The sequence below is a fragment of the Loxodonta africana genome, chromosome 12 (assembly GCF_030014295.1).
Source record: "Loxodonta africana isolate mLoxAfr1 chromosome 12, mLoxAfr1.hap2, whole genome shotgun sequence".
NCBI classification, from domain to species: Eukaryota; Metazoa; Chordata; class Mammalia; order Proboscidea; family Elephantidae; genus Loxodonta; species Loxodonta africana.
In genome coordinates this window covers 85,949,417-86,020,021 of record NC_087353.1, presented here as the reverse complement: position 1 = coordinate 86,020,021, position 70,605 = coordinate 85,949,417, and the positions used below count along the sequence as shown (strand labels likewise).

The 70,605-nt window shown below is 45.0% G+C and overlaps 3 protein-coding genes across 14 annotated transcripts; 2 read left to right on the top strand and 1 right to left on the bottom strand.

Moving 5' to 3' along the window:
* The first annotated feature begins 27,293 nt into the window (after nt 1–27,293).
* On the top strand, nt 27,294–33,661 carry ZNF689 (zinc finger protein 689). Of its 2 annotated transcripts, XM_023558942.2 has the most exons (4): nt 27,294–28,351; nt 28,556–28,669; nt 30,629–30,910; nt 30,995–33,661. In XM_023558942.2, the coding sequence occupies exons 1-4, from the start codon at nt 28,147–28,149 to the stop codon at nt 31,810–31,812; spliced, it is 1,419 nt and encodes a 472-aa protein (XP_023414710.1). In that variant the 5' UTR covers nt 27,294–28,146; the 3' UTR covers nt 31,813–33,661. The 2 variants fall into 2 exon arrangements, with proteins under 2 accessions (XP_023414710.1, XP_003418902.1); XM_003418854.4 differs by having other exon boundaries at nt 27,317–28,351; nt 30,629–33,661.
* Nucleotides 33,662–34,129: 468 nt separating this feature from the next.
* On the bottom strand, nt 34,130–63,755 carry LOC104846746 (uncharacterized). Of its 10 annotated transcripts, none has more exons than XR_002787905.2 (6): nt 63,229–63,341; nt 62,681–62,846; nt 45,646–47,020; nt 45,410–45,463; nt 40,716–41,337; nt 34,149–34,241 (listed from the first exon to the last, which is right to left on the bottom strand). XR_002787905.2 is itself a non-coding variant. In XM_064295847.1 (6 exons), the coding sequence occupies exons 2-6, from the start codon at nt 62,796–62,798 to the stop codon at nt 34,239–34,241; spliced, it is 642 nt and encodes a 213-aa protein (XP_064151917.1). In that variant the 5' UTR covers nt 62,799–62,846; nt 63,229–63,341; the 3' UTR covers nt 34,149–34,238. The 10 variants fall into 10 exon arrangements, 4 of the variants coding, with proteins under 4 accessions (XP_064151919.1, XP_064151917.1, XP_064151918.1 ...); XR_775985.3 differs by having other exon boundaries at nt 40,716–40,868; XR_010323663.1 differs by having other exon boundaries at nt 40,716–40,868; nt 46,218–47,020.
* Nucleotides 63,756–63,955: 200 nt separating this feature from the next.
* On the top strand, nt 63,956–69,920 carry ZNF688 (zinc finger protein 688). 2 transcript variants are annotated; one of them, XM_023558945.2, is made up of 3 exons: nt 63,956–64,208; nt 64,520–64,633; nt 65,477–69,920. In XM_023558945.2, the coding sequence occupies exons 1-3, from the start codon at nt 64,013–64,015 to the stop codon at nt 65,980–65,982; spliced, it is 816 nt and encodes a 271-aa protein (XP_023414713.1). In that variant the 5' UTR covers nt 63,956–64,012; the 3' UTR covers nt 65,983–69,920. The 2 variants fall into 2 exon arrangements, with proteins under 2 accessions (XP_023414713.1, XP_023414714.1); XM_023558946.2 differs by lacking the exon at nt 64,520–64,633.
* Nucleotides 69,921–70,605: the final 685 nt, after the last annotated feature.

Here is a 70,605-nt window from a genome sequence, read left to right as displayed (position 1 = left end):
TTATTTCATATAAGTGAGATCAAACATTGATCAAAGTATTGCCCTTTTACGACTGGCTTATTTCAATCAGCATGTTTTCAAGGCTCATTCATGTTGTGGCACGCATCAGTACTTCATTTCTCTTTACAGCTGAGTAAGATTCCATCGTATGTATATACCACATTTTATCCATTCATCTATTGATGGACATTTTGGTTGTTCCCACCTTTTGGCTATTGTGAAAAGTGCTGCAATGAACACTGGTATACATTGTTCCTTTTGTTTTCCCGCTTTCATCTCTTCTGGGAATATACCTAGGATTGGTATTGCTAGGCCCTTTGGTAGTAAAAGATTCAACTCTTTGAGGAAGCCCAAACTTTTCTGTAGCAGCTGTATCGTTTTGTATTCCCACCAGCAATGCATGAGGATTCTAGTTTCTCCATAACCTCACCAACACCTATTGTTTTCTGTTTTTTTTTTTTTTTATCATTGCCATTCTAATGGGGGTGAGGTGGTATTTCATTGTAGTTTTGATTTACATTTAATGAGGAGCCCTGGTGGCACAGCTGTTAAAGCACTTGGCTGCTAACCAAAAGGTCAGTGATTCAAACTCACCAGTGGCTTCACAGGAGAAAGCTGTGGCAGTCTGCTTCTATAAGATTTACAGCCTTGGAAACCCTATGGGGCAGTTTTACTCTGTCCTATAGGGTCGCTATGAGTCAGAATCGACTTGATAGCTGTGGGTTTTTTTTTTTTTTTTTAATAATGGCTGCTGACAATTGAAAAACCCTGGTGGCTTAGTGGTTAAGTGCTACAGCTGCTAACCAAAAGGTCAGCAGTTCGAATCCACCAGGCGCTCCTTGGAAACTCTATGGTGGCAGTTCTACTCTGTCCCATAGGGTCGCTATGAGTTGGAATCGACATGGTGGCAGTGGGTTTGGTTTTCTGAGTTTTAATGACAACTGAGTATCTTTTTTTTTTTGAGCATCTTTTCATACGCTTGTTGACAATTCGAATATCCTCTTTGAGGAAACGTCTGTTTAGGCTCTTTGCCCAGTTTTTGATTGGGTTGTTTTTCTTTTTGTTGTTAAGTTGTTGAAGCTTTTAACATATTTTGGATATTAGGTCCTGTAAAAATGGCTTGGCAGAGGTGTCTGATCTCCTCTAGCTTCACAAGAGGGAATGAGAATCAAGATCAACAGCCCAAGGGTGATTCCTATGAAATGGAGGTCAGATACAGCTCCTCTCTTCACCCTTTTTACCCATTCTGACACCAGCTATCCCTCGGGAGGCTCTCTCTACTTCTCTGTTGGGTTTGATAATTTGTTGCAATGGCCACACAGAACTCACAGACCACACTCACAGTTATGGGGTTTTTTAAGGAAGTAACAGGTTACAATTCAAGATACAGTTCTTTGATAAGGACAGCTTTTTCTCAGTCATGTCCACAGCGGCCTCTCGCTGGCCCTTAGCCCCTCAACTCTTGACCTGGCCTCTGCCTGGCTGAGGCAAGTGTTACAAAGCTCTTTACCTCTACAAATAAGTGCCTGGAGGCCTCCCACTCCACCAGTAAGCCTCAGCCTGAAGGTGCTCAGCTGTCTCACTCTGAGGTTCTGGCAAGCCTAGCTCCACCAACAAGTGCCTAGAGGCACCCCCTACCACCAGGAAGCTTTCTGCCTGAAGGCGCTCAATTCTCTCACTTCATAGGTTGGCATACCCACTATAACTGCCTTGCTCTTTGGGCTGGGAAGTCCAGTGTTACGTCTTGTTCCTGTCTCTTGGTTCTGCTGCCACCATTTCTCTGCCACAGCTTCTCGCTGTTTTTCGCTGTCTCTGTTGTTACAGCTCTCTCTCTCTCTCTCTCTCTGTCTTCTGGGTCTAGGAGGTTCTCAGCACAGAGATTCCCTGTTCAAAGGATGTGCTCTCAGCACAGGGATCCCAGGTTCGAAGGACGTGCCCCACTCCAAGCTCTCCTTCTTGGTACTTAGGTCCCCCTTTCAGCCTTTGAGATGGCTCATTTTAAGCCTAGTGGGATGGTAAAACTGACTAATACCCTCGTTAGAGTTCCATGTACCTCATTTGCATGGTACCACCCCCCACAGCATTCCATGCATCTTATTTGCATTATTAGAAAACTGTCCAGTCTCCTTGGTGAGCCACAAGCACCTTATTTGCATAGTTCCATTCAATCATTTGGTGGGAGTTACAAGACCATGGCATGAAAGGCCATATAAAAGTGATCCATCGCACTGCAGACCCTTATCAAATATATGGCTCCCAAAAATCTTCTCCCAGTCTGTAGGGGGTCTTTTTACTTTTTTGATTAAGTCTTTTTTTTTTTTTTTTTTTTTTATGAAAATATTCACAGCAAAACATACACCAATTCAACAATTTCTACATGTACCATTCTTAAAGTTGTGCTACTTTTCTCAATATCCTTTTGCAAATTATTTCACCATCATTAACATAAAGTCACTGCCCCCAACCTTTTCATCTAACCTTTTGAATTTCTGTTGTCGATTTGATCATGCATAATTTTTCAAACGAGCACAATACTCAAGGCAAACATTCTTTACTAATTAAGCAAACTATTTCTTGGTTTAAAGATGGCTTCAGGGAATAATTTTGGTTTAAGGTTTAAAGATTTCTTCAGGGCAATAGTTTTGGGGAGTCATTCAGCCTCAGGGTCTCCAGAAAGTCTGAATTCTGTGGCAATTTAAAATTCCATTCCACATTTTACCCCCCTTTGCTCAGTATCCTTCTATAGAATCTTAGCTCAAAACATTCAGTAACGGTAGCTGAGCACCATCTAGTTCTTCTGGTCTCATAGCAAAGGAAACATTGTTCATGGAGGCAATTAGACATGGTTTTAGTTCTATAGTGCTGCTATAACAGAAACCACAAGTGGATGGCTTTAACAAAGAGAAATTTATTTCCTCATGGTAAAGTAGGCTAAAAGTCCAAATTCAGGGCATCATTTCCAGGGGAAGGCTTTCTCTCTCTGTTGCTTCTGGAGAAGGGTTCTTCTCATCAATCTTCCCTTGGACTAGGAGCTTCTCCACACAGGAATCCTGGGTCCAAAGGACGCTCTCTGCTCCTAGTGCTTCTTTCTTGGAGTTATGAGGTCCCCCTTCTCTGCTCACTTCCCTCTCCTTTTATTTCTTGTAAGATAAAAGGTGGTGCAGGCCACACCCCAGGGAAACTCCCTTTACATTGGATCAGGGATGTGACCTTAGTAAGGGTGTTACATCCTCACCCTAATTCTCTTTAACATAATCTAATCTTGCCGTATTAACCACAGGCAGAGATTAGGGTTTATAACTCATAGGAAAATTACATTAATCACAAAATGGAGGACAACCACAGAATACTGGGAATCATGGCCTAACCAAGTTGACAGATATTTGGGCGGGGGGGAGGGGCACAATTCAGTCCATGACAACACGTATTCTAGTTCCTCCTCCAATTCTGGACCCTCCTTCCTCTGCTGCCCCAGGGGAACAGAGACCAATTGCTGTATCTTGGATGGCTGCTCACAAGCTTGTAGGACCACAAGCACCATACAATGAACTAGAAGGTAAATTCGATAATATCTTTTGATGAACAAAAGTATTTCAGTTTTATAAAACCAAACCTATTGCCTTTGAGTCGATTCCAACTCATAGCGAACTTACAGGACAGAGCAGAACTTTCCCACAGGATTTCCAAGAAGTGGCTGGTAGATTTGAACTGCCAGCCTTTTGGTTAGCAGCTGAGCTCTTAACAAGCGCACCACCAAGGCTCCTTAAGTTTCATGAGGTCCCACTTATCAAGTTTGTCTTTTGTTGATCATGCTTCTGTTGTCATATTGTATGTATATTATTCTTTTAAAAGTTTTTTTTTTAAAGTAATGTATATCTTGATATGTAAATGCTGGAGTAAGGCTATGCCAGAAGGTATAGTGACATGATCATATTGAAGTAGTGATATGCTTGCATTTATATGTAGGATTTCTATGAATACAACAGCTTTGAATGCAGGCTGTCACAGGTGGACTGTGTTGGTGATTCAAATTCCACAAGTGTTGCCATTAGTGTCATGATTTTCCAAAAAGGCAAATAACTCTTAGTAAAGTTCCAACCAAAACAAAGTACAATCCTCCCTTAAACTATATTGGTGGATTGCCTTTCTGCAAAAGTCAAGATATGTTTAAAATGTGCTTATGTTTGTTTATAGTAAAATGAATTTAGGTTCTGTACTCAGAAAATTATAGGCCTGTTTTCACCTGTATGAATGTCTACAGGGCATTCTGAAAATAGTGGAGGACAAGAGACAGTTTTTCACCGAGCAGGACTGTCTGGCACTGTGTAGGACAGTTGATAACCCTGAGTCCACTGTTAAGCACCAGTAGGTCCTCCAGCCTGTGACCACAAAATAGCTTCCAAAATTCACAGATTCATAAAACATTTCCTAGGGAGTGGTACTACCCCTGATGACAGCCATTAGTTTAGGGCCAATGGTTTAGGGCGTGAGATTCAGCATCTGAGAAGAGATCCTCGCAGAATTGGGAGGTGAAAGGGTTACTTAGGACTCAGCGAAGGTCAGGTTAGTTGGAGGAAACAAAAGTAGTGGGAAAAAAGTGGGGACTGCCAGGTATTGGTATGCTTGGCTCTATAAAGATTTGTTAAATGAGTAAGTGAGAAAATGAACGAATAAATGTTGCAGGTAATAAGGAAGCTATCAACATTTTAAATGTAATTTTTAACAACTAATACATTCACATGGTTTAATTTTTTAAAACAATTTTCTATTCAGTCCTGTACTCCTGATAGGAAGTCATTCTTATTAGATTATTATGTATCCTTCAGAGTTTTTATGCTATATGAATATACTATTCTTATTCTCCCTGGTTCGTTTTTACTCAGAGGGTAGCATACTACACACACTCTCTGCACTTTGCTTAATATACCTAGGAGCGCTTTCTTTAGCAGTACTTAGAGCACTTCCAGGTTGTTTTCATGTATATGTACCACAGTTTGCTTAATCACTCCCCTATTTCTGGGCGTTTACGTTGTTTTCTATCTTTCAATATTATAAACAGTGCTTCAGTGATAAACCTTTACATATGTGTCATTTAGCACGTGTTTTTATAGTGAAGGTTTTTGAGGAGAGACAAGACAAAATCAAGATGATGCTTTAGCAATTCTTGTGCAAGATGAATTGGGGAATGGGTATATATGGGAGGCAAATTATTATAATAGGCTAGTTATAACAGGGAGGGGGTGCAGTGGTTTTACAAATATATTCATAGATTCCTTGAATCTCCTTCCCTCAAAAGTTGGAGCCCACACAACAGAGAATCCCTGATGCTGCAAGAGGAAAGTGGGACGCAGACCTCAAATTCTAGTAAAAAGACCAGACTTAATGGTCTGACTGAGACTGGAGGGACCCCAGAGATCATGGCCCCCAGACTCTCCGTTAGCCCAAAACTAAAACCATTCCTAAAGCCAACTCTTCAGACGAAGATTAGACTGGACTAGAAGACATAAAATGATACTGGTGAGGAGTGTGCTTCTTGGCTCAAGTAGACACATGAGACTATGTGGGCAGCTTCTGCCTGGAGGTGAGATGAGAAGGCAGAGGGGGACAGGAGCAGGTTGAATGGACACAGGAAATACACGGTGGAGAGAAGGAATGTGCGGTCACTTTGTAGGGAGAGCAATTAGGGACATATAACAATGTGTGTATAAGTTTTTGTATGAGAGACTGACTTGAATTGTAAAGTTTCACTTAAAGCACACACACAAAAAAAACTGGAAAAAAAAAAAGTTGGAGCCTAATTCCCCTCCTCTTTAGTATGAGCTGGACCTAGTAACTCAAATCTAATGAACAGAATAAAGTTAGAAGCAACAGCGTGTAACTTTGGCAATTAAGTCATAAAAAGACACATCTATTCTCTTTTTCTCTCATCATTTGCTCTGAGGGAAGCCAGCTGACATGTCATAAGCAGCCCTATGGAGCCCTGTGGAAAAGTCCACATGTCAGGGAACTGAAGGCTCTGGCCAACAGCCATGTGAATGAGCTTTGAAACAGATCCTCCAGCCCCAGGCAAGCCTTGAAATGACTGCAGCTCCTACCAGCATCTGATGGCAACCTCATGAGAAGCCTTGAGGCACAGCCATACAGCTAATCCTCTCCCAAATTCCTGACCCACGGACACTGTTAGATGATAAATGCTGTTGAAACCACTTAGTTTAAGACATTAAGTTTTGGGGTAGTATATTACATACACAAGGAATGATGGAAATGGAAAAGAAAGGAAGGACTATAGAGTCATCTAGAAGAATAACTTACTTATGTTTATAAGAAACTGTCTGTCTCTCCCTCTGGAATATAAGATCCTTGAGGGGAGGATCTTTACCTGTTTTTTTTTTTTCCCGTTGATTATCCTAGTACCCAGTACACAGTAGTCTCTCAAGTCTAACAGGGAGCAGTCATGAAAAGGAAGGACTCATATAACTCTTAGGTTTAGGACATTAGGTCTAATGTTCCAGTATCGGGGGAGTAACTTCTAACTGAATAGCCAATCAATTTGGACAGGAGGAAAAGTTCAGCTCTAGAAAAAAAAGCAAGCTTGTGGCTCAACAACCACGTGAAAATATTTAGCAGCCAGTTAAAAATGTGCAGCCATTTGCGGTGCAGTGAATTAGTTAATATGGCCCTTCTAGCCATTTTTTTTTTTCATTTTTTAGCCATAGACTTTGTAATTCCCACCAAATGACTTAGTGGGCCTATGCAAATGAGGTGCTTGTGGCCCACCAAGGGGATTGGATGGCTTGCTAATAATGTAAATAAGGTGCATGGCACCCTTGTTGGGGTGGGACCATGCAAATAAGGTGTATGGAACCCTAACCAGGGGATAAGTCAGTTTTACTATCCCTCTGGGCTTAAAAGAAGCCAATTCTAGAGCAGAGGAGGATCTTACCACCACCAAGAAAGAAGAGTCAGGAGTGGAGCATGTCGTTTGGATCCAGGATCCCTTCACTGAGAACCTCCCAGATTCAGGAAACAGAGAGAGAGCTGCAACACCAAAGACAGGGTGACAGCAGAACCAGGAGATGGCACAGTGGGATTCCCAGCCTATGGAGCAAGAACGGTGAGCACTTTCGGGCAGGAGGCTTGGTGGCAGAGTAGGGTGCCTCTGGGCACTTGGTGGAGTTCAGTTTCCTGACCCAGGGAGCTAGAGCTGAACACCTCCAGGCCAAGGCTTACTGGCAGAGGGGATACCTCTGGGCACTTACTACCAGAGCTAAAAGAGCTTTGCGATACTTGCCCGAGCAGGGCAGGAGCCAGCCCGAGGGGCTAAGGGCCAGAGAGAGGCCTGCCTGTGGGCATGGCTGAGAAGAGGCTGTGCTGACAGAAAAACTGTATCCTGAGCATTCGTGAACCTGAATTGTAACCTATTACTTCCCTAATAAATCCCATAACTGTGGGCATGGTCTGTGAGTTCTGTGTGGCCATTGCAACTAATTATCAAACCCAGCAGAGAAGTAGAGTGCCAAAGGAGGGATAGTTGGTGTCAGAATTGATAAAACGGTGGGAGGGTGGAGGCATGTCTGACCTCTACCTCACAGGAATCAGCCTTGGGCTGTTGATCTTGATTCTCCTTTCCCCTCATGAAGTTAGAGGTCAGATGCCACTGCCAGGCCATTTTTACACAGTTAAATGGGTTTTTCAAATACACCATGATATTTTGGGTCAGATTTGTTGTGAGGAGCTGTCCTGTGCATTGTAGGATGTTTAAAAGAAGCATCCCTAGCCTCTACCCACTAGATGCCAGTAGCACACAACCCTTCTCATTCCCTCCCACAGCTAGGAACCACAGGCCTAGAAGATATATTGACGATTGAAACCGAAAAGAGTGGATGCCTGAACCTTAGGGAAATGCACTTAAAAAAAAAAAGAAGGATGTAACAAAGAAGATAGAAGCCCTGGTGGCATAGTGGTTAAGCACTCTCTGCTAACTGAAAGCTGCAGTTTGAACCCACTAGCCATTCCGCAGAAGGATGTGGCAGTCTGCTTCTCTAAAGACTAAAGCCTTGGAAACTCTATGGGGCAGTTCTACTCTGTCCTATAGGGTCACTATAAGTCAGAATCAACTGACAGGATTGATTTGGTTTTAACAGAGATGGGAAAGATATAGCTAAAAAACAAAACAAAAAAGGATTTAGAAGGCAATGGAAGAGATTTGCAGTGTTTTAATGAGGAGGTTGGCAGCGCTTGGAGAGAATTTAGTGGAATAGTGGGGCAGAAGCTTGGTTGAAGAAGTGTTTTGTGTCTGCAGGTACACACATATGTGTACTAGATGGGACAGGCGATTAAAAAAAAAAAAAGCTGATGCAGTCTAGAAGCCAGTAGCAGGAAAGCAATCAAGAAAACATGGAACTTCTGATGGAGACATGAGGAACCCTCGAAGCCATGGCCCCAATACACTCTGTTAACTCAGAACTAAAACCATTCCCGAAGACTACCCTTCAGACAAAGATTAGACTGGACTATAAAACATAAAATAATACTTGTGAAGAGTGTGCTTCTTAGTTCAAGCAGATACACGAGACCAAATGGCTGGCTCCTGTCCGGAGGCAGAATGAGAAGGCAGGAAGGGACAGGAATTGACTGAATGGACGCAAGAAACCTGACATGGAAGTGGGGAGTGTGCTGTCACAATTCAGGGACTGCAACTAAGGTCATATAACAATATGTGTATAAATTTTTGTATGAGAAATTGAGCTGTAAACTTTCACCTAAAGCACAATTAAAATAGAAAGAAAAAGAAAACATGGAAGAGTAAGATGAAAGGCAGAGTGGAAGAATCAAAGAAGAGGTTAAGGGTGTCAGAAAAATGAGAAGTGAAGAAGGAGCAAGTGTGCACTCCTCATGCCTCCCTAGCCCAGTGGGGAAGTCTTAGATAGGACAAAGTATCAATCTTCCTCCCCAAAATGGCAGGAGGATTTTGTTGCAGAAAGGAACAAATTTTGAACAAGTGAAAATGGAGACAACCATGAAATGGGATCTGGGACCCACATGTGACCTCCCAAGATTAAATTCAAGAGATAGATTTATTGGGTTGGGGTTCATAAGAATTGGTATGAGACCAGACTATTCCTTCAGAACATAGCTGACCCCCTATTAAAGGTTCTGGAAATGGACCCTCCTGTCCATTTCTACTGAGAGAAGACCCCTGTTTACTCTCACCTGAATGAACAAAAGCGAAAGCCTCTTCTCATGTCCAGGATTTCCTCTTCCAAATCTTAAAAGCCAACCATGATCATATCAGTTCCTTGCTCAAGAACATTCCACACCTCCCAACGCCCACAGAGTAAGGACCAGTGTGCTTGCTTAACTCCCAGGGAAAAGAAGGGGGCACTTATCAACTCCCTAGCATATACTAAGTGTTATTTAAATTTCACAACAATTTTGCAAGCTAGGGATTATTACTAAACTGAGGCTCTGAGATGTAAGGTGACTGACCAAATGTCATAAAGCTAATAAATCCTAAATGGCAAAGTTAGTATGTCCCAACTCAGTCTATCAAGCCCCAAATACCATGCCTATTTCATGTAGCATGATCTCACCCAAACTGACAACGCAAAACTCTCCCTTACATACCGTATAGTAGAGCCAAACTGATCTATTACCTCATCATCTGTCCTATTTTTCTTATCTTCCTCCTAAACCAAAACAAACAAACAAAATAAACCACCACCATCGCATTGATTCCCACTCATAGAACCCTATAGGACAGAGTGGAACTGCCGGATAGGGTTTCCTAAGCTGAAATCTTTACAGGAGCAGATCTTTTCTCCCACAGAGAAGAGGTTCAAATCACTGACCTTTGGGTTAGCAGCTGAGTCTTAACCATTGTGCCACCAGAGTTCCTTGTCCTCTGTAGAAGCTCTTTTACAATGTTGCTCAACTCAAAGGGTTGGATGAAGGACAAATTAGATAACTGATGAGGAATGTTTTGTAAACCCTACAGTGTCCCCAAATTTTCAATGATGTTAGAGCTTTCGGAAATTTTAAATACAACTTTGAGATGTAATTCACAAACCATACAATTCACCCACTTAACGCATACAATTAATGAAGTGGTTTTTAGCATATTCACATAATCATCACCACAATCTAATTTTAGAACATTTTTATCATCCTTCAAAAAAAAAAAAAAAACTCCCTATCCATTAAGCCCCCACTAGCTCTCCATTACCATCTATGTCCCATCCGTCTATTTCCTGTCTCTACATACTTTCCTATCCTGGGCATTTCATATAAACTTTCACCTTTGAATTTGATTTCCATGAGGGCTCGTCTTTCTAGGAATTTTTCACATCTCTGGACGTATGGATCAATACCCTCACTTTACAGTAGGAAACTGACCTTTATTGAGGAATTTTAAGAGCCAAACTGGCACGCTGGTGCTTCAACCGGGGTGCTCGACTCCCTCCCCTCGTGCAGCTGGAGTCAAGGCTACAGCCTGGGAGCGGCTAACCGTGGGAGCCAAGTTTCTGAAAGGCAGTGCCGCCTGAGTTCTCTACCCCGGGTCCCCTCACCCCAGCCCCACACTTCTGACTGGGAAGAGCCACAGGCCCAGTCTCGGAGCCCTGCAGGGCCCAGAGTGCCTCTCCTACTTGGGTTTTCCTCCCTCACAGCCAGGTCACACGCCAAACGAGCCGTTACTGAACAGCTCGAACCTCAGGCCGCTCTCACGCAAGCGCCAAATTTCCCGCCTTCGAGGCCCAAGCACTCGGCAGTTTGTCTTTATGTTCGATTGGAACTGTCCTATCACCAGTGCGAAAAGAGAGAGCGGCATGAAGCGCCAACGTACGTTCACGTGGCAAGTGCCACAGTACTTAAAAGGATTGAAGTTCCACACTGCCATATTTCCTCCTTGATCAAAGGAGGAGAGACTGTCTTACTACTTCTGGAAAAAGGCGTGAAGCTGCAGCCTCCGTGTTTCTAAGGGACTTTCCCAGGCTCCAGGTCCAAAATAAGGACCCCTGGTGGCACAGTAGTTAAGAACTCGGCTGCTAACCGAAAGGTCAGCAGTCCGAATTCATTGACCGCTCCTTGGAAACCCTATGGGGCACTTCTACTCTGTCCTATAGGGTCGCTATGAGTCATAATTGACTCGAGGGCAATGGGTTTGGGTCCAAAATCAGATATTCTCCAGTGGCTTATAAACATCAGAGGCCGCCCTGGGACTCTGGTGCGGTATGGTCGCTAGGACTTGGAGGGAACAAGGTGTCTCCAGCTCTAAAACGCGGCTCTTGACGAAGCAGGGATTAAAAAAAAAAAAGAAGAAGAAAAAACCGTTGTAGTTGAGTCGATTCCGTAAGCAATTGTAGCTTTTAACGACTATGCCACTGGCGCGGGCCTAATAAAAAGTTTTCCCAAAGGTCAGGAGTGGTTCTAGCCATTAAATTTTTTTTTTTTTAAGCCACCAAATATTAAAAAAAAGAAAGAAAAAAAAGGATAAAACAGGGTAACAAAATCTTGGTATATTTTAAATGCATTTAGTAAAGTGATTCTTTTAACACAAAAATATATTGCAATATAATTGTGCTATTCCCAAATTATAAGAATTAGAAGGATAATAAAGGCAAAGCAAGGTAAGGTCTAGTAATGAGGCATAACTTTAAAGTTGTCTAATAAGGGCTTTATTTCAATTCTTTCAGTGTCTCTGGGCTCAGACGACTTGTTTGAGAGCAAAACTAGAAGTTTAAATTTGAGGGCTGCCCCCAAGTGAGGCCTAGGGCCCTCTGCTTCTGCTGTTCCAAAGCCGTAGGTCACAAAGGCAGCGTATCAAGTGTGTTCCAGTGGTTAAGTGGGCACTGATGTCAGACAGACTTGGATTCTGATTCCAACTCCATTCACTGCATGCAGTGTGGACTTTGGCAAACCACTTAATTTCTCTGAGCTTCAGTTTTCTTCTAATGACACCTAAATGAGGATCTGCAGGGGTTGTACTCCCCTACCCACCCAGAGACTTCCTCTCAGACTTCAACACCAGCTCTGACTCATTTCTTCTTCCCCAAGATCTAAAGGGCCTCAAACCACCTTATTTCTCACATCTAAAACCAGTACATTGTATATACCCTGACTCTGCAATTGCTTTTCTAGGAGCTAACCTGAGAAGTATGCAGAGATATGTAAAGGGTATTTATCACTGTGTTCTGTACAAGACAGCAAAATGGAAAACAATCTAATTTCTGAGATAGGTCCCTTGGAGTCTGAATGAATAATTTCTTTAATAATGATCAGCACAAACCTGGTTCCTATGAGACAGAGGTTAAATGCGTCCCAAATGTCCAGCTTTTCCAAATTGCTGTACCACTCATCATCTCTCACTGTCTCTGGTGTTACAGCTCTCTCTATCTCTTGAGTTTAGGAGGTTTTCAGGGCAGAAATCCCTGGTCCAAAGCACACACTCCACTCCTAGTTCTTCTCTCTTGGTGGTAGTGAGGTCCTCCTTTCTGCCTCTGGGTTGGCTCATTTTAAGCCTAGTGGGATGGCAAACTGACCAATCCTCTTGTTAGGGTTCCACATACTCCCACAAAGGTGTCATGCACCTTATTTGCATTTTTAGCAATTCCCTTGGTGGGTCACAAGCACCTTATTTGCATAGTTCTACCTAGTCATTTGGACCAGCGGCAGAGAAATGGTGGCAGTGGAAGCAGCAGAAACAGGAGACTGGCACAAGATAGAACAGTGAGCTTCTGGGCCCACAGGTGTGCCGACCCATGGAGTGAGAGTGCTGAGTGCCTTCAGGCTGAGGATTACTGGAGGAGTGGGGTACCCCCAGGCACTTATTGGTGAAGCTAAAGAACTTGTGTAATCTTTGCCGAAGGAGGGCAGAGGCTGGGCCAAGGGGCTGAGGGGCTGAGGAGCTGAGAGGCTGAGGGCCTGAGAGAGGCCTGTCTGCGGACATGGCTGTGAAGAGGCTGTCCTGATAGAAGAACTGTATCCTGAGTCATCCCTGATCCTGAATTGCAAGGTATTATTTCCCCAATAAACCCCATAACTATGAGTATGGTCTATGAGTTCTGTGTGGCCATTGCAACAAATTATCAAATCAAGTAGAAAATTAGAGAGTGCCATGGAAGGGAGGGCTGGTGTCAAGAATTGGTAAAGAAGTTGGAGAGAGGTACGTCTGACCTCCTATCAGCCTCGGGCTGTTGATCTTGACTCTCCTTCCTCCCTGTGAAGTTAGAGGAGGTCAAACATCCCCACCACGCCATTTTTACGGGTCCCATTTTTCTATTTCGTCTTTTGTGCTTGCGCTTTTGGTGTCATAACCAGGAATCCATTGTCATTGTCTTCCAATCCATGACCATAGGATGTCCTTCCCTTTACTTAGGTCTCCTTTAATTTCTGGTGACACAGTGGTTAAATTCTTGGCTGCTAACTGAAAGGTTGGCAGTTCAAACTCACCAGCTGCTCCACAGGAGAGAGATGTGGCAGTCTGCTTCCGTAAAGACTTACAGACTTAGAAACCCTATGGGCAGTTCTGTTCTGTCCTGTAAGGTCACTATGAGTCAGAATCGACTTCATGGCAATGTTTTTTTTTTTGGTTTGGTTAATTTCTTTCAGCAATGTTTTATAGTTTTCAGTGTACAAATCTTTCAGTTTCCTGGATAAATTTATTCCCTGGTATTTTATTATTTTTGATGCTATTATCAGTGGAATTGTTTCCTTTATTTCCTTTTCAGATTGTTCATTGCTGGTGTATAGAAACATAACTAATATTTGTGTGTGGATCTTGTGTCTTGGGACTTTGCTAAATTCATTTATTAGTGCTTGTAGCCTTCTTGTGGATTATTTGGGATTATCTACATGTAGGATCATGTCATCTGTGAAAATGGATAGTTTTACTTCTTTTCAGTTTGGATATCTTTTTCTTGCTCAATTGCTCTAGCTAGAACTTTCAATACAATGTTGAAAAACAGTGGTGAAAGCAGGCATCCTTCTCTTTTCCTAACTTTAGATGGGAAGTTTCCAGTTTTATTGAGTATGATGTTAGCAAAGGATTTCTTGTAAATGCCTTTTATCATCTTACAGAATCTCCCTTCTATTCCTAGTTTGCTGCATGTTTTTATCATGATAGTGTGCTGAGTTTTTTCGAATACCTTTTCAGCCTTAATTGAGATGATCATTCTTTTCTTCATTTTATTAATGTGGTGCATTACATTGATTTTATATTGAACCACTCTTGCACCCCTAGGATAAATTCCACTTAGTCATGGTGGGATTTTAATATGCTGTTGGATTCAGTTTGCTAATATTTTGTTGAGGATTTTTGCATCTATAGTCATAAGATTGTGTCATCTGCATATTACAGGCTGTAAATTAGTCCTCCTCCAGTCCTGATGCCGAGTTCTTCTTTGTATAGTCCAGCTTCTTGGATTATTTGCTCAGCATACAGATTGAATAAGTATGGTGAAAGGATACAACCCTGATGCACACCCTTCCTGATTTTAAAACACACAGTATCCCCTTGTTCTGTTTGAATGACTGCCTCTTGGTCTCTGTACAGGCACTGCATGAGCACAATTAAGTGTTCTAGAATTCCCGTTCTTTGCATTGTTATCCCTCATTTGTTCTTGATCCACCCAGTCTAATGCCTTTGCATAGTCAGTAAAACACAGGTAAACATCTTTCTGGTATTCTCTGCTTTCAGCCAAGATCCATCTGACATCAGCAATGATATCCTTCGTTCCATGACCTCTTCTGAATTTGGCTTGAATTTTTGGCAGTTCCCTGTTGATGGGCTGCTGTAGCCATTTTTAGATTACCCTCAGTAAAATTTTACTTGTGTGTGATATTAATGGCATTGTTTGATAATTTCTGCATTCTGTTGGATCACCATTCTTTGGAAAGGGCATATATATGGATCTCTCCCAGTTGGTTGGCCAGGAAGAAGCTGTCTTCCAAATTTCTTGACATAGATGAGTGAGCACTTCCAGCATTGCATCCATTTGTTGAAAAATCTCGACTGGTATTTCTTCAATTCCTGGAGCCCTGCTTTTTTGCAATGCCTTCAGTGCAGCTTGGATTGCTTCCTTCAGTACCATCGGTTCTTGGTCATACGCTACCTCCTGAAATGGTTTAAAATTGACCAATTCTTTTTGGTACAGTGACACTGTGTATTCCTTCAATCCTTCCATGAACCTGTGATATGCAGATGATACAACCTTGCTTGCTGAAAATGGAGCCGACTTGAAGCACTTACTAAAGAAGATCAAGACCACAGCCTTCAGTATGGATTATACCTCAACATAAAGAAAACAGAAATCCTTAGAACTGGACAAATAAGCAACAAAAAACCAAAACCAAACCCGGTGCCGTCAAGTTGATTCCGACTCGTAGCAACCCTATAGGACAGAGTAGAACTGCCCCATAGAGTTTCCAAGGAGCGCCTGGTAGATTCAAACTGCTGACCCTTTGGTTAGCAGCCGTAGCACTTAACCACTATGCCACCAGGGTTGGACCAATATGCAACATCGTGATAAATGGAGAAAAGATTGAAGTTGTCAAGGATTTCATTTTACTTAGACCCACAATCAATGCCCATGGAACCAGCAGTCAAGAAATCAAATCATGCATTGCATTGAGCAAATCTGCTGCAAAAGACCTATTTAAAGTGTTTGAAAGCAAAGATGTTACCTTAAGGGCTAAACTGTGCCTGGCCCAAGCCATGGTATTTTCAATTGCCTAATATGCATGCAAAAGCTGGACAACGAATAAAGAAGACCAAAGAAGAACTGACGCATTCAAATTATGGTGTTTGCAAAGATATTGAATATACCATGGACTGCAAGAAGAATGAATAAGTCTATTTTGGAAGTACAGCCAAAATGCTCCTTAGAAGCAAGGGGGGAGAAATTTCGTCTCACATACTTTGGACACGTTATCAGGAGGGACTAGTCCCTGGAGAAGGGCATCATGCTTGGTAAAGTAAAGTCAGTGAAAAAGAAGAAAACTCACAACAAGATGGATTGACACAGTGGCTGCAACAATCGGCTCAAACACAGCAACTATTGTGAGGTTGGCGCAGGACTGGGCAGTGTTTCCTTCTGTTGTACGTAGGGTCGCTATGAACCAGAATGGCACCTGATAACAACAACGTATTCCTAAGGGCTATTGCTCTATAGCTTTCTTGTGGTATCCTTGTCTGGCTTTGGTATCACGGTAGTGCTGACCTCATAAAGTGAGTTAGGAAGTTATCCCTCTTCTATTTCTTGGAAGAGTTTGAGGATTGATGTCAGTTCTTTAAATGTTTGCTAAAATTCACCAGTGGAGCCATCTGATCTGACTTTTCTTTTGGGGAGGTTTTTAAACTTATGATTCAATCTTTTGCTGTGGATCTGTTGAGATTTTCCATTTTTCTTGAGTGAATTTAGGTAGTTTATGTATTTCAAGGAATTTATTTAATATCGGTTATCTAATTTGTTGGCATAAAACATATAACTATTCATTTATTATAATCCTTTTTATTTCTGTTGGATTCTTTAAGCCTATTTAGCATCATTATTTTAAAGTCTTTAAACCCATTACCTGGGCTTCCACAGGAATGCTTTTTGTCGCTTTATTTTGTTCTTTTAAATGGGCCATCCTTTCCTCTTTTTTATTTGCCTTAGGATTTTTTGTTAAACAGTATAAAGTGATAACTCTGGATTCAGATTTCACCTCCCTCAGTGTTTATTTATTTATTTTTTAATGGTTGAAGGCTACAGTAGTCCATTTGTTTAGTAACTTCCCCTATTTTTTCAAAGACTGCCTCCTTGGTCATGTGTGGACTCTGAGGTCTCTGTTCATCAGCTTGTGTTCAGCTAGTATTTTGACAGAGATTTCCTCTGGGTAGGAAGGCTGGAGAGGGACCATCTCTCCCACTTTTGCAAATTGGCTCTGTGATGCCAGGGCACTCCTTCAACACTTAGCCAGGCTTGGACTGAGCCTAAGGATCAGCATGAGGTGAAAGCCTAGGGATCTTCTAGGGTATATTCTAAGCATGCGTCTTGTTCGAGCATGTGTGTGACTTTCTCAATTCCCCCCAACACACACACAGTGCTTTTGAATGCCCTAAATTCCCAAAGAAAGTCTCTCCTGGGCTTCTCACAGTCCTTAGGCTTATACTATAAGCCTCACACACACTCTTTTGTCCCAGGCAGGTACAGGTAATTACAGCTTTCAGGCATTGTGGTCACTACTTCACCCTGTCTAAGCTCTGAAATAGGCCAAACAGAAATGAGTGTCTTGCTTCAGTCCTTTAGGTAGCCATCAGACAGTGTAGAGCAGACATGCACAATGATTTGCAAATAAAATGTGCTTTGCTCTGTCTGGAGCCAGAGACTAGGATTCCTCTCTGGGAATGCAGGCATCACAGCTTTAAACAGGCAGCCAAAAGGATGTGAAGAAATTGGAACCCTCATCCATTGCTGGTGGGAATGCAAAATGGTACAGCTGCTGTGGAAAACAGTTTGGCAGTTCCATAAAAAGTTAAATATAGAACTACCATATGACTCAGCAATTCTACTTGTAGGTATTGCAGTGCAGTGAATTACTTAATATGGCCCTCCTAGCCATGCATGATCTTGTGACTCACTCGCAATGATTGGGTGGGACTATGCAATAAAGTGCTTATCGCCCACTAAGGGGATTGGACAGCCTGCTAATAATGCAAATAAGGTACATGGCACCCTCGTGGAGGTGGGACCACACAAATAAGGAGTATGGAACCCTAACAAGGAGATTGGTCAGTTTTGCCATCCCACTAGGCTTAAAAGAGATCCAATCCTAGACAAGAAAAAGGACCTCACTACCATCAAGAAAGAAGAGCTGGGAGTGGAGCATGTCCTTTGGACCTGGGGCCCCTGTGCCGAGAATCTCCTAGACCCAGGAGACAGAGAGAGCTGTAACACTGGAGACAGTGAGAAGTGGCAGCAAGCACGGCAGAATCCAGTGGCAGAGAAGCGGCAGCAGCAGAACCAGGAGACCAATGTGAGATGGCCACAGTGGGCTTCCCAGTCCACCAAGTAAGGCAGCTACGGTGGATGCACTGATCCACTGAGTGAGAGAGCTGAGCACCTGCAGGCAGGATGCTTGCTGGTGGTGTGGGGTGCCTCTGAGCAATTATTGGCATAGCTAGGTGCACTGACCCATAAAGCGAGAAAGCTGAGTGCCTTTGGGCAGGTTTCCTGACAGAGTGGGGTGCCTCCAGGTACCTGTCAGCCAAAGAGCTTTGTAACACTTGACCAAGCAGAGAGAGGCCAGGCCTGAGCAGGGAATGAGATGCAAGAGAGGAGGTCTGTCTTGAGGAGGCTGAGAGGAGCCTATCCTGAGGGGGCTGAGAGGAGCCTTGCATGGCCAAGAGGAGCTGAGAGAGCTGTTCTCCACTGAAGAAGGGAGACTTTGCCTACATGTTTCCTGACCCAGATCCCAAGTTGTAGCCTGTTGATCCTGTTCCTGAATTGTAACCTGTTACTTCCCTAATAAACCCCATAACTATGAGTATGGTATGTGAGTTCTGTGTGACCACTGCAACATATTATCAAACCCAGCAGAGAAGTAGAACATGCATACGAGGGACAAGGATAACTGGTGTCAGAATTGGTAAAAAAGTTGAAAAGAGGAGGTATGTCTGACCTCCACCTCATAGGAATCAGCCTTGAGCTGATGTTGATGGTAATCCTTTTCACCTCCCCCCTGAAATTCGAAGAGGTCAGATGCCCCCACGCCATTTTTACAGTATATAACCAAGAGACTTGAAAGCAGTGACTCAAACAGATAAATGTATGCCAGTGTTCATAGCAGCACTATTCACAATAGCCAAAAGGTGGAAACAACCTAAATGTCCATCGACAGATGAATGGATAAACAAAATATGATATATACATGCAATGCAATATTACTGAACTATGAAGAGAAATGAAGTCCTGATACATGTAACAACGTGGACGAACCTTGAAAACATTCAGAGTGACGTAAGTCAAGCCACCAAAGGACAAATATATGTTGTTGTTACTTGCTGTCAAGTTTACTCTGACTCATAGCATCCCCATGTTGTGCGGAGCAGAACTGCTCCATAGGGTTATCAAGGCTGTGACCTTCCAGAAGCACGTTGCCAGATCTGTGTCCTAAGGCATCTCTGGGTGGGTTCGAACTGCCAACCTTTCAGCTAGTAGTCAAGCACTTAACTGTTTGTGCCACTCAGGGACTGGTAAATATTATATAATCCCACTTCCATGGAATATCTAGAATAGGCAGATATGTAGAGACCAGAGTTTATTAGTGGTAACCAAGGGTAGGAGGGAGGAGGAAAGAGGGAGTTTAGCAAACATTGCATATGTTAATGGTGATAGAAAATTTGGCAATGGACACTGATGATGGTTGCACAACATGATAAATGTAATCAATGTCATTGAATTGTGCATGTAAAAACTGTGGAATGTTTGACAAATGAATGAATATGGCATGTTGTTCAAGCCTGGGTACAAAGGAAGAAAGGAGTCCCAGAGCAACGCAGAGAAGAGCTCTGGCGAGAGTGGAACAGAGTACCAGAGTGCCAGGACAGGAAGGAGGGGCATTGGTATGAGCCCTTAGGAAGCAGGGACTACACGGCTTTTCCTTTCACATAGCCATGTGCAGCCCAGCACAGTGCCTGGCACGCAGCAGGAGCCCAGTGAGGTTGCTGACTTCTGACTAATTGTTGTTCAGGGAAGAAGTTCTGCTGCCAGGCTTCATCCCAGACAGTTAAGGAATGTGGAGTTGAACTGGAAGTCAGCCTGTCTTGGGGGTGGTTTGTGGTAGGCCCTTTCTCTCAGCAGCCTCTTCTGCGTACCTACACAGTCCTTCTCTTTAAAGCCCCCAGTTGGCAAGAATCCTCTGAGCTTTCTCTGGATTCCAAAGTTCCATTTCTGAGACCTGGAGTCATCCTTGGCCTCAAGGGTAGCTGGTCCTGAGCAGCAGGATGGATGGCGAATTGGTACTTTTGCTTTCTTTCTGCTGAGCATCTAGTGTTATGCTGTCCAATAGAACATTCTGCAACTAATGGAAGTGGTCTGTATATCCCACATAGTAGCCACAAAGCCACATGTGGTGATTTAGCACTTGAAATGCAGCTAGTGTGACTGAAGAAGTGAATTTTAAACTTTCGTTAGTTTAAGGCTAGAGGATCTGCCATCTATTTCCGACTGGCTTGGGGGGTAGGCGGGTAGCTGTCAGAAGTTCACTTAGTGAAGCCCAGAAGGTCTGTCTGCCCTTATCTCTGTTTGAAGCTGCCCAGAGCCTTCTTTATAAAAAGAGTTTGATGACTTACTACTTTCCAATTAGGATGCAAACAAGTGTTTTTACACACTCTCCTGCTGAAGTCTCAGTTTTTTTTTTTTTTTAGAAATTTGTCTCCATGGAACTGCCTACATTTAAGGTCTTTAACTGCAGAGAGGTGCTAGCTTGCCTCTGAAGAGAGGGTTCAGACCTTTCTTCTGAGAACGCGGTACAATTTTGAAGGCCCTGAGTGAGCAAGAAGGGAGGGTATCTGTAAGGCAGCAGAATGAATTGTCTAAATTTATGAGGGATAAGAATCGGGATCAGCACAAAGCTGGTTCCTATGAGGCCAAGGTCAGCTATATCTCTGCCTTCCTACTTCTCCAAAATTTCTGACACCAGCCTCTCCTTCTACGGCACATTCTACTTCTCTGCAGGGTTCAGTATATTTGTTGCAACAGGAACACAACTCACAGATCATACTCATAGTTATGCAGTTAATTAGGGAAGCGACAGGTTACAACTTAGGATCAGGATCAACTTGGAAGTGACTACCTTTGCCCTTGTTCTTCGGAGAAACAACTTGGCTTAGGGAGGGGAAGAGGGGAAAGGCCTCTAAAGTTTTCTACCCCAGAGTGTTTGTTACTTTTGCCCAGGGAGAAAATCTTCCAAGATGTTTTTCCAAAGAACCAAGGCAAAAGGCCACATAAAGGAACTTATTTCCCCACAATACCTTTCTCTGAAAACGGGAAACTGCTGCCTTAGGTGGGCGTTGGATGTTCTCTGAATGAGGGATTCACATTTAGACCCTATGCATTGGATAAACAGGCATTCAATCTCAGGTGCTGTTCCATCCCTGTGCACAGCTGCCTGATTACAAGAGGAAGATAGCTGTAGTAGCAAAATACCCTACAATCTTAAGTTTCAATTCTCCGCCCTGCAGAAAGCAAGAGTAGCAATAAAGAAGTACAGAAGGAAGAAATGAGGGTCAAGGAACTTAGTGCAGCTGATGCGAGGGAGAGGCAACCACTCAAAGCCTAACAAGTGGCTCTTGCAGTAGCTGAGGGCCCCAACCATGAGCCCTGGGACCAGACATTGCCTCAAGGCTCCTGAGCCACAGGGAAACAGTGCACTCAGGCTCCAAAGAGGCTCTAAGCTTGTCTTGGCTGTGACTGCAGCTTCTACCCTTTCTTCCTGGCCAGCTACCAGCAAGTCTAGTCTGGGGAGCAGTGCTTCCCCTGTGACTAGTGTGGGTGCTGCTTCTCTCAGAGCAAGGAACAGCTCTAGCCACAGCTCATCCACTCAGACAAAAAGCCCTTCTTCTCCCCCCAAGTATGGCTGCTGAGTTCAACTGATATGGGCTCTGGTCACCCTCATGTGTGTGCAAACATACACACACAGGAGAAGCCCTCATATCTCAACTTGCCTTCCCCATTGGTCAGATACAGGCAGATGCATTCTGCTAAGCTTCCCCATGTTTGTGGGCCATGTGGTGTCTACTCCCAGAGCGATTTGCCAGTCCAGCACCAGCTGCTCCATAGAGAACAAGCACTGCCTGCCCCAACTGCCGCTGCCACTTCCACCAAAGCAGGGCTCTGTACAGACCTGTGGGAAGAAGCCAAATGTGCGCACAGACTGTGGGTGCCACTTTGTTTACCTCCCCCTGCTGGCCAACCACCAGCATGTGCACTTGGGTGAACACCTCCACTACTGCCCACAATGTGGTACTTGTTTTGCCCACTGGGAAAACCTGCTTCAGCACCAGCTCATCTACATGGGCAGGAAGCCCTACTAGTGCTCTGACTGTGGGTGATATTTCTGCCAAAGAGGCTACCTGGCCATTCATAGGTGCACACACAGGCGTGAAACCTTACCGTTATCCATTATTTACCTACTCTTCTTTCCTTCTCAACCAGAGGAATCATTCTGTTGAAAGGCCCTTTCCTGCAAAAGCTTCCAGAGAAAGTATGCCCTGAAAATCTACCAGTGGATCCGTCAGGCAGAGGTGTGGGAGACTTCCAGAGCAGCCCCTGGCCAGTCTTCTGCCCCTGAGACGAGGACCCCCCAGTTCATGTCTGCTGGTTTTCAGATATATTCCAGGCAGAGAGGCAGAAAGGGGGAGATATACAAAGCGACAATGTCTGTAGGTACCTGGAAGTCCCTCTTCAGAAAGCAGGATATAGAAGTAATCAGAAACGCATCAGTGAGTTACCTCAGGAAAGGACAGGAGTTTATGTATCTGTTAAGAATATGTTATTACTCATTACCCTCTCCCAAGAGCAAGCTTGGTGGCCCAAGTCTGGGTTTATGGCAGAATGATATCTTAGGCAAAAGTTAGATTCCAGTCAGTGTATAAGATGAAATCTGTACTATAATTGAAGGTTGCACTTCCAGGCACTTCCCCTCACACACCATGAAACCATGAGAAATTACTCTCTCCCCCTCCCCTGCTCACTCTCCATGGCCTTCCCCAGCACTTGGTGAGGAAGGGTATCTTCCATCATAAGCTACTTCGCAGCACTGATCCAAGTCACCCACACTCCTGAGACTAATTTCTCCTTGCTTAGAGTTGCCAGTGCAATGTAGAGGGCATTCCAGATTTAAATCTCATCCTTCAGCCTTCTGATAACTGTGATAGGAGGATAACCGTCTTCATAAGGACTCTGGAAAGTGAGTTTCAACTGATACCATCTATATCAATGTATCTACTGGGTGGTACCTGGTACTTAGCTGGCCCTCAACACCAATTCCCTTTACCCCAAACAGGGTGGCTTTGGTCTTTATGTGGCTTCTTGGTATGTGGACTCTATGAATCTCTTCCACAGTCTTAGTCATCTAGTGCTGCTATAAAAGAAATACCACAAGTGGATGGCTTCAACAAACAGAAGTTTATTCTCTCACAGTCAAATAGGCTAGAAGTCCAAATTCAGGGCAGCAGCTCCAGGGGAAGGCTTTCTCTCTCTGTTGACTCTGCAGGAAGTTGTCATCAATCTTGCCCTGCACTAGGAGCTTCTCAGCACAGAAACCCAGGGTCCCAATGATGTGTTTTTCTCCTGGCTGTTTCTTGGTGGTATGTGGTCCCCCCGTCTCTTTGCTCACTTCTGTCTTCTATATCTCAAAAGAGATAGGCTTAAGACACAATCTAATCTTGTAGATCTCATCAACATAACTGCTGATAATCTATCTCATTAACAGTATTGTGATAAGATTTACAACACATACGAAAATCACATCATATGATGAAATGGTGGACAAACACACAATACTGGGAATTATGGCCTAGCCAAATTAATACACATATTTTGGGGGGACACAATTCAACCCACGACATCCACCCTTCTCTGCAGTGGGCAATTTTCTTTCAAGAGAAGCCCTGCTGTCTGCATGCCCAGTATGGATCCAGGAGTTTATGCAGATGGCAGCAAGGGGCTCTGCTCTCATGTTAGCTCCTGGATGCTTCTTTCTCCGAAGTGTTTCCCTACAGTTAAGAAGATCGTGGTGCAATGAATTACTTAATATGGCCCTTCTAGCCATGCAAAGAACCCTGATGGTACAGTGGTTAAAGCACTCAACTGCTAACTGAAAGGTCGGCAGTTCGAAACCACTGGTGGCTCCATGGGAGAAAGATGTGGCAGTCTGCTTCCATAAAGATTTACAGCCTTGGAAACCCTATGGTATCACATGAGTCAGAATCTATTGGAGGCAGTGGTTGGGTCTAGCCATGCATGGCTTGCGACTCCACACAATGATTGGGTGGGATTATGCAAATAAGGTGCTTATGGCCTACCAAGGAGACTGGACAGCTTGCTGCTAATGCAAATAAGGTGCATGGGACCCTTGTAGGACGTGACCATGCAAATAAGGTGTATGGAACCCTAACAAGGGGATTGGTCATTTTCACCATCCAACTAGGCTTAAAAAGAGAGCCAATCTCAGAGCAGCGGGGGTTACCATCAAGAAAGAAGAGCCAGGAGTGAGCGTGTCCTTTGGACCCTGGGTCCCTGCGCTGAGAACCTCCTAGACCCAGAAGACAGAAAGAGCTGTAACCAGGGCTTTGAACTAGTTCATTTTGGTTTGAGCTCCCGCTGAGAATTTGCATTTCTAACAATTTCTCTGCTGATAATTTGCATTTCTAACAAGTTCTCTGCTGAGAATTTGCATTTCTAACAAGTTCCCAGGAAGTTATATGTAAGAATCTTATCTTATTAAAATGTAGATTCTGATTCGGTATGTCTGGACTAGAAATGTATATTCCTCAGCAGGGAACTTGTTAGATATGCAAATTATCAGCAGGGGTTCAAAGAGGAATGAACTGGTTTGAAGCCCTGGCTGTAATACTGGAGATGGCAAGAACCAGTGGCAGAGAAACGGCAGCAGCAGAACCAGGAGACAGCATGGTGGGCTTCCCAGCCCACAGAGTGAGACAGCTACAGTGGGTATGCTGACCCACAGAGCTAGAGAGCTGAGCACCTTTGGGCAGGAGGCTTGCTGGCAGAGTGGGGTGCCTCCAGGTACTTGGTAGAGCCAGGCTTAGGATTCACTTATCAAGAGAGCTGAGCGCCTTCGAGGCGAGGCTTACTGGTGGAGTGAGGTGCCTCCAGGCACTTAATGGTGGTGCTAAAGAGCTTTTAAACACTTGCCCAACCAGGGCAGAGGCTAGGCTTGGGGGCTGAGGGCCAGAGAGAGAGGCCTGTCTGTAGGCATGGCTGAGAAGAGGCTGTCCTGATTGAAGAATTGTATCCTGAGTTGTTCCTGATCCTGAATTGTAACTGCTTACTTCCCTAATAAACCCCATAACCATGAGCATGGTCTGTGAGTTCTGTGTGGCCACTGCAACGAATTATCATACCCAGCTGAGAAGGAGAGAGTGCTTTGGGAAGGAAGGTTGGTGTCAGAATTGGTAAAAAGGTTGGAGAGAGGAGGTATGTCTGACCTCCACTTCACAGGAATCAGCCTTGGGCTGATGTTGGTGATGATTCTTTCCCTTTGTCAAGTTAGAGGACCTCTGACACCGCTGCACCATTTTTACAAAGATCTAACTCTGCCTGGTTCCTAGGTCCTGCCTTAGTAGCTCCCATCAAGATGATGGCAAGCGAGGCTAAGTTGGAGCCTTTACAGCCTAGGGCCAGAAAGGCCATTGCTGGGCCTGCACCTTCAGTCCAATCTGCTTTCCCACTTCCTGGATGTGGGAAGAGGGCCCAGCACTTTTCACCTTATAATTCAACCGTCTTCTTTCCCGTTCAACCTCAGCATCTTCTCTTCCTTCAATTGACAGCACACTGTTACCATTTAGGCAAGATCTCCACAGAGGAACTCTGATTCCTTTCCAGCCTCCTCTGTTCAGTCACTTTCTTCCATATGAAATGGTTTCCTATCCATTTGCCTTTTTATTCCCTCTGTAGCCAAAGATTACATTCTTACTGCTCTAAATTGAACTATGTGTAGGCAGAAAGTAGGCACAAAACTATGAATTCATCCCACAAACTTGCAGAGTAATCTTCCTAAAACATCACTGGAAGGTCACTCACTTCTACAGACTTATCTTGGACCTCCCCAATGTACATGATGAAGTCCTGCAATATCTGGTGCTAACCTACCTCTTCAGTCCTTCAGTTTTACCACAGTTGTATCTTTTACTACACAGAAAGTATCACTATTTCCTTCACGCCCAGAACATTTCTGAATCCCTGGTTTTGTGCCAGATACCTTTAATGGCCATCTCAAATTCTGTTGCTTATTCAACATATGTATCTTAAGCAACACTGCCCTCACTAGATTCTACCCCTCCACAGATCAAACTCATTTCTCAGTTGATGCATCAATATGGAACTTAATTATGAGGAGGGATTTTGTCTTATTCATCTTGGCAATCTTGATGTCGCCTGCTTGCCAATAAACAGCCTCCATTTCTTGCACAGAAGTCAGTGAATGTTGACTACAGTTTATTCTACCACCTCTGTTCAAACCAATCATCTTCCTTGGACCATCTCACTGCCTTTGGAAGCTGCCACTATCTTATTTTGTGACTTTTCCCATCACTTTGTTTGTCTTTATTCTCTGAAGGCTTTGGGGTTAGTGTTTTGCCCATAGCAGGTGCTTTAAAATACTGATTAATGTATTGGAGAGACAGATATGTATGTCACCTGCTGAGAGATGTGGCAAATGCTATATTCTCCTGCCTCCACTTCCCCTAGGAGATGGCATTGAACTGGTGAAACTGCACCCCAGCACTTAACACAGATGTGGGGAACGATGAGATTGTGATGATGCAGTGGGTGCTGGCTGGTTCCATCAGCAATTTTCTTGTCCCTTTCACATATGCATGCTTATATTATTCTGTTATTTGTGAATTTGCCTATCTGCCTCAGTAGACTCTAAGCTCCAGAGTATGGCTTTTGTTTTTTGTTTAAAACTCTGCTTCTCCTGTGTGCCTGGTACTATGCTTTATACACTGAACCAAAGTCCTATGAAAATAAAGTGTGGATAGATATGCAGAAGATTGAAACTGAGAAGAGACTAGGAGCTCCAGTGGATTCCTGAGTTAGCAGGCAAATTGGGATACTGTGACCGACAAAACCAAAACCAAACGCACTGTCGTTTAGTGGATTCTGACTAGGGCAGAGCAGAACTGCCCTCACAGGTTTCCAAGGCTATAATCTTTAAGGAACCAGACTGCCACATCTTTCTCCCACGGAGGGGAAGGTGGGTTCTAAACGTGATTAGAATCCACCGACCTTTCAGTTAGCAGTCTATCACTTAACCACTCTGCCACCAGGGCTCCGTGGGGGGGGGGGGGGCGGTGGGCGGGGGCGACCCACATCCGTTGCCTTCGAGTCGATCCTGACTCACAGCGACCCTATAGGACAGAGTAGAACTGTCGCATAGGGTTCCAAGGAGCAGTGGTGAATTCGAACTCCCGACCTTTTGGTTAGCAGCGGAGCTCTTAAAAGCGGAGCTCTTAAAGGGTGGTATAAATAATGGCTCTGTCGGTTTAAATCATCACTTCTCCTTACTAGCAGTGTCACCCTGGGAAACTTAAGAAATTCCTCAGATTCAGTTTCCTCTTCTGCACGACAGGGATGATAACTATCACCTCACAGAACGGTAGCAAATAACGTGAAGCATGTAATAAGTTGGGAATGACATCTGCCCCCGGTAAACGCTAAGGTTAATTCCCTTCACAGGAGGGCGAAAAGGAAAGTTAACCATTACCCAAAGCGAAGGCTCCTCTTAAAAAGTCACAAAAAGGAACTCAGTGCTAGGTTGGCCAGGGTGGCTGTGTCGCTCAAATCCGTCCCTCCCTTAAAGCTAGGCTGAGTCTGAGGAACACAGCCCTACGGAATCCGAAGTCGCTGCTTTCCCCGCGGCAACTCAAACTAGAGTACCGGACGCTAATAGTCCACCTCCTTGCCCTTACGCGTCCGTTGACTTCGTTCAAACAGGCCGCGTTCCTTAGTACCCAATCAGAACTCTCCTTCTTCGGCCGCTGCCCAATGACCGCATGCAGTGGGAAAAAGGGGCGGGGGCGTGGAGTCCAATCGCACCGCCATTGCACTTGAGGGCAAAGAGGTTAGGAAGCCGGCATGGCGCTCGGGTCAATAAAATCGATAGCTGGAAACCGCCTGTGTTCTAGGCAAAGGCGGTGCAGTAGCAGCGCCGCCATTTTCCCCGAAGGCATCTTCCGGTGCCTTTCACCCACAGCGAAAGGTTTCCGTTAGTCCCGCAGGCGACCGATTCCGATCACCTCCGGGCTTCCCGGCCAAGCTCGTCCCCTGCCCGGCGAAGGCTCCTAAATCCCGGAATTCGCCAGCGCCCAGGGGCCGAGACTGGGACGAGCGTGGCCGTGGCGCCGGCTTCTCGTGTCCAATGGCGCCTCCTTCGGCCCCGCTCTCCGCACCGGGACCTGGAGAAACCGGGCCCGGCCGGAGGAGAGGAAGAAGGCCGAGGGCCGTACGGTTCGCAGACGTGGCGCTGTACTTCTCTCCCGAGGAGTGGGGGTGTCTGCGGCCCATGCAGAGGGCCCTGTACCGGGATGTGATGCAGGAGACCTATGGCCACCTGGGCGCACTAGGTGAGGCCCAGCCCAATCTGCTTCCGCGGGTCGGAAGGATTGAAGGAGCTTGGGGGCGGGGGAGAGGGCAGGGAGTCCAGGGTCCTGGCATACGACCAGGTTGGGTCAGAAGAGGGGACAAGGGCACTGCAGAAGATGCCAGCGGGTAGGCTTTTACTTAGCGTTATCTGCGAGCTGGCCCTCGGACTGGTTCTTCTTCTCCAGGTTGTGCAGGTCCTAAACCAGCCCTCATCTCCTGGTTGGAACGAAACACCGATGACTGGGAACCGGCAGCCCTGGATCCGCAGGAGTGCCGGAGAGGGATAACAGTCCAGAAAAGTGAGTGAAAAATGCCCATGAAGGCCCTGAAGCCCTCCTATAAAGTCCTGGTTCAGAATTTTGGTCCGCCTGGGAGTACCCGTGACCATACTGTGGTGCTCCATTTACTGTGCTTATTATGGCAACCTGAGAGTCTTGACTCTGGTGGTGGGGTTGGTCCACCACACGGAACAAAGATGAACGGTGTCAGTTTGCAAACTATCCACCTGCAGGTCTGTATTGTGTGGATGAATCAGCTTTTTCAAGGCGCTATCCCTCCTGCCTCCTTCCTAGGGTCCTTGCTCCCCACCCTCCTACATATTGAGCTCTGACTGAAAGATCCTATACTTCTCTTGAGTTTTTCAGGCGTTTGAAGGAAACTGATGGGGAGTGGCTCCCTGGGTTGCAGGGGCCTCTTTCTGCCTTTCTGGCAGGATGACCCAGATCAGTGCAGGACACATTGCATTTTCACCAGGAGGAGACAAGGCTCTGGTTAATGGGATTCAAGTACAAGGGCCCAGATCCGCCCACAGGGATAGATGGAACTGTCTGAGCTGGAGTTTCTGCCAGATTCTCTAAGGCCAGGGCTATCTTTCTAAGATTCAGCTCTGACCATATTATTTCCTCACTTAAAACTTCTCAATTCTTGCCAAGACAAGTTCTCAAATGGCTATCAGTTACATCTAAGTCACTTGGAAAACTTGATAAAAATAAAGATTCCTGAACCCCACTCCAGAACTATTAATTCACTCTCGTGTGTCTGTTGTTGCCGTGTGCCATCAAATCAATTCCAACTCATAGCGACCCTAAAGGACAGAGTAGAACTACCCCATAGGAGTAGCTGGTGGATTCGAACTGCCAACCTTTTGGATAGCGGCCTGAGCTCTTAACCACTTCGCCACAAGGCTACATGTGTGTCTAGGAACTTGTATTTATTTATTTATTAATAGCTCCAGTTGATTTGGATGTGTGTCGAGGTTTAAAAAACATTCCATAAAAGATAGTTCAAGATCCTTAACAATGCTTACAGCAGTGGTTCTCCAAGTTTGGCCCCCAGACCAGCAGCATCAGCTTCACTTGGGAACTTGTTAGAAAATGCAAATTTCTGGGTCCCACTCCAGACCTGCTGAATCCAAAACTCTGGGAGAAGGGCCCAGCAATCTGTTTTAACGGGCCCTCCAAATGACTCTGATCACAATGAAGTGTGAGACCCACTGGCTTATAGGGCCTTTCATGACCATTCACTGCCAAGCTCATGCCTCTTTTGTTTCCACTTCTTGCCCTGTACTTTTTGTCTCAAGATCTTCAGGCTGTGGTACCCACCACACACTGAACTTTGGGATTTTTCATGTTGTCTCCTCTGTCGGGTCTGCCTTTTCAACCTTTCTAACGCTCCATTATGTTAATTCATCCTTTAAGAGTCAGCTAAGTTAAACTATGGCTCATCCACCCAGTGGAATTCTGTGCCACTGTAAAATGAAATAAGGGTATGTGCTGACATATAAAGATCTCCAGAATTTATTAAGTGAAAAATTGTATATGTAGTATGACTATGCTATCTTTTATATAAGAAAGGTGGGGGAAGAGAATATATATTTGTATTTTCATAAAACACTGGAAGAAACTGATTTCTGTGGGGTAGATGGGAACAAGGGTGGGAGCAAGACTTCTGTTTTTAAATAATTTTGTGTTTTGAACCATGTAAACTTCTTACTGCTACAAAAACTTTGAATTAAGTCAGCTTAATCCCTTCCAAGAAACCTTCTCTGACTTCCCCTGGCTGCATTAGGGCTCCTATAGTACCCTCCATATTTTGGCAGTAGTATGTCATTTTTTTTTATGTCACACTTAGCTGTCTGTGCTGCTAACACTGTGAGCTGAGTCTGTTTGTCTCAGCATGTAGCTTCCTCAGCATAGAGCACTGTAACAGGCAAGAGTAGGAACCCAGTGTTAAATTCATTTCTCCCTGTGTCCCTATAGAAACGAGAACCAGAAAGAAGAATGAGGAGAAGGAAGTATTCCCACCCAAGGAGGCACCCCGAAAGGGGAAGCGAGGGCGCCGGCCCAGCAAACCCCGACTAATCCCCAGGCAGACATCTGGGGGCCCCATCTGCCCTGACTGTGGCTGTACCTTTCCAGATCACCCAGCCCTGGAGAGTCACAAGTGTGCCCAGAATCTGAAAAAGCCTTACCCTTGCCCAGACTGTGGGCGCCGATTTTCCTACCCATCCCTGCTGGTCAGTCACCGGAGGGCACATTCTGGTGAGTGTCCCTATGTTTGTGACCAGTGTGGCAAACGTTTCTCCCAGCGCAAGAACCTCTCCCAACACCAGGTTATCCACACAGGGGAGAAGCCCTACCACTGCCCTGACTGTGGCCGCTGCTTCCGCAGGAGCCGGTCCTTGGCCAATCACCGGACCACCCACACAGGCGAGAAACCCCACCAGTGCTCTAGCTGTGGGCGTCGCTTTGCCTACCCCTCCCTGCTAGCCATCCACCAGCGCACACACACAGGAGAGAAGCCCTACACCTGCCTGGAATGCAGTCGCCGCTTCCGCCAGCGCACTGCTCTAGTCATCCATCAGCGCATCCACACAGGGGAGAAGCCCTACCCGTGTCCAGACTGTGAGCGGCGTTTCTCCTCATCCTCCCGCCTGGTTAGTCACCGGCGTGTGCACTCTGGGGAGCGTCCCTATGCCTGCGAGCACTGTGAGGCCCGCTTCTCTCAGCGCAGTACACTGCTCCAGCACCAGCTCTTGCATACAGGAGAGAAGCCCTACCCCTGCCCAGACTGTGGGCGTGCCTTCCGGCGGAGCGGCTCTCTAGCCATACATCGCAGCACACACACAGAGGAGAAGCTGCACGCCTGTGCTGACTGTGGCCGCCGCTTTGCCTACCCCTCGCTACTGGCCAGTCACCAGCGTGTGCACTCAGGCGAGCGGCCCTATGCCTGTGACCTTTGCTCCAAGCGCTTTGGCCAGTGGAGCCACCTGGCTCAGCACCAGCTTCTGCACACTGGGGAGAAACCTTTCCCTTGCCTTGAGTGTGGCCGTTGCTTTCGCCAGAGGTGGTCCCTGGCCGTTCACAAGTGTAACTCCAGGGCCCAAAACTGTAGCCCTAGATCTGCTATAGCGGGGCCTAGCCAGAGAGGCAATGCCCTTTAGAGTGGGAAGGACTGTATGAGTTAAGGATTCCAACCCCTTCATTTCATGGAGGGGCCCAGAGAAGGGAAAGAGGAGTCCCAATCATACAGGGCAGAGTCAGAACTAAAACCCAGGTCTCCTGCTACAGAAGAACTTAGTATATTCCACCTGCTGGCTGCCTTACTGTGTGTGTCTGGAATAGACAGTCCCATTGGGAGAGGTGACATTTGCTTAAAGTTTTCCAAGCTACCCCATCCTAAAACACTTTCTGTGTATGGATATCAGGGCTAGAAGTTCTCTCCATCTATTTTAGAGGGCTGTCAGCTTTTCTAGTTTGTACATACAGTCAGGAAAGTCCCATTGATAGGGGGCAGGACCTTCCCCTACTCTGCCTCTTCCGCCATACCAGGCTTGAACAAACTGGTGTAGTTCCCTTTTTACAACATTCCTGCCAAGTGGTCTTCTACCCCTTGCTTGAGAACCTCTCTTGACAGGGAGCTAACTACCTCACACGGCAGGTCATTTCATTGTGGGATAGCTCTGATCTTTAGGTTGCTGAGTACTGCATTCTCCTTCCCTGTAAGCCTTGCCCAGACTATGCTTAGTACCTCATCTACAGCCCTTCAGATAACTGTTCATCACAGCTACTTTGTCTCCACTAATTTGGTCAATCATTCCTTAAAGACAGTTTCCATTCCCATGCAATCTGTCTCCAAACAGGCACTGGTTTTTCAGTGTTCTTTTAAAAGGCCATGCAGGGATCAGCCAGTGCCACATTGTACACTGTACCCCTCTTTGGTCTGTGCTTGTGTTAACAGCCTAGATTGCGGGACTTTGGGCAGCGGCACCATGGATTTATGGGAGGCAGACATTTAAATGGCCTCAATTTAAAAAAAAAATATTAACCACATGGTACGGAGCTAAGTCTTCTGTACCCTGTGTTTGGAAAGCTGGTTCATATCGGGTGTAGGACATAAGCACAGTAAGCTTTGGAAGAAGGCTGATTTCAAGGAAAAGCAGGGGAGCTGTGGTCTAGCAGCAAGAAATAAGAGTGGGACCTGCTTGCTGTACTTGATCTTGTGGCCCTGGATTAGTTCCAGGTAGGCAGTGGCTGGAAAATCCTTGAGTACTGGGTCTTAGTCTTCCCTGATTCTCATCAGAACAAGGAGAATCAGCACAGAATCTTACATCAGGCCTCAGTCAACAATTATTTTTCATAATTGTGAGGCCATTCAATAAGTGTAGGAAGGAAGGTGAAGTTTACAAAGCAGAAGAGTGTGTTCACGCTTGCCTCCCTCACATAAGCTCTTCAGGGGTAACAGTGTGTCTTACTGCTATGCTCTGGTGGTGACGTGGTTAAACATCTGGCTGCTAACCAAAAGGTTGGCAGTTCAAATCCACAAGTCACTCCTTGGAAACCCTATGGGGCAGTTCAGCTCTGTCCTATAGAGTTACTATGAGTTGGACTCGACTTGAAGGTAATGGGTTTTTTTTTGTAATGCTTCTGTGGCACCCACTTCCAAGTAGGTGCTCAGTAAAGCTTTACTGAATTTAAATGTGAACAAGGCCTGCCATTTTTGTCTCAGGCATCTGCGCCAAATTGAAGTTTGCAAACATGACTTATCCTCCAGCAGCTGGAGTAGGTCAGCCTCCTACCCCTGCTGCTGCTTCCTCAACTCTAGATCTCAACCCCAGAGTAAGGGGGTAGCTGGAGCACTTAGCATTTTGTAAGTACTTCTGGTATTTTGCATGGCTGCACTGTAACTTTCTCCTTGGCTGATGAGCTACCCTAGGGCAGGGGCCATACCAGACTGGGTCTCATTAAAGTGTCTGATGAATGAATTATGTTCCTTGTGAAATTACTATTGTTTACAAAATGAAAGCCTAGTTTCTTGACTGAGTTGAAAGTTTCGCTGTTCTGATTGAGACCTGCCCTGCCATAGCAGAGACCTGTTAGAATGTTCTAGAATTGGCTCCTTCCTCTACCCTTTATCACTGGTCTGACCCAACTATTTCTTTACTTGAGAATTCTGTAACTTTCTTTGGGCCTGGAATGTAACTCATAGAACTTGGGAGCCATTAGTGATCAAGTTCTAATAAGTGGCCTGAGGAGACCAGTGATGAGAGAAACTTCCTAGGTTCCCTAAGACACCTCTGTCCCGAGGTCCAGTCAATGACCTGCTGTGACCCTGACCCTCTATTAAGTTGGAGATCCCAATATCCTTCCAGTAAGTTCCCCCTTTAGTTGAGTTTGTTACTTGCAACCAAAAGGATTAACTAATACATAGTTCTAATCTGAGTTAATCTCTTATGTGCCTTCATACTTATATCTGAGCTGTGAAGGAAAAAAAAAAATTGCAGTGTACTAGAGGGGCCACGGTATCTTTCCTCATCTCCAATGTCAGTTGAACCTTCAACATTGCTTATGTCTTCCATAGTGTTCTCCTTCACTAAAAAGAAAAAAAAAAACGGTGTCAAATTAGGAACTCCTTCAACATTCTACCCCCCATTCTGACTCTGGATTCACCAGTGTGACTACTCATAGTTACTTGCTTCCCTCCCATCTCAGAAGTGCCCGGATTCCATCTACTTCTGCCCAATCAGGGACTTTGCTCCATTTATTATTCCTTTCTCCCTTAATGTAATGGTCTCCACACCAAACCTGTTGTCATCGAGTTGATTCCAACTTGTAGCAACCCTATAGAACAGAGTAGAACTGCCCCATAGAGTTTCCAAGGAGCCCCTGGTGGATCCAAACTGCCAACCTTTTGGTTAGTAGCCACAGCACTTAACCACTACACCATCAGGGTTTCTGTAATAATCTCAGAGTCCCCCTTTCATACCAGACACACACACCCCAGCCTCTAAACATGCTAAACTCTGTCTTTAAAAACAACAAAAAAAATAACTTTCCCACTGGTATCTGCCCCTATCTCCTATTTTCAGCTACACTTCTTGAAGGAGTATCCTACATTCACCATACCCACTTCTCCATCTGTTTATTTGGCCTGTTGTTGTGTGCCATTGAATAGATTCTAATTCATAGTGACCCCATAGGACAGAGTAGAACTGCCCCACAGGGTTTCCTAGGCTGTAATCTTTATGTAGGCAGATTGCCAGGTCTTTTCTCCCACAAAACTGCTGGTGGGTTTGAATAACCAACCTTTTGGTTAGCAGCCAAACACTTAAACATTGTGCCACCAGGACTCCTTTTGTTTGGCCTACTGCAATATTTAAAAAAAAAAAAAGCCCATTGCTGTCGAGTTGATTCCAAATCATAGCGATCCTATAGGACAGAGTAGAACTGCTCCATAGGGCTTCCAAGGAGCGGCTGGTGGATTCGAACTGCCGATTTTTTGGTTAGGAGGTGAGTTTTTAACCTCTGCGCCACCAGGGCTCCATTATTAACAGCCCACCCTTTATTGAACATTTATGATATGATAGGTAATGTGTTAAGCACTTTATATACGTTCTAATCTAAATTAAAAAAAAAATTTTATTGTGGTTGAATATATTTAACAAAATTTACCATGTTAACCATTTTTGAGTGTAAAATTCAATGACATTAATTATATTCACAGTGTTGTGTGACCATCACCACTGTTTGTTTCCAGAAATTTTTCATTACCCCAAACAGGAACTCTGTACCCTCTCTGCCCCTGCCCCCAGCTCATAGTAACGACTAATCTGTCTAGATGTTGGCTATTGTGAATAATACTGCAGTGAACGTTAGTGTACATATGTCTGTTCGTGTCATCACTGCTCTCAAGTCCCACGGTAACCACTAATATGTCTAGATGTTCTGCATTTGCCTATTGATATTTCATATAAATGGGATCGTGCATTTGTCCTTTTTTGTCTAGTTTACTTCATTTAGCATAATGTTTTCAAGGTTCATCCATGTATCCAATCTAACTTACAAGAACCCTATAGAGTAGATGCTGGGAGATACTCCTCCATGGGTTTTTCATGTTATTGAGTATGCCAAAAATGCAAGGCTCTGACCACTCTTAATCCAGGCTATTTCTCATTGTTGTATTTGCAGCAAGCAACCTTGAGGAATGATGTCATGGCTCCATTTGGGACAAAGAGCAGCTTGCTTATCGTCTGCTATAAAACAGCAGGTTCCCTGTGCTCTGTGTTCTCCTAAAACACAACTCACTGTGTGCCTAGCCTCCATCTGGGCCCCTCCATGTCACCTCTTTGGAACTCAAGGGGGAAAAGAAACCAATGAGTACATGATGCTCATGCTGCTTGCTGTACCATGAGTAATAAGGTCCTTTGTCTCTGACCAAGGAGTCTCCTCTTAATCATGGAGCCAGCATCCATGAAACACTAACAGATTAACTCATGAGGTTGTAACAAGGGAGAACTCAAATTCCAGACCCCACCCATAAACTCACTGCCTTTAAGTCTAATTCCGACTCATAGTGACCCTATAGGACAGAGCAGAACTGCCTCATAGGGTTTCCAAGCCTGTAATCTTTATAGAAGCAGACTGCCACATCTTTCTCCCACGGAGCTGCTGGTGGATTCGAACCACTGACCTTTTGGCTAGCAGTTGAGCACTTAACCACTGTGCACTAGGGCTCCTTCCAGACCCCACAGTAGGTATTGTTTCCATTAGAAGATGAGAAAACTGAGGCTCGGTGATGTTAAATAATTTGTCCAGGATCACATATCTGGTAATTATAAAGGCCAGAATTTTAAGCCAGGTCTGACTCCAGTCAGCTGCTGTATAATGTACCACTCCACTAAAACTGCCCTTTAAGATGTCTGATGACTTAGCTAATGAATGGATACTTCAGTTGTGTTTTCTTAAAATAATTTTTGTTATTGTTGAGAATATACACAGCAGAACATTTATCAATTCAACAATTTCCACACATACAGTTCAGTGACACTGATGACATTCTTTAAGTTGTGCAGCAATTCTCATCCTACTTTTCTGGGTTGTTCCTCCCCCCTTGACAAATTCACTGCTTCCTAAGCTTCTTATCTACTCTTTTGTGTTGCTGTTGTCAATTTGATCTCATACAGATAGTTCTTTAAGAGAGCACAATGCTCAAGGCAGACATTCTTTACTAATTAAGCTAAATTGTTGTTTGGTTTAAAGAAGACTTCAGGGGATATTTTTGGTTTAAGGTTTAAAGATTATCTCAGGGAAATAGTTTCAAGGGTTCATCTAGCCTCTATGGCTCCAGAGAGTCTAGGTTCCATGAGAATTTGAAATTCTGCTCTAAATTTTTCATCCTTTTGATCTGGATTCTTCTACAGAATCTTCAATCAAAATGTTGAGTAATGGTAGCCAGGCACCATCCAGTTCTGGTCTCATGGCAAAGGAGGCAGTCATTCATGGAGGCAATCAGCCACGCATTCCATTTCCTCCTCCTATTACTGACTCCTTCTTCCTTTGTTGTTCCAGGCAAATAGAGACCAATTGTGCCTTGGATGGTCACCTGCAAGTTTTTAAGACCCCAGGCACTATACAACTAAGTGGGAGATTGAACAAAAGCACTAAACATCATATTAGGTCAATTAACTGAGATGTCCCATGAAATCATAACCCTAAACCTCCAAACCGAGAAACCAAATCCCATGCAGTATCTTGGCTGCACATAAGCAGCCTCAGCAGCTGCTCTTTTTGTTGTTATCATAAATAGATCTATTGTGAAACTTTTGCCAGTTCACCATTTTACAGATGTATAACTTATTGACAGCAATTACATTAATTGGCTGTGCAACCCTTACCCTTAATGAATGCAAATTTTCCATCACTGTAAACCAAAACTCAGTGCTCCACAAGCAATAATCTCCCTTTTCTCTCTCCCCCCTGCCCTTGGTAACCACTAATAAACTTTGGTTTCTATTCCTTTGCCTGTTCTTGTCTTTTTATATAAGTGAGGTCACATAGTATTCATCCTTTTGTGATTGACTTATCCCTCAGCATAATGTCTTCAAGGTCCTTCCATGTTGTACCATGTATCAGGACTCCATTTCTCTTTCTGGCTAAGTAATATTCCATTGTATGTATGTACCTCATTTTGTTTATCTATTTATTCATTGATGGGCATTTAGGTTGTTTCCACCTTTGCGCTATTGTGAATGGTGCTGCAGTGAATATTGATGGACATATGTCTCTTTGTGTCAATGCTCTCAAGTCCCTTGGATATATTCCTAGCAGTGGAATTGCTGAATACTTCAGGTTTTATCTTACATACTTGAGCTTTTCTACTCCTTAAATTCTCTTCTAATTTAGCTTTCATGTCCCACACTCTCCTAGCCTTCCTGGTATACTCGTGGTTCTTCCTCGTGTTTCCATGTGGGAATTCCTTCCCAGCATTTCTTGGAAATTTTGTCTTTTTCCAAATCCCAAGAACAATCAGTCATGATTTAAAGAATAATGTTAAGATTTCTGGAAAAGGAGAGGAACACTAGAAGAGAAGTGGCCACATCATGAAGAGGCAGTCTTGCTCGTAGCTGTTGCCGTATGATGAGCGTCTGTTCCTGGCCCTATCTGCTGCTAACAGTGAGTCATTCTTGCAAATAAATATTATATTCACAGAATACTTTGAACAAATCCTATCAATGGTTTTCAAGAAATAACATCTTTTGGAAGTAAAATAAGTTTTTAATTTAGCAATTTTGACAGATGATTCTATGTAGTGTGGTTAATCTTCATAAAAACAAACCCGTTGCTTTCCAGTTGATTCTGACTCATAGGTATCCTATAGGACAGACTAGAACTGCCCCATAGCGTTTCCAAGGAGCAGCTGGTGGATTCGAACTGCTGACCTTTTGGTTAGCAGTCAAGCTCTTAACCACTGTGCCACCAGGGCTCCAACCTTGGTAGGAGATCCAAATGTTATTCAACTACTACCTAATAATGTTCACTGGTGTTTTCCAGTGTTTGAATATTTTCTACAGCTGTTGTAAATACTACTCGACTTAGTATTTATTATTTATTAAGCAGATTTTTAGACATACTAAATAATGAGTGAAGAGTATGAAGAATGTTGTGTTTTAAGAATAACGTGATTTCAGGTATTCCAATTTCACTTTCCCAAATACCAAAAAATTATATCTGTTGGAAATTTGGAAATACTGCTTCTCCTTAAACCAGCTGCCATTGAGTTGAGTCCAACTCATGGTGACCCCATGTGTGTCAGAGTTGAACTGTACTCTCTAGGGTTTTTAATGGCTGATTTTTTGGAAGTAGGTCACCAGGCCTTTCTTCCTAGGTGCCTCTAGGTGGACTTGAACATCCAAGCTTTTGGTTAGCTGCCTGGTATGTACCACCCTGGGACTCCAAAGAACATATACAAATGGCCAAATAACCAAACCATAAGATGTTCAACATCATTAGCCATCAGGGAAATGCAAATCAAAGCTTCAATGAGATGTCATTTCACACCACCCAGGATGGCTATAATTTAAAAACAAAAAAGGAAAATAACAAGTGATGAAGAGGATGCGAAGAAACTGGAAGCCTCATAAATTGCTAGTGTAATATAAAATGGTACCACCGCTTTGGTAAGCCATTTGGTAGTTCCTCAAAAAGTCAAACAGAGTAGCATATGACCCAGCAATTCCATTTGTAGGTACATACTGAAGAGAATTGAAACGTGTCCACGCAAAACCTTATACACAAATTATCACAGAAGCATTATTCATAATAGCCAAAAAGTAGAAACAACCCAAATGTTCATCAATTGATGAATGGATAAACAAAATGTGGTATATCCATACAATGGAATATTACTCATCTGTAAAAAGGAATGTAGTATTGATACATGCTACAACATGGATGTATCTTAAAAGCATTATGAAAGAAGCAAGACACAAAAGACTCCATTTATATGAAATAATCCAGAACAAGTCACACCATAAGGGTGGAGAATAGATCTGTGATTGCCAGGGACGAGGGGGAGGGAGGAATGGGGAGCAACTGCTAATGGGTGTGGATGATGAAAATGTTCTGGAATTTAATAGTGGTGATGGGTCCACGACACTGTGACTATCCTAAAATCCAGTGAATTGTACATTTTAAAAGGGTAAATTTTATGGTAAATGAATTATATGTCAATAAAACTGTTGTTATAAAAAAAATAGAATGTCCCTCTGGTCCCCAGGGAACAGGTACTCAACTATACTTTGTTGTTGTTGTTGTGTGTTATCAGGTCGATTCTCAGGCGTAGTGACCCTATAGGACAGAGAATTGCCCCATAGGGTTTCCAAGGAGTGGCTGATAGATTCAACCTGCTGATCATACTTTAGATTTAGGATATCAACATATATAAAGTAAGAATGTGGACTTCTAGAAACTGAACTAATGTGAAAATCTATGTTTCTACCTATGACTGAATCCCAAGTCAATAAATTAACATAAAAATTGGTCTAGGACCCATGAAACTCCTGTAACCTCACAGAAGCAAAAATCTCTGTAGGGGCATTTTCAAAACTCAGAATGTATATAGGACTCCCACAGAAAAAAATAACACCTGCTGAAGATAGGCAGATATAAACCACTATGAGTGTGCACCAGCAGCAGACAACAAGAGAAAAACCAACACTAGATTACAAAATGTTTAAAATGATTAAAGCCATAGAAAGACCTGAACACGTTAACCTGAGAATGCAAAAATAAACCAAACCCGCTGCCGTGAAGTCGATTCTAACTCATAGCGACCCTACAGGACAGAGTAGAACTGCCCCAGAGTTGCCAAGGAGTGCATGGTGGATTTGAACTGCTGACCTTCTGGTTAGCAGCCGTAGCACTTAACCACTATGCCACCAGGGATTCCAAAAATAACATAAAAATCCATTGCTGTTGAGTCAGTTGCAACTCATAGTGACCCCATAGGACAGAGTAAAACTGCCGCATAGAGTTTCCAAGGAGCCCCTGGTAGATTCGAACTGCTTACCTTTTGGTTAGCAGCCATAGCACTTAACCATGATGCCACCAGGGTTTCCCCAAAATAACATAGATGAGTTAAATAGCAAAAAATGCTAAACTGGAAACTAGATCTGAGGAAACCATCCAAAATGTAGCACAGGGAGATAAAGAAATGGAATATCTGAAAGTGATAGAGAAAAAAAAAGTTCTCAAACATAAAGTTAAATGAATTTTACACTGAACACTCATATACTCATCACCTAGATTCCATAATTAACATTTTTATTATATTTGGTTTATCACATAACTATCCATCTATCCGTCCCTCTATCAGTCCATCAGTCCATGTTATTTCCTGGTACATTTCAAAGAAATTGCAGATATCAGTACACTTCACCCCTAAACACTTCAGCAAACATATCATCAACCTGTTAGTAGCTGCTGTGTATGTAGTCTCCCTCCCCGCTCCGCCCCGACTCATGGGGGCCCCATGCACAACGGAAGGAAACGCTGCCTGGCCTGGAGCCATTCCACCATCGGGTTGCAGAGCCAACCAGTGTGATCCAGAGCGTTTTCAACGGCTGATTTTCCGAAGTAGATCACCAGGTCTTTCTTCCTAGTCCGTCTTAGTCTGGAAGCTCCACTGACACCTGTTCAGTGTCACAGCAACACATAAGCCTCCAGTGACAGATGGGCGGTTGACTGCGCGTGAAGTGTACTGGCCAGGAATTGAACTTGGGTCTCCCTCAGGGAAAGCAAGAGTTCTACTACTGAACCACCACTACCTCTCACATGTCATTAACTAGAGCTCAGTATTGCTTTACATAATCTTATATTGAGATAAACATCAGAGAAAATAAAATGCACAAATCTTAAGTGTATATTTGAGTGTTGACAAATGCATACACTTGTGTAATCAAAACCTCTATCAAGATACAGAACATTACCATCATCCTGGAAAGCCCCCTCATGTCCCTTCCCAGTTAATTTCCACTCCTACCCCACCAGAGACAACTACTGTCCTCATTTGTCCCCACTATATTTTGCCTGTTATAAAACTTCAAATAATTGGAATCATACAATGTGTATTCTCTTGTGTAAGGCTTTTTCACTCAGCAGAGTATCTTTGGAACAGGCTTCTCTTTTAGACCTTTTTTTTTTTTTTTAAATTGTGCTTTAGGTGAAAGGTTACAGAGCAAAATTAGTTTCTCATTAAACAATACACAAATTGTTTTGTGACACTGGTTGCTAACCTGGGATGTGTCAACATTCTCCCCTTCTTGACTTCGGGTTCCCCGTTTCCCTTCATCCAGTTTTCCTGTCCCTTCCTGCCTTCTCATCTTGGCTTTTGGGCTAGTGTGCCAAGTTAGTCTCATATACATGATTGAACTACATGTGTTTGTTTTATAGGCCTGTGGCATAGTGGTTAAGTGCTACAGCTGCTAGCCAAAAGTGTTGGCAGTTTGAACCCACCAGGTGCTCCTTGGAAAATATGGGGCAATTCTGCTCTATCCTATAGGGTCACTATGAGTTGGAATCGACTTGACAGCAAGTTTTGGTTTTTTTTTTTATTCTTTGGCTGAAGGGTAAACTTCAGGAATGACTTTGGTATTGAGTTAAAAAGGTGTCTGGGGTCCATACTATCGGGCTTTCTCCAGTCTCTGTCAGACCAGTAAGTCTGGTCTTTCTTTGTGAGTTTGAATTTTGCTCTACATTTTTCTCCCACTCTGTCTGGGTAGATCTTCAGAGCTGGGAGAGTACCCACACACCTAGTACAGTACTTGACAAAGTTCAGAAATAATTACTCAACAGCGTTACCTGTATTGGATTCCTAATGCTGCTGTAACAAATTACCATACTTGGTGGATTAAAATAAGACAAATCTGTTATCTTACAGTTCTGTAGGTCAGAGTTCAAAAATGGATCTCAGAGGACTAAAATCAAGGTGTAGGCAGGGCTGTGTTTTTCTGGATGCTCTAGGAAAGAACCTGTTCCTTGCCTCATCCAGCCTCTAGAGGCTGCCTGCATTCCCTGGCTTGTGGTCCCCTTTCAGCAATACTATCTGTCTTACCGCTGTTTCTGTCATCACATCTTCTCTGACTCTGACCTTCCTGTCTCCCTCTTACAATGACCTTTGTGATTATGCTGGATCCACTCAGATAATCCAGAATAGTTTTCCTATCTCAGTATCCTTAGTTTAATCATATCTGCCAAGTTTCTTTTACCAAAGTAAGGTAACATATTCACAGGTTTCAGAGATTAGGACACCTTTGGGGTCTGTTATTCTGTCTACCACATTATCTGAATAACTGAAAGACCTGAAGACCATGCTTCTCAAAATTGGGTACAGCTTGAAGATACAAAAAACACATAGTGTATTTTCTGGATATATCAACCTTTTTTTAGGGTTTGTGAAAAATGTTACCTAATTTAAATCAGTAATTGGTTTAAAACACTAGTCTTCTCTTTGAATTACCAATTCCACTTCTAGAATTTATAGACTGGCTCACTGTTGTTGTTAGGTGCTGTCGAGTCGCTTCTGACTCATTGCGACCCTACAGGACAGAGTAGAACTGCCCCATAGGGTTTCCAAAGAGCGGCTGGTGGATTTGAACTGCTGCCTTTTGGTTAGCACTTGAACTCTTAGCCACTATGCCACCAAAGCTCCAGATTGGCTCATATATGTGTTCAAGTAAGTATTTCTAAGAATATGCACTGTTTATTATAGTAAGACTGGGAACAAACTAATTTTCCATACCAGACAACTGGCTAAATAGTTTCATCCATATAATGTAATACTATGCAACCATTTAAAAAAAAAAAAAAAGGCATACGTATATATGCTAAAGCTGACCAATCTGCAAGACACAGTAAATGAAAAAAAAAAAGCAATGTGAGCAGTGCTTTTGCTACAGTATTTGTGAAAATAAAAAACAAAAGGTATAGGTGTTTTTATGTACCTAAATTACCTCAGAACAAATACAAAAGAAAACTGGTAACAGAGGTTGGCTCTGGGGAGAGGAAAGCACTACAGTAGGAAGATAATTTTTTTTAATTGCAGTATATTTTTTATATAAATACACATACAGATACGTTCACATATTGTAAGTGTTGTTGTTAGGTGCTGTCGATTTGGTTCCAACTCATAGTGTCCCTGTGTACTACAGAACAGAGCACTGCCGGGTCCTGCGCCATCCTCACAACTGTTTCTATGCTTGAGCCCATTGTTGCAGCCACTGTGTCAATCCATCTCATTGAGGGTCTTCCTCTTTTTCGCTGACCTTCTACTTTCCCAAGCATGATGTCCTTCTCCAGGGACTGATCCCTCATGATAACATGTGCAAAGTATGTGAGACACAGTCTCACCGTTCTTGCTTCTAATGAGCATTCTAGTTGTACTTGTTCCAAGACAGATTAGTTAATACTGTTGTAGCACGATTGTCTATGTTACAGTAACTGCTGTAGTTGCCCTTTGTTCTTGTGTTCCTTTCGGTGTCTTCTTTTGCCTTTGTCATGTTTTGCTGACTTCCCCCATATACTGTCTCGCCTTTCCCATCACCAAAATTACCACGTGTCTTCTATCTATTTAGTAATTTACCCTCCTTCCCCCTCCCTTCCGTGGTAACTATCAAAGAATGTTTTTTTCTGTGCGTAAACCTTTTCTTGTTTTTTTATAACAGTGGTCTCATACAATATTTGTCCTTTTATGACTGGTTTATTTCATTCAGCATGAGAAACTTACTTTTGATTGTATATTCTTTTAAATTTTAATAATATTATGAAACAGAATACAAATTCACATGGATTTTAAAGCTATGTCTTCAAAGTGGCTTCACTTTGTTATATCTCTGCCCTTTCTTCTTTGTGTCCTTATGAATCCAAAACCGAACCCACTGAAGCTGATTCCATTGCGACTGAGGACCCCCCATGTGTTTCAGAGTAGAACCATGCTCCACAGGGTTTTCAGTGGCTGTAATCTTACAGAAGTAGATCACCAGGTCTTTCTTCCCCAGTGCCACTGGTTGGAACCACCAACCTCTTGGTTAGTACCCCTGCACAAACCATTTTTGTCAGCCAGGGACCTGTCCTTGTGAATGCTGTTGCTAGGTGCCGTCAAGTCAGTTTTGACTCATAGTGATTCCACGTGACCGAGATGAACTGCCCCATTGGGTTTTCTTGGCTGTAATCTTTACAGAAGCAGATCACCAGGCCTTTCTCCCACGGAGCCATTTGAATCACCAACCTTTTGGTTAGCAGCTGAGTGCTTAACCATTTATGTCACCAGGGCTCCTTTCCTTATGAATTCTTAGTTGGAAAAAGTTGAAAAACAGTCTTAACAGACTAATTTTCAAATTTTATTACTCATTTATAAGCTGTAATCTGAACACAGGGAGCCTGGTGGCACAGTGGTTAAAGTGCTCCGCTGCTAACCAAAAGGTTGGCGGTTGAAACCCAGCAGCAACGCCGCAGGGAGAAGGATGTGGCCGTCTGCTTCTGTGAAGATTTACAGCCTTGGAAACCCTATGGGGCAGTTCTACTTTGTCCTGTAGGGTGACTATGAATCAGAATTGACTCAACGGCAGTAGGTTTGGTTTGGTGGGAATCTGAACACAGCTTTTCTGATTGAAACAGGGTACAAGATGATAACAATTACGATAATAATTATAAGCTCATATTTATTAAGAATTTACTTTATGCAGGGCGTTATCACTAAACACTTACCTGGGAGCCAGAGATGACTGCCGCCTTGACCTTTCTGTAGCTCAACTGCCGCATCTGTAAAACAGAAGTCTGTCACCTTGGGGTGGCAAATCTGATAGTGGATGGGAACCTATCCCCGCAGCCCGCCCCGGACCACCCCTGTCCCGGGTGCCCAGAGCACAGAGTTGGGACAGGCCGCCCCTTATTCTCTCACTTCTAGAACATGCCTCAGTCTTAGCCCTTCGGCTTTTACTGACCTCCAAGCCCCGGCCAACCAGACCAGTCCGTAAGAGTTCTCACTTAAGTAGCAGAAGGGAGTAGCTTCACCCACCAAAACCCTTATCCCGTGTGTCTGCCCAGAAAAAGTGATGTCAGAACCCAACCCGCCGCTCTCCGGTACCGGCCGCTTCCAAGACTGCTTCTCCCGCAGCCTTTTAAACAGGCCGCTCAAGAACGGCCAACCACAGCCCTTTTTCTTCCCCGGCCTCCCGGCGCTGTCCAATCAGCGCATGTCATCTATCAGTTATTATGAACGTTTTGGATCCAACCTCCCTTCCGATTTCCGCGACGGTATCTAGGGGCAGAGAGGATTTTGAAGCCGGGGAGGCGCCATCTTTTTTAAGGGTAAGACTATGGGTCCTTACGGATATTCCCGAGGTAAGCCAGGAAATTAGGGTGTATGCACGAATTCCGGAATCCTTTCTGTATGAAGCCCTGAGGGGTTTCCATGCCGCCCGCAACCTGGCTCCCGGAGGATGTAGCGGGGGAGGCCGGGCCTGACCAGAGGGAAAGAGCTGGGGCCGTGAACTTTGCCGGTGTAGCCGTGTACCTTCTCTCCCGAGGAGTGGCGTGTCGCGGCCCGCACAGAGGGCCCAGTACCGGGACGTGATGCGGGAGACCTGCGGCCACCTGGGAGCACTTGATGAGGCCCGGTTGTCTGGCCAGGCCCGCCAGGAATCTGCGCGGAAGGGGACAGATTGGACTTCTCAGGGGCGAATAAGCAAGAAAGGACCCTGAGAAAGCAGCCTCATCCCGCCGTCTCGCATTCTCAGCCGAGCCCAATGTTTCCCCTTCGCAGGATTTTCAGGCCCCAAACCTGTTTTCATCTCTTGGAAGGAGAGGTGGAGGCGTGAAGCCCGGAGACTCGGGAGGAGGATGAGAACCCAGCAGTTGTCAGCAGAGGTAAGGGAAAGATAAAAAAAAAACAGGTACTTTATTTCAAACACCCAGTAAGTGACGTATGAGAAACCCCTAAAGCCCCCGCCCCGAACTCCTATCCCCAGCACACACTGCCCCCTCCAGATCTCTATCCTGTAAGGAGTCTCCCCGCACCGTATCTCCTGAAATGTTCCTATCTCACTGCAAAAGGGCCCAGTTGGCCCAACAGCATAGCTGAGTTGAAAATTGCAGAACCACTTAGTCATGCAGGAAAACCTCAGTTTAATACACAATAGAGCTTGGGCTCCCAGACAGCACATTTTGTAATATGACCTTTGTTGTGTGTTAAAATGAAGACATGTTTTGGATCACAGTGTAATGGATGATGCCTTCCATCAGAGATTTTAAAATGAAGAGAAATGTTTTTCTTGCAGCCACGATGTCATAATAAATGCTTGTTCCCAGAAGGTCTCCCTGTGGGAAACCGAGAGTACAGTGTTATGGTTTGTGTGTGTGATGGCATCAGATGGCACCAAAGGAGGTCATTTAAAGGGTGTTTTGCAAAGTGATCATAAACAGATTCAGGAATGTAAGCCCCATGAGGGCTGGGATTGTCATAGTCCTCAATGGTCGGCACAGAGTAGCTGTTTAATAGTGTTGACTCCTCCACCACTTAGCTCCAGCTTTCAGAGCTTCCATGTATTACCAACTTCCAGACTATGGAATTTGCTCTTACTCCAGGCTAGCTTCCAGGGCTTTATGAGGCCCCAGCCTTTGAGCCTTACTCCTGGGGGACTATATACTCAGCCATTCATGCTGCCTTCCAGGGGAGGGCTGCCCAGGCCCCACACTGGCAGTGGTCTCAAGGTATAGAATGTGTTGGTAAGTTTCAGATTTTATCTTTTTCCCTGTCTCAGGATCCAAGTATGGAAATGAGGAGAAAGAAGGGCTGAAGAAGAGTCTGAAGCAGAAAGAAATGGAGCATGAGAGAGTATCTCTTTAGAAGCAGTTGCCATTCAGCACATCAGCTGGCCCCAGTCACAAAGTTGCCTGCCCAGAGCTCTCCTGGATCCCTAGGCAGAATCCCATCAAGCCTTGGTTCAAGGACACTCCCTACACCCTACCCTTGCCTAGACTGTGGCTGCAACTTCAGCTACCCCTCCCTGCTGGCCAACCTCCAGCGAGTCCACTCTGGGGAGCGGCCCTTCCCGTGACCAGTGCCAGGCCCGCTTCTCTCAGCACAAGTACCTGCTCCAGATCAGTTCATCCACACATGTGAGAAGCCCTACCCCGGCCCCAGCTGTGGGTACTGCTTCCGCCAGAGAGGTTTCTTGGGTATCCGCAGACAGGCTCACACAGGGAAGAAGCCCTATCTGTGCCCAAATTACAAGAATTGCTTCACTTATGCCTACCTGTTGACCATGTACCAGTACAAACACACGTCGAGAAGCCCTACAGCTGCCCTGACTGCAGCCTACTCTTCTCTCCTCCTCAGTCATCAACACATCCACTCTGACAGCTGGCCCTTCCCCTGCCCCGAGTGTGGGAAAGGATTCAAGCATAAGTATGCCCTGGAAGCCCACCAGTGGATCCACTGCTGTAGCAGAGACAGTCCAAGGTGGCAGCAGCCTGCAGTAGCACTTCCAGACTTAGTCTCTGTTTTGGGAGGCCAGGATCCCCCAGTTCACTTCCAGTACTTTCCAGATGTATTTCAAAAGTGTGGGTGATGGAGCTTACATGACATGATCAGAGTTTTCTCCGAGAAAGAAGAGGCAAGGCTTATGCTTACTGGGGGGACGAGGAAAGGAAGTGGGCATTTAAGGAAAACAAAGCTCTATGTTAGGAAACAAGCAGAGGTAAGGGGGCACAGAGAAGGTCCATGGGAAGAAGGAACTGGGAATCTGAAAGGCTTCTGAGACCTGGACCCATTTTCTAAGGCGCACAGAGCCCTGGTTTTGGTTTCCTAGTGCTGCTGGAACACATACCACAAGTGGGTGGCTTTAAAGAACAGAAATTTCTTTTTTCATAGTTCCGGACGCTAAAAGTCCAAATCAGGGTCTCAGAAGGTAGTCCTAAAAGTTCCTTGGTTCCTTGGCAATCCTCATATGGCATCTCTCTTCTCCTGCCCATCTGCATGTTTCTGTGTCTGTGCTACTCTTTATATAAATCAGAAGTTATTAGGTTTAGGATCCACCCTATATTATGATCTCAACTGACTGATTACAGTACATTAGATTGCATTATGGCAGGTGATTACATTAGATTACATTATATCTACAGGTATAAGGGCTAGAATTTCAGTGCATATTTTGGAGAGGACATAATTCAATCCATAACAGCCTCTTATTTTAAGTTCCACTTGGAGTTACTTCACCACAAGCCATTCACCTAACTTGTACCTAAATAGCACTTTTCTTTCTGGATTGATCTTTCCCTTAGAGAGCTCTGTCTTCTGGTCTGTATCTTCTGCTTCTCAGTGGTGAGGTCACCCAGATGAAAATGGCCATTAAAGGAGCCCACACCCACTTTGGGTGTCCCAGAATAGAGGGCACACTTTGACTCTGTCCCTACTACGGAAAACTCATCCCAGGATGTTCCCTTTTAGCCAGTACAGGTGAAACAAAATAAGGCAGTAGACAAGGAAACACATTTGGTATTATCAAGCTATTGTTTGGCTCGAGGACGGTGGCTTCAGGTGGGGAACTCCCCCGCCCCAAAAGTGTCAAACCTAAAAAACTTCAGGGTTAGCCCATCTCCTCAGTATGGATTAGTGACTGCAATTTTTTCTCTTCAATGTTTTCATGTTCCCTGGATTTTACATCTTTTGAATAAAATCAGTATTTCAGGCCACAGCAGCTGGAAGTGTAATGCTGGTGACTTTTTTTTCTTTTAAAGGAGTAAATTACTTTTGATTAGAGTTGAAATCAAGGCATAGTCTCCAGTCTAATCTTTACCGTAATGCTTGTACATGTCAACAATTAAGAGAGATCTTTCTGACCCATTTAGATTCGGTTGCCCTACTTTTGAACTGAAAAAGGATTGAGGGAATAAACAAGGAGGTGAGTGGGAGTAAACATGTCCTAAGTTTGGATACCTACTCCTTGCTAGGAATGGTTCTGGGAGCCTCAAATATCTCTTTGAACAAAAGACTGCATCTTTGATCCCATGGGTTCCAAATATTATCATTAATGGGAACTGAGTGTTATTTCTACTTGACCATGTAGCCTCTACTGAGTTGGGGGACTCAGGTTCCAGGCTGAGCTCAATCCCCACTTAAACATATCATTCAATATTTCTAATCCTCAATTGCCTCATTGGCAGAATGGGGCTAATGCCAGCTTCACAGAGTTGTCTGAGATAAAATGTGATTGGTATAAATGCACCTAGCATGTCTTTTTATAGTTTGAAGAAAAAATAGATGAGCTTTTTTCTCCCCAACATTTTATCAGAAAAATTTTCAAATATTCAAACGGGTTGGCAGACTGTTACACTGAACACCCATTGAAATCTAGCTCCAGGAATCGCTTAAAGTCCTGAGAGGTTAGAATCAGGATCAGCACAAAGCTAGTTCCAATGAGGCAGAGGTCAGACATACCTCCACCCTCCAACTTTTTCATCATTTCTGACACCAGCCATTCCCCCACGGCCCTTTTGACTTCACTGCTGGGTTCAGTAATTCATTGCTATGGCCACACAAAACTCACAGACCATAATCACAGTTAGGTGGTTTATTAGTGAAGTAATAGGCCACAACTCAGGATCAGGATCAACTTGGAAGTAACAGGATAAAACTCAGGACAGGATTAATTTCCTCAGTCAGGACAACTTCTAATCAGGACAGCTCTCTCAGCTACTCTCTGCCATGCTAGCAGACCCTTCTCAGCCATGCACACCCCCTCTTGGCTATGCACACCTCTCTGTCTTCAGCCTCCCCACCACTGGCCGTCCTGCTGCCAACTGGCCCAACTCATGGCCAGTGTAACAGCTTGCTCAGTTCTCTTCACTGCTTTCCTAGCAACATCTTTCTGCCATCACCACCAGCTCTGCTACCAGCTCTCTGCCACTGGCTTCCTGCTACCAAGTCCCCTTCTGGGCTCTGCTGCTGAGCCCTTCTGGGCAGCTCAACATCTTCAGTGTCACAGCCTTTAACTCATATTACAGCACTTTCAAGAGGTTTTCCTCACAGGAACCCTGCATCCAAACCACTCAGCTCCAGGCTCTTCTTGGTCTTGAGGTTCCCTCCTCACCTATTCTCTGTCTCTCCTTTAAAAATCTTCTTTGGGGTTGGCCGCTTAAATAAGCCAACTCCTTGTCAATTTCAAGGCATGGCCCTCTCACAGCAGGACCACGAACCAACCAATCCCCTTGGTGGACGAAAAATCACTCAATCATATTGGGTGGACTTTCAAGCCACTATTTGAATAGGAAGATAGAAGAAAAACTGATGCATTTGAATTATGGTGTTGGCAAAGAATACTGAATATACCGTGGACTGCCAGAGGAATGAACAAATCTGTCTTGGAAGAAGTACAGCCAGAATGCTCCTTAGAAGGAAGGTTGATAAGACTTTGTCTTACATACTTTGGACATGTTATCAGGAGGGACTAGCCCCTGGAGAAGGATATCATGCTTGGTAAAGCAGAGGGTCAGCAAAAAAGAGGAAGGAAAAAGATGGACTGACACAGTGGCTGCAACAGTGAGCTTAAACACAGCAAGGATTGTGCAGATGGCACAGGACCAGGCAGTGTTTTGTGCTGTTGTACATAAGACTGCTATGAGTTGGAACTGACTCGATGATGCCTAACAACAACAACAAATTTGAATAGCAAATTGACCAATCCCTGCAAGGTGTGTAAAATAAACTAATCACAGGGCAGACTGTAGCCCAACCAATCACTTTTTGGCAGAATTACAAATCCAGGGCCAGAAAAGCCATATATAAGAGAAACCCATTGTGCTGCGCTCATATACTCATCACCTAGATTCTACAATTAACATTTTGCTCTATTCTCTTTATCACATGTTTATCCCTCTACCCATCCATTTATCCATTTTATTTTTTAAATGCATTTTAAAGTAAGTTGTAGACATCATTATACTTCATCCCTAAACATCCAGCATAAAGCTGAGCTTTGTGCAAGAAACTTCAGCTCTCATTTAAAGTTCAGATGCACTGTTTTTGATAAGTAAAGTTTATGGATTATACTTCTCTAGGTTTTATGACTTTTCATAATTATCTGAATAAAGATTCTTGAACATTTACAACTTGATGGTCAATGAAACAATTTGAAAGCAAGAGCATCTTATTTGTATGAGGGCAGGAAAAATAACACTGGACATCAGCCAGTAAATGAATAATTTCTTTTATAAGGATCAGCACAACGCTGGTTCCTATGAGGTGGAGGTTAAAGATGTCCCGAATGTACGACTTTTCCAAATTGCTGTACCACTTCATCATCTCTAACATCAGCTATCCCCCGCCTCCACGCAGTACTCTCCTTTGAGTTCCATAATTCGCTGCAACATCTCACAGCTCACAAACCAAATCAAGGAAATGGCTCACGTGGTTATGGAGGCTGCCAAGTCCCAAATCTGTGATTCAGACATAGGCGTTTCCTGACTCGTGTGGCTGCAGGGGCCGACAAACCCAAATCGACAGGCCAGATGACAGGGTGCTGGCCCACGGAGCTGTGAAAGCTGGTGAATCCCAGAATCCGCAGGTCAGACAGTAGGCTGCTAGCTCAAGTCCCAAGAAGTGGAAGTCAGACAGATGTAGGATCCAGAAGCAGAGAGACAGTGAGCCCTGCCAGAGTACCCACATATATATATTGGATGCAGGCCACACCCCAGGAAGGGCATGACTTTGAGTAAGGGTGGGATTTGAGCCCTCCTGCACGGCTATGACTCCAAATATACTCCACATTAGTTCTGCCTCATTAACATATAGAAGTTGGGATTTATAACATATTAAATGGAGAATAATTAAGATAATTACATCAGATCACAAAATGGAGGACAGCCAGACAATACTGGGAATCATGGCCTAGCCAAGCCGACAGACAACACTAACCACCACACCTCATCAGGGTTCCATACACCTTATCTGCATGGTCCCTCCCCATAACTGTGTGGGAGTCACAAAGACTATGGTTATAAGGGCCATATTAAGTAATTCACTGCACCACAGTCACTTATGATGAAACAAAGTTTTGGTCTGTCTTGAAAGTTTGTTTCAATCTGATTAGTTAACTGTCAAGTGTATCACTTAGCTCAATCTTCTTAAAATCTTCTCTCTCCTTAGTGCCTCAGCAGAGATGCTGCTGAGTGGATTCTGACTCACAGCGACCCTACAGGACAGAGCAGAACTCCTCCATAGAGTTTCCAAGGCTGTAAATCTTTACAGAAGCAGACTGCCACATCCTTCTCTCATGAAGTGGCTGGTGGGTTTGAACTGCTGACCTTTTGGTTAGTAGCCAGGTGCTTAACCACTGCCTCACCCGGTCTCCTTTGTTAACAACATAGTACCTGAATAAACATAGTTTTGGGGTCCAGGTGATATTCTTTATAATTTGTCTTTAGTTAAAGTTGATTCTGTTTAAAAGGAGATTCACTTCTAGTGGTACATACACCAAAAGCTGGGAAGTATTCCAGATGAAAAACAGCAAGGGTAGGGTGAGAAAATATAAAGAAATTTTGACTGGAAAGGCGCTAGCTTGATCAGCAATGAAGATTTCTGAGCGAAAAGGAGAGGCTCTGTGTGTACCCTGGGCAGGCAGGAAAGCCTGTTCTGGCATTCTGCCTGGTTCCAAATGTGGGAATGAGAGCATCTGGTACTTACAGCCCAATGTCACAAACCATTAAAATGGTCCATCTCAGACTGAAAAATAAAGAGGAAGATGTGAAATCTAGAAAGCAGAGCATATAATCTAAGAGAGCAGAAGCAGAAGACCCTGGATGACAGCTGAGACCCAGTCCAGTTTGAAGAGAGCAAACTGAGGACTCAGGGAGAGAGGTATACCAGGATAAAAATGGACACTGGAGATTTTATGTTGTCTTTGTGTAATGGTTTGAATTGTGTCCCCCCAAAATATGTGTCAACTTGGTTAGGCCATGTGTGGTTGTCCTCCATTTTGTGATTTTCCTATGTGTTATAAATCATAATCACTGCTTGTGGTTAAAGAGGATTAGGGTAGGATATAACATCCTTGCTCAGGTCACATCCAATGTCACATCCAAGGCCACATATAATCCAATGTAAAGGAAGTTTTTCCCTGGGGTGTGGCCTGCACCACCTTTTATCTTACAAGAGAGAAAAGGAAAGAGAAGCAAGCAGGGGTGGGGGGACCACATACCACCAAGAAAGCAGTAAGAGGAGCAAAGCGTGTCCTTTGGACCTGAAGTTTCTGTGATGAGATGCACCCAGACCAAGGGAAGACTGATGCATCACAAGGACCTTCCGCCAGAGCCAACAGAGAAAGAAAGCCTTTCCCTGGAGCCAGTGCCCTGAATTCAGACTTCTAGCCCACCGGACTGTGAGAGAATAAACTTCCCTTTGTTAAAGCCATCCACTTGTGGTATTTCTGTTACAGCAGCACTAGGTGACCAAGACACTTTGGTAACTTGGAACAACTTAAGGAGTCAGAAAAACTAGACATTCAAGGAGCGAATAACAAGTAGAAACTTAGAAGCAAAAAGTTGTATAAGAAAGGAAATATAATCACAGCATAACATGTGCAGGGAAAATTACTTACATTGTTCACAATAATTTATTACGTTAAGTATGTTGGGCCTGGAGATGAGGTGACATGGGGCTTTAGTTGCTAGCATCTCAGCAGTTTCAATACAGCCAGATGCCCACTATAAGACAAAGAACTTGATTTGACGCTTTAACAATGGTTTCTGAAAATAACCCGAACAATCAAGACACTTGTTTTCCAAAAGAGTCGGGCAAGTAGGGGCTACACAGGCCCCACACTTGTCTAATTAATTTCAGGAAGGGAGGGAGGCCTGATGCAATCATGCATATTCATTGATTGGATCAATCATAACTATGTATTAAGGCCCAAATCATGCATATTCATTGATGTCCCAATGACTTGGGGACCTGGGACCTTCGAGTGCTTTCTTTTGAGGCCTCATAGATTGCTGAAAACATCTGTGCACAGGAGAGGGTGCAGTACATCCGGGGGACAATGGAAGCCTCACTTCTCTTGGGACAATGGAGGCTTTGTGGTGCTGTGATCTCTCCTGGACCTTGCCTGATGTGTCTTTATGCCTGTATCCTTTCTGGTTATAATAAAGGGGTAACTGTAAGTAGACGTAATAGTTCCCATGAGTTTTGTGAGTCATTCTAGCAAATTACAGAACCCACAGGGCCAATGAGCCAGCAGGCGCTGGCAGTACAGAGTTTATTTCTGTAGATGCAGCTCTGGGTGGCTGGTGATAAAGGTTGCATGGGCAACAATGAAGAAGGACAGAATCCTTCTAGCTTGTGACCCAGTCCCAGGGGACTACAGAGAGATACAGAGAGAGAGAGAGGCCAGCTGGTCTGAAGTACAAGGAGTTGTGCAGACTATTGAGCCTTTGACTGTTGTTCCCTGATGATGTGGCCTCAGGTGGCCAGGGATGTTCTGACCTAGCTCAGGATACCGGGTGTGAGGTCTCCTCTCACTCTGGGTGGTTAGGGTAGAAAGAAAATGCCATGTGGGTGACTGGTGCCAGAGATTGGGAAGTGGGAAAGCAGGGACCTGAATTGTCTCAGCACTTTGGGGATCAGCCTTGTGTCAATTTTTATTTACACACTCATAGATAATGTCTAAAATGAGTATATCAAGAAACAGCAGTAAAAGTATATATACATATGAATGTTCCAGAAGAGTTAAAAGTGTACTGATTAGAATCCAATTTTAAAATGGACACAGGACTTGAACAGACCTTTCTTCAAAGAAGATATATAAATGGACAACAAGGGCATGAAAAGATGTTCGGCATCATTAGTCATTAGGGAAACGCAGATCAAAACTACAATGCGGTGCAGTGAATTACTTAATATGGCTCTTCTAGCCATAGTCTTTCTAACTCCCACCAAATAACTAGGTGGGATTATGCAAATGAGGTGCATACGGCCCACCAAGGGGATTGGCTAGCTTGCTAGCAATGCAATAAGGTGCATGGCACCCTTGTGGGGGTGGGACCAATGCAAATAAGGTATATGGAACCCTAACGAGGGGGTTGGTCAGTTTTGCCATTGCACTAGGCTGAGAGAGAGAGAGAGAGGAGCTACTACACGGAAGACAGTGAGAGATGGTGGCACAAGATGGCAGGAACCAGGAGACTAATGCAAGATGGTGGCAGTGGGGGTTGTTGACCCACAGAGCTAAGAGTTGTAACTCTTACCCAAGAAGGCCCCCAGCAGGGCCTGGTAGCAGAAAACCACCAGCAGGGCCCCGTGGCAAAGGGCAAGAAGAAGCTGTTTTGATTGAGAAACTGCATCCTGTGTTGTTCCCATTACCTCCAAGTTGATCCCGATCCTGAGTTGTACCCTGTTACTTCCCTGATAAACCACTTAACTGTAAGTACAGTTCATGACTTCTGTGTGGCCATTGCAATGAATTGTCAAACCCAGCAGAGGAGTAGAGAGTGCTGTGGAAGGGATTCTGGTGTCAGGACTGGTAAAATGGTTGGAAGGTGGAGGCATGTCCGACCCCTGCTTCACAGGAGTCAGCCTTGGGCTGTTGATGCTGATAATGGTTCTCTCTCCTTCCCCTTGTTAAGTTAGATGAGGAGGTCAGACACTGCCCTCACGCCATTTTTACAGTTGACATCAGCCATGGGATTCATTACAATGGCTCCAGACTCACAGAACCATGGGACTTTCTAAGAGAAAGAATGAAGGAGTGTGGGAAGTAAAACTTTTGAATTCTTAGATGGTTTCTTTGGCTGTTTTTATCTTTAATTACTGAAAGGAAATTAAGAGTGTTATGTTGCAGCTGAGGGGAGAAAAGCTGCATCTGGAGTGGCTTGGGGCAAAATCCAGGCCAGATAAGTATGATGATTGATAGGGGGCAGGCGTCTTCTGGTTCCACTCAGTCAGAGGCCCAAGGCCATATGCATATGAATGGGAAGATAGTTACGGTGTGGAGAAGAAGAAACTGGAATGTTTAAAACGAGTTTATGTGTTTATATGAATATACTACAGATACTGAATGTTTCTCTTATCTACTTTTGTAAAACAGACCAAAATGTATGATGGAAATGAATATTGGGCATTATAGATGACACAGAACATGTAACTCCGCCTTCAGCCATAAAAATGATTGGATATGTTAAATGGGAACCAGTAGAGTTGCCTGAACCCACTCAAGTAGTTCATTTGAAACAGTATAGGATACCTGCTGGACAAAAGAGGTTACTGCTTTGATTAAAGCATGATAGAGGCTGGAATGTTGGTGCCAACAAATTCTCTGTATAACAGCCCTGTATGGCCCATAAAAAAGGCAGATGGCTCATGGAGACTGACAGTAGACTATCAAGGCCTAAATACAGTAGTGCCACCTGTGGCTTCAGCTGTTCCAGACATGTTATCAATGGTGCATAAAATACTGATCATGCAAATGTCTTTTTCTAGATCCCAGTCTTGGAAAAGAGCTAGCCACAGTTCGCTTTCAGGTGGGAAGGATCCCAATTTACTTTCACTGTATTGCCACAAGGTTACTTGAATTCACTGGCTTATTGTCATAGTTTGGTTAGAATAGACTTGGACTTGGTGCAGATCTCAAGTGTAATGATACATTACATTGATGATATTATGTTAATATCAAACCCTGAAGAACAGTCTATGACTGATCTGAATACAGTGGTGGCCCACATGACCAACAGAGGCTGGTTATTAAATCCAGCAAAAATCCAGGGCACTGCCCAAATAGTGAAATTCTTGAGAATAACTTGGGCAGGAACCATCTGTGACATTCCACAGGCAACCAAGAATAAGTTGCTGTTGCTATCTACCCTCAAGACTAAGCAGGGAACCCAACATCTGGTTGTTCTATTTGCGTTCGAATGGGGGATAGAGCAAGAGTAGGCTATGTCTAAATTACATAAAGTCGTCTCATTCTCCCTGCCTTTGGGTCCTTATGATCTACATTCAGACATGATTTTGGAGGTGTCTGCCACACGTGCTTGTGCAGACTGGAGCTTATCGCAAAAACCTGAGAACACTGTTCTACTGTAACCACTGGGATTCTGTACTAGAAAGTTTCCAGATGCTGCAGCATGATACACACCATTTGAAAGGCAATTGCTCACCTGCAGTTGGGAGCTGACTGAGGTTGCCTTAATGACAGAAGGACATAAAATCACCTGGAGACCTGAATTACCCATAACGTTTTGGGTGATGTCAGAGAAACACTCTAATAAGGGAGGCAGTGCCCAAAATAGTTTTATAATAAAATGGAAATGGTTCATACAAGAACAAACTACTGGGGGAATGCAGGGAGGCACCCACTGTATCCACAAGCAGGTAGCCTCTTTTCCCCATAGGTCCTATCCTGGAACCACGTGATAAGCTGCCAGAGCCCATTTGTACATGGAGAGTGCCGTATGAACAACTTTCTGCTGACCAGCAGCAGGCTGCTTGGTTCACGGATGGCAGTTTCAGGGTACACAGACAACATGTGATGTGGAAACCTGCTGCATTAAGACCAGCAGAGGGGAAGACCCTGATTGAAGAAGGTAAGAATAGGTCAGCTGTGATGGAAGAACTGGGCAATACCGAGAGCCCATATGTTTGGATTTTTACTGACTCATGGGCAGTGCCCAATGGCCTGGCTATATGGTCAGGCAAATGGGCGATGGAAATTTGGACTATTAAGGAGATACCCATGTGGGGCATGGACCTATGGATGGCACTCTGGGAATCTGGAGAGCTTATTAGAGTTTTTAGCAGGACATACTGATGCCCATCAGAAGACCTCCCTTTCCTGGATTGGGAGGTGATTGGAATTAGCAAGTAGACTTGTGGTACACGCACTTGAGGTGGCCAAGTGGGTCCATAAAATGAGTGGACATGGGGGTGCTGCAGCAATGCAGAGATGGGCTGAATCTAGATACTTCCCTCTTTTATGCTTTGAGGCACAAAATGCCAGTAAGGACTGCTCTGTCTGCCCGAAAGAAAGACAGAGATTGCAATGGGCAAAGGAAATGAACAGATACTTCAAAGAAGATATTTAAGCGGCTAACAGACACATGAGGAACTAGCCATTAGAGAAATGCAAATCAAAACCACAATGAGATACCATTTCACCCCGGCATTACCGGCACAAATCAAAAAAGCAGAAAACAACAAATTTTGGAGAGGCTGTGCAGAGATTGGAAGTCTTATGCACTGCTGGTGGGAATGAAAAATGGTACAACCATTTTGGAAAACAACAAAGTGCTTCCTTAGGAAGCTAGAAATAGAAATACCATACGATCCACCAATCCCACTCCTAGGAATATATTCTAGAGAAATAAGAGCCATCACATGAATAGACATATGCATAGCCATGTTCATTGCAGCATTGTTCACAATAGTAAAAAGATGGAAACAACCTAGATGCCGATCAACAGATGAATGGATAAACAAACAGTGGTACATACACACAATGGAGTACTATGCAAAGATAAAGAACAATGATGAATCTGCGAAGCCTCTCACGGTATGGACGAATCTGGAGGGCATCATGCTGAGTGAAGTAAGTTAATCACAAAAGGACAAATATTGTATGAGACCACTACTATAAAAATTCATGAAAAGGTTTACACACACAAAAAAAAAACAATCTTTGATGGTTATGAGGGCAGGGAGGGGTGGGGATGGAAAAACACTAAATAGATAATAGGTGAGTGCTAACTCTGGTGAAGAGTGGGACAGTGCACAAAGCTGGGGAAGCCAGCACAACTTGACGAAGGCAAAGTCATGGAAGCTCCATGGATACATCCAAACTCCTTGAGGGACCAAATTGCTGGGCTGAGGGCTGTGGGGACCATGGTCTCAGGGAACACCTAGCTCAACTGGCAAAACATAATTTATAAAGAAAATGTTCTACAACCTACTTTGGTGAGTAGTGTCTGGGGTCTTAAAAGCTTGTGAGCAGCCATCTAAGATACTCCACTGGTGTCACCCCCTCTGGAGCAAGAAAGAATGAAGAAAACCAAGGACACGAGGGCAAGATTGGTCCATACCACAGCCTTCACCAGGCTGAGTCCAGCACAGCTGGATGGTGCTCGGCTGCCACCACCAACTGCTCTGATAGGGATCATGGTGGAGGGTCCTGGACAGAGCTGGGGAAAAATGTAGAACAAAATTCTAACTCAAAAAAAAAAAAAAAAAAAAAGACCAGACTTACTGGTCTGACAGAAACTGCAGAAAGCCTGAGAGTATGGCCCCTGGACACCCTTTTAACTCACTAATGAAGTCACTTCTGAGGTTCACACTTCAGGCAAAGATTAGACAGGCCCATAAAACAAAACGAGACTGTAGGGGCACACCAGCCAAGGGGCAAGAACTAGAAGGTAGGTGAGACAGGAAAGCTGGTAATAGGGAACCCAAGGTCAAGAAGGAAGAATGTTGACATGTCACATGGTTGGAAACCAATGTCACAAAACAATGTGTACTAATTGTTTAATGAGAAGCTAGTTCGTCCTGCAAACCTAAAGTACAATAAAACAAATGTAGAAAAAAAAAAAAAAAAGACAGAGGTTGCAGATGGCTATGGGGCAGATTCCTCAGGGGGAAGGCCCTGCACATAACTAGCAAATTGATTATATTGGATCAACCATGCTGGTGGCACCAGGTGGCTACAAATGGGTCCTCACAGGAATAGATAGTTTGGACTGGACTTTATATGTCCCATGACAGATGCAAATGCCAAAAACACCAATAAGGGATTGGAACAAAAGATACTGTACCAATCTGGGCCACTGTGTTATATTTCATCAGACCAAGGTATATACACTTTACAGCCCACAAGGTGCAGCAATGGGCCAAGAAACATCATATTGAAAGGACATACCATGTTACATACCATCCTCAGGGTAATGGTTTGACAGAGAATTGGAATGGGCAACTGAAACATTTGTTATCTAAAATGAGGAGATAAAGGCATAAAGAGCTGGCTTACACGCCTTCATGAATATGTGCTCACAGTCAACACAAGGGGGGCAAAGGGGGGATCACCATTGGACAGATTCCTATGCTTCTTTGGGGGATCTGGGGAAGAAGGGATCCACAAGGATGCTGGTGCCACTGTACAGTTCTTCCCCACATCTCCTAAAATTCCATTTTTCCTGCCGGATGCTGCAATCCCAGGGCCAGGGATGCAGCTGCGGGTGCTAGAAGCAGGAGTGATCCTAAGCAAGAGACTGTAACTATAACCCTGAACCTGTACCCAAGAATTCTCAAGGGCCTGATGGGATAGACTGTAGCTTTCCCCCATCTGGCCAAATTGGGGTTGACAGTGAATACTGCCATATTGCCTAGTGGTAGAGATAGCCCACTAGTGTTGTACCTATGTAACACTACCCAACATGAATGGGGGTGGACTGAGGGGGAAGCACTTGCTAGTCTCATCTTGCTACCAGCAATCTGGAATGGCACAGCAACTGAGCCTTGTGGAAAAGTTTGGAAGGAAGGAGAAATAATAGCGGCAGGAGAAATAATAGCTGAAGGTAAAAGAATGAATACATGGGTTATGCAGCAGGGGAAATCTAACATTATGCTAACACCTTGAGAGAGACTCAGAGCAAGGGAATAATCTCAGTTAATTTTTATCAAAGGCCAGAGAGGGTGAAGCCGAGACAACTTATAGAGAAACTACCAGATCAGATGGACACCTGCAGCAGACCTGTGGTGTGATGGAGCACTTTCGTGTGGCCTTTCTAGCCATAGACTTGTAACTCCCACCCAAGTGATTGGACTGGACTGTGTGATAGGGTAATTGTGGCCCACCAAAGGGATTGGTTAGTTTTGCCATTCCACTAGGCTTGAAATGAGCCGCCCCACAGGTGGGAGACAGAGGATCCCACCACCACCAATGAAGAACAGCTAGGAGCCAGCCTGTTCTTTGGACCCAGGATCCCTGCACTGAGAAGCTCCTGAAACCAGGAGACAGAGAAAGAGAGAACTGTAACACTGAAGGCAGCAAGAAGTGTCAGCAGAGACCTGGCAGCAGAAGACGGCGTAGTAGGCTTCCTGGACCATGGCGAAAGAACGCTGAGTGCCTTTGGGCAGAGGCTGACAGGGCCAGATAGAGGCGTGCCTGCAAGCATGGCTGGGAAGAGGCTGTCCTGATGGAAGAACTGTATCCTGGGTGTTCCGGAGCCTGAATTATACCCTGTTACTTCCCTAATAAACCCCATAACTGTCAGTATTGTCTGTGAGTTCTGTATGGCCATTGCAATGAATTATCAAACCCAGCAGAGCAGAGAAGTAGAGCGCAGTGAAAGGGATGGGTGGTGTCAGAATTGGTAAAGATGGAGGAGAGGAGGCACGTCTGACCTCTGCCTCATAGGAATCAGCCCTGGGCTGTTGATCTTCATTCTCCTTCCCACTGTGAAGTTAGAGGAGATCAGACACCGCCCCCATGCCATTTTTACAAACCTGAATCCTGAGCACCTCCTTTGGACCTGGGATCCCTGTGCTGAGACCCTCCTAAGCCCAGGAGGCAGAGAGAAAGAGCTGTAACACCAAAGATGGCAAGAAGCAGTGGCAAAGAAATAGTGGCAGCGGAGGTAGCTGAACCAGGAGTTTGGCAGGAGACGGCTTCCCGCCCCATGGAGCAAGAAAGATGAGTGTATTCAGGCTGAGGCTTACTGGTGGAGTGGGGTGCCTCCAGTCACTTATTGGCAGAGCTAAAAGAGCTTTGTAACACTTGCCAGTACAGGGCAGAGACGAAGGGGCCAGGGAGAGGCGTACCTCCAGGTACTGCCAAAAAAAGGCTGTCCTGGTGGAAGAACTGTATCCTGAGCATTCCTGAACCTGAATTATAACCTGTTACTTCCCTAATAAACCCCATAATCATGAGTATTTTCTGTAAGTTTTGTGTGGCCACTGCAACAAATTATCAAACCCAGAAGAAAAGTAGAAAAATAGAGTACCGTGGGAGGGATGGTTGGTGTCAGGATCGGTAAAAAGGCTGCAGGTTGGAGGCATGTCTGACCTCTGCCTCATAGGAATCAGCCTTGGGCTGTTGATCTTGATCCTCCTTCCTTCCATCTTGTGAAGTTAGAGGCGGTCAGATGCCGCAGCCACACCATTTTTACCCTATAAGTACCACACACACACAAAAAAAGTCCTGTATATTGTTTGGGTTATGGTTACACGGTTGTGTGCTTTTTCAAAACTCAATGCATTTCACATTGAAGATTTGTGTATTTTACTGTCAGTAAAATATAACTCAATAAAAGTAGCTGCCCTCTAGGGAATAAAGGGTACATGGGGCTGCCTTTTCCTTATAAACCTTAAGTATTTTTTAAAACCACATACGTTAATTTGGCAAAAATCTAAATGCAATTTAAAATAGTCTCTTTCCAATTCCAAATTCGCCATTCCTTCGCCTGCAGCTCTGGTCCAGACCCAGCGAGCGGAGCCATTTATGCAAGGATTCCTGTCGGCTCTGCAGCTGTCGTTGACTGTAAACACGTACCTGGTTTCTACCTCGGCTGTACCCAGCGTTTGGCCAGGGCGTGTGCGTCTTCCAGTAGGGGCTAGGGACCAGATTCCAGATCCCGCCATAGTGAAACGTATCGGGGACACAATCCGAAATACCCTAAGAGTCCGAAACCCTGGTTCCGATACCGAGTTGGTCAGAGGAGACTTCAGGGCGGCGGGTCCTTTCAAATGCCGCAACTAATCACGACGCAGCTTCTTCCTGTCCTTGCGGCCAATCATCAGCTGCTGTCTACTACAGTCGAAGGGAGGTACCTGAAGCCGCGGGCCTGTCACTTGTCTCTTGAAGAGGGCTCTCCCTCCCCTCCCAGCCCCTGCCCTCCCAGCCCCTGCCGCTCCAAATGAACCCTAAAGCGGCCATTGTATGTAAGGGCAAGTGCGAAATGAGGCCAGGGAAACCAGAAGGGCGCCATATTTGATGTGGTCAAAGAATGGCGTCACAGGCCAGCTAGTGACAATTGAAGCCAGGATGTCGCCATATTTTCTGAAGGCACCTTCCGGATCTCTTAACCCGTGTCCCTGTGTCCAGGCGGCCATGAAGTGAAAAAACACCAAGCGGTTTTACTTGTCTCCCATCAGAATACCCGAATTCCTAGCAACCAGTCCCTGGTACTTCGAGGTTTCCCCAGCAGGTTCGGAGGCCAAGCCTGGGCGGAGCCCTGACCTAGGCAGCCTTTCCTGTGGACCACGAAGGCTGAGGCCAGGTTCGGGGAGGCGGTGGCCCGGCGACCGGGCGGTCGCTGCTCGGGGCGGGGAGCCCCATGGCGCCGCCTCCGGCCCCGCTCCTGGCGCAGAGACCGGGGGAGATCGGGCCTGGTTGCAAGAAGCCAGGGGTCGTGCGGTTCGTGGACGTGGCCGTGTACTTCTCCCCCGAGGAGTGGGCGTGTCTGCGGCCCGCGCAGAGGGCCCTGTACCGGGACGTGATGCGGGAGACCTACGGCCACCTGGGCGCTCTTGGTGAGGCCGCGGATCAGAGCCCCCCTTCTCCTTCACCGGGATTCACAGGGGAGACGATATAAAAGGATGGAGAGGATTGTGGGCCCTAACCCCTCTCTAGTCCACCAGCAGCATCAGCCACTTCCCATTTCCAGGGCTTCAGGTACCCCTTTGGGAGTCTTCATCCCGCAGCCACTTGCCTCAGGCAAGAGCATTGCAGGCCCTGTTTGGGTTGCCTATTAGTTCTGAGGAGATGCCCTCACCCTGGCAGGGGGACGCCATCTCCCAGGACAGCATCTCAGGCCAGCGCTGTGATCCCTGTTCTCTCCCAGGATTCCCGGGCCCCAAACCAGCCCTCATCTCTTGGATGGAACAGGAGAATGAGGCTTGGAGTCCCGCCGCCCAGGATCCTGAGGAGAGGGAGAACCTGGGAGGAGTTCCAAGAGGTGAGGGATTGTCCCAAGTCTCCCCTACTTGGCTCTTAAGAGCTTCCTGTCTAGCAAAGTTTTCTTTGAGATCTCCACTTCCAGCATCCCTAAAGAAGTTAAAGACCCAACCTATGTTGCATACTAAAAAAGGAAAGAAGGCAGACCTAGCTCAAAACTTCCAGAACTTGGGACTGCAGTTACGTTGAGACCAGTTTGAGCTAGGAGAATCCAGAGCCCAGCTCCAAGACAACGGGGTTTCCAAGTACCTTCCCTAGGAAACCCCATTCATTCTCCTTTAAGAACAACTAAAAGCCCCTAAGAATGGAAGTGGCTGCTGGTCTGCCTTTCATATTCCTTGAGCAAACCAAAGTGATAAAGAGGAAATGCCCAGTAACTGACAACCTGGTTCTTCTTTCCTCACAACCCACCCTCTCCACTTCCAGCCCCCCTCACTCTCCCTCCAAGCTGAGAGATCTTGAGCAAATATATTTCCTCATCTTTAACCCCCCCCCCCAAAAAAAAAAACTTTAACCAAACTGGTTACCTTCAAATCAATTCCCTATAAGAAATCAAGAAACCACAATAATGATAGCTACTGCTTACTGAGCATTTACTAAATGTCTAACATGCCTCTACTCGTTTAATCTTCTCAACAAACCTGTGAAGTAAAGAAACTATTATTATTCCCATTTGACATATAAGTGTCTCTTAAGAGATTGAACCTGATTTGCCTTCTTCCAAGGCCTGTGTGGTAATCATTGGGCAGTACTTTCCTAGCAGTACTGTACATAAAAGCACTTTATGACCTGAGGTGGTCTATGCAAATATGTTTTTAAATGTAACTTAATTCCTGTTTCTCAGATGCCCCAAACAAGAAGAAGGAAGGGTCAGGAGCTGCGGGGTTCAGAGAAATTCCTGGGAACCAGTTACCTGAAGGACTAGTTACACACAACTCTGACTCAGCTACCAACACAGCCTTGGTGAGAGCACAGCCACCGCTGAAAGCTGCGTGGGATCAGACCACCGGTGCACAGACTTCGGCCCCAGTGCCCAGCATGGACGCTCAGGCCAGCCAGCGGCGCCATGTGTGTGCGGACTGCGGCCGCCGCTTCACCTACCCGTCGCTGCTGGTCAGCCACCGGCGCATGCACTCGGGCGAGCGGCCCTTCCCCTGCCCCGAGTGCGGCATGCGCTTCAAGAGGAAGTTTGCTGTGGAAGCCCACCAGTGGATCCACCGCTCCTGCTCCGGGGGTCGGCGGGGCAGGAGGCCTGGAATTCGGGCTGTGCCTCGGGCCCCAGTCCGAGGTGACCGGGACCCGCCTGTGCTGTTCCGGCACTATCCAGACATCTTTGAGGAGTGCGGGTGAGCGGCTCCCGTAGGCTGGAGTTAAACCTGAGGAGTGACCTTGGCGCTAAGGACTGAGGGAGCCCTGAGTTAGGCTCCTGAGTCAGGAACTTGCAGAACAAAATTCATCCCTAGGGCTTCCCTCAAGGATCTCTCAAGTTTTCAAACTTGTAAAAGAAAAAGTGCCTGTAAAGATTCAAATAGATTAAACTTGCCACCCCCTCCCCAATCTTCCATAAAAAGAATGAAGAGGGTGAGATGCTTGACTTTTCCAAGCTTATCTCAGTAGCAGGTGCAACTGAGATCTTTCCATTTTCTCAGGAAACATCCACTGCCCCTTATCTACATCACAGGCAAATGCTGAGGAGGGAGAAGGCCTGGCTGGGGGACCCAGATGGAGGGCATGGTCAAGCCCAGGCTCATTGTTGCCAGCAGGGAGCCTAGAAAGTGGAATAGGTGGAAAGAGTGCAGATGCACCTGGTACAAATCTAGTCTCTCCAACTTGTCCCACGTGACATCCCTTCCTGAGCCTCAGTTTCCTCATCTAGGAAGATTAATAACATCTACCTCAAAGGGTTACCGTGAAGACTGAAACTTTAACAAGGTGTGTGTGACACAATAAATGTGCAATAAATATTCGTTGAAGGAGTGAATTATTGTCAACGTCTTACACTTCAGAAAGTGCAAAGAAGCCTGCTAAGGAGGCAGGGCCTGGATATCAATAGCTATGTTTTGCAGATGAGTAAACTGAGGCTCAGAGAAATGAAGATTCAAAGTTTCATTGCTGTAAGGCAGTAAGGCCGGAAATGGACATAGAGTCCAGATTTTTCTACCACGTTGAGACTGCCTCTGAGAAGTTAGATCTGAGCAGAGAACAGGGATTGGGAGCTCAGGTAAAGGGAGAGGTGAGAATTGATGTCTGGGTGAAGGAGGCAGCCAGCCAGCAAACAAGAGCAACTGCAAGAAAAAGTCTTTTGGTCCTCAGTTCTCAGCCAGAGCGGCCTCTGCCTTGGGGTTTGGGGTTGCTTCTCAGATGCAGGATCCAGCCAGCCTGGCCAAGAGAGTCTGAACAGCGAACTGAGAGCCCCACAAAATCTAGTGCCCTTTTCACTTAGTGCAGTCAGTATTCAGTGGCCATTTATTGAGTGTCTTCTGTTTGAGGGACTGTGTTTGGTGATAAAAGAATTCTGTGAGGAGAGCCTGGCCCTGACCCCATTCGTGCATTCAGCAAGCACCATCTGAGGCCTCTGTGGGCTTTGCTGGATGTAGAGGACACAGTGAAATCGGGTCCCACAATCCATGCTGGAAGAGAGTGATCAAGGCTGTGACCGAGGAAGCTTGTAGATACACTTCACCCAACGTGGTTGGTGATATACCAGGAAATGCTGCTTGGAGAATAAGATGTCTTGTGCTTCCCATAGCATAAGCAGGAACTGATGTGGGGAGGGGGGGTTCAGGCAGAGGAAGCAGCAAGGGAGTCTCGTTTCGTAGAAAGGATCAAAGAGGGACAGCGTAGAGGTTATGAGCATGGGCTCTGGAATCAGACTATATGGGTTCAGATCCCAACTCATTTGCTTTTTGTCTGTGCAATCTTGGGCAAGTCACTTCACCTCTCTGTGCCTCAGTTTGCTCATCTATCAAGCCTGGATAATCACAGCACCTACCTCATAAGAGGAAACCCTGGTGGCATAGCGGTTAAGTGCTATGGCTGCTAATCAAGAGGTCTTCAGTTCAAATCCGCCAGGCACTCCTTGGAAACTCTATGGGGCAGTTCTACTCCGTCTTATAGGATTGCTATAGGGCCGCAATGAGTCGGAATCGACTCGATGGCAGTGGGTTTGGTTTTTTTGGTTTTTGGACCTCATGAGATTGATATCAGGACTCAATGAGATAATATATGACAGTGCCTTGCACATTAGCATTCAATATATTTCGGTAATTACTATTATTGTTTTAATATGTTACAAAATAGTATATGAGGAGACCTGGGCAGGTCTGAATCAAGGAAGGTTACCTGGAGGAAGTGGTTCAAACTGGTCTAGAAGGATGAGAAAATTTTCAGGCATGTATAGGAAGTAGACATAGTTCCATCTGACTGAAACATAAAGAACAGGGTAAGGAGTGATGGGAAACAGAGTAGCAGAGAGGTGGGGGCCAGCTCTGGGAGAGCCACAGATCCCAGCAGAGGAGCTTGAGGCTTACCCTGTAGATACTGAGAAGCCATGAAAAGTTCTTGAGCACGGGTAGGACTGTTTGACAGGCGCTGTCAGACGACCATGCAGAGAAGTGTGGGAGCAGTATGCTCCTCCCAAGTGTGGGAGGAGACTGGACGTTGGTGGTCTCTGTCCCAGGTGAGATCATCAGGAGCTGGGGCCAAGGGTGGTGACCTTGGAAATGGAATTAAAGAGAATTTTGAGAGGCTTCTGCCATAGAATCTACATGGCTCAGTGACTGACAATATGAGCTGTGAGCAAGTAAGAGGTTTCAAGACTGGAGAGCTGGAACAAGGGAGCATCAGTGCTGGGCATGGAGCAGTCAGGAGTGGGAGTGGGCAGGACCAAGGGGTCACCAGTACTGGGAGGGGTGAGTCCAAAGAGAAGGTGGAGCAGGGGAGAGTAGGCACCACCAAGGAGGGAGGAGCAGAACAAGGCACACTTCATCAAGCACACAGTGATTGCCATTTTCTCTTCCTCTCTTTTCCACTCATTCATTTAACAAATACTAAGCATGAACCATGCACTATGTGCCAGGATATAGCAGAGAAGAGAGACACAGGAAACAAGGTACTGTGGTTGCAAATAATAAGCACAACAAGGGAAATGGAGTCCCTGGGTGGTACAATGGTTAACACGCTGGGCTACCAACTGAAAGGTTGGATGTTCAGGTCCACCCAGAGGCACCTCGGAAGAAAGGCCTGGTGATCTACTTCTGAAAAAACAGTCATTGAAAACCTGCTGGAGCACCATTCTACTCTGACACACATGGGGTCATCATAAGTCAGAATCAACTTCACAGCAGCTGGTTTACTGGACAAAGGAAATATAACAGGGATTGCTGAAAGTGCCACTGCAGATCTGAGTGATGGGAAGGAGCCACGCCATAAGGGGGGGGGGCGATAGAGGAGGGGGTCCACAGGGAACAGCACGTTCGATGCTCTGAGGCAGGGATGGGTTTGATGTGGCTGAGGCACAGAAAGAACACTTGTGGCTGAATTGGAGAAACCAAGGGAGAGGATTTATAGATGAGCACGGAGAAAGGGAGAGATGGAGGCTCCTGGAGATGGGAAGTTTGGATTTGATTCTACCTATAATGGGAAGCCACTGGGAGGGTTTTTAATAGACTGTGGTTGTGATCTGATTTATATTTGAAAAAAAAAAACCAACCTGGCTGCTCTGAGAATGGACTGTAGTGGGCCAGAGTTGAGGAAGAGTGATGATGGGAAGTAGCAGATGGATTTGAAGTTAACTCTGGAAGCTGAACGGACAGGGCCTGCCTTTGGGCTGGATAAAGAAGCTGAGAGCAGTGGAAGACCCCAGAATGATGATTGGGTTTTCAGTGAGTGAGAAGGAGAAGGGAGGAGCCAGTTTTGGGGGTGGTACTGGGGTGTGATGACAGCGTGGATTACAGAGCTTTAAAGCTGGCAGGGAGCTCTTGGAACTGTCTACATATTTCAAAATGTATTCCTTGTAAGTAGCATTAGGCAAAAGAGAAAGGGTGGGTTCCGTGTTTACATAAGTGTGGGAAACAGCAGGCAGAATAGGTTTCTTTATTGTAGGTCTGCATGTTCAATGGGGAAACCCTGGTGGCATAGTGGTTAAGTGCTACAGGTGCTAACCCAAAGGTTGGCAGTTTGAATCTACCAGGCGCTCCTTGGAAACTCTATGGGGCAGTTCTACTCTGTTCTGTAGGGTTGCTATGAGTCGGGATCGACTCTACAGCAACGGGGTTTGTTTTTTTTTTTTTTTAATGCTCAATGGAACCCTGGCGGCCCAGTGGTTAAGAGCTCGGAAGCTAACCAAAAGGTCAGCAGTTCAAATCCACCAGCTGCTCCTTGGAAACCCTGTGGGGCCGTTCTACTCTGTCCTACGGAGTTGCTATGAGTCGGAATCAACTCCACAGCTAACTGCCTGGAACCACGTCTCCCAATTTCCTGGTTCAGACTCGTTAATTTAACTACACCAGGTTGCAAGGATGAATGGGAAAGGCAAAAGGCTGGAGGCCAGCCCAAAGATCAGCTAGGAGACCCTAGGCCTGAACCCGCAAGGGCCTGACTAAGAGGAGCCCACTGGTGAGAGCTGTACGGGCCACCTTTTGTGAAGCCTCTGTACCCCTTCTTCTACCCTCTATGGCACCCACGTGTCCCTCTGATGAGACAAGGAGACATTTACCTGTAACTTTCTGTGCAGGAGTGATTCTCCCCCTTGTCTTGAATACTAGGGGGAATTCACATCCCGCACACATTTAACTCAACTCTAGCAGCTTTTGAAAAAGACAAGTATTACATTATATAGGCGATTTCACATACTTTCTAAATGCTTGATTGCCATATATTTTTTCCTATGACATGACCCCCCTAAAGGGAACCCTCTTAGTTATTTTTTTTAAACTTACCACAGCCTGTCATTTTAATTTTTGTCTGTTTACA

Coding starts and splice junctions, on each gene's coding strand:
- ZNF689 (XM_003418854.4), top strand. CDS start 28,147: ATGGCGCCTCCTTCGGCCCCGCTCTCCGCACCGGGACCTGGAGAAACC. Junction 28,352..28,555: donor TGGCCACCTGGGCGCACTAG/GTGAGGCCCAGC, acceptor CTTCTTCTCCAG/GTTGTGCAGGTCCTAAACCA. Junction 28,670..30,628: donor AGGGATAACAGTCCAGAAAA/GTGAGTGAAAAA, acceptor GTGTCCCTATAG/AAACGAGAACCAGAAAGAAG.
- LOC104846746 (XM_064295847.1), bottom strand. CDS start 62,798: ATGGAAGGAAGGAGGATCAAGATCAACAGCCCAAGGCTGATTCCTATG. Junction 46,347..62,680: donor CACCAACCATCCCTCCCACG/GTACTCTATTTT, acceptor CCTTCCGCGCAG/ATTCCTGGCGGGCCTGGCCA. Junction 45,464..46,032: donor GGCTTACCTCGGGAATATCC/GTAAGGACCCAT, acceptor TCTGTTTTACAG/ATGCGGCAGTTGAGCTACAG.
- ZNF688 (XM_023558945.2), top strand. CDS start 64,013: ATGGCGCCGCCTCCGGCCCCGCTCCTGGCGCAGAGACCGGGGGAGATC. Junction 64,209..64,519: donor CGGCCACCTGGGCGCTCTTG/GTGAGGCCGCGG, acceptor GTTCTCTCCCAG/GATTCCCGGGCCCCAAACCA. Junction 64,634..65,476: donor CCTGGGAGGAGTTCCAAGAG/GTGAGGGATTGT, acceptor CCTGTTTCTCAG/ATGCCCCAAACAAGAAGAAG.